A 52,849-nucleotide genomic window follows, 5' to 3' on the forward strand; every position below is an offset into this window, starting at 1 on the left:
TGATACATAATAATATGATGAGACTCATCATATTTTTAAAAAGTACACTGGCTCATTCTGCATCTACGCTGAAACAACACAGTTTGAAAGAAATAAAAAAAAATGCCGTTTTTTGAATAATTCACGCAATTTCTTTGTGACGGCGTTTTATTGATTAAAGTCCTTTAAAGGAATGCTCACTGGGTCTTTATTGTTTCAGAAGACGGTTTGAACTTTGAAAAAAAAAAAAAAAAGGAATTACCACTTGATGGAAACATTTCTTTTAAAATTATGCACAAAGAATTGTGAAAAAATGGACATCTGCTTCTTGAATAATTAAGTCTTTCCGTTAATAAATAAACAGATAAGTTTCCGCCTGGTGACAATTTGTTATAAAAAAATATCAAAGCAAGTACTCCTTACGCGACCAGTTTTGTTGCCATTTTCATTGTTTAAAAATGCAGCTTGATTTGAATACCGAAGTCTACTGAATAGCGGGAATAATACCAGCGATAATGGCCACTGTTAACCCCAACATCAACAAGAATAATGTGTATTGTATTTAACAGAAAAATACTATTAACACTTTACCTGTATTTTTGAGAATTTTAATTTGGAGGGAAAAAATGAATTGGTTATGTAAATAAAGTATATATTTGCATGGATGCTTGTAAATTCATAGCGTCTGCGTAGCATGGGGGGCAATCAAAATATACGGCCAGCCGAAAACCTTCTAAGGTGGTTTGTTGGTAGGAGAATAGAGGCGAGTGACTTTCGGAACACCCCATGTGTGTTATCCTTCGTCATTCCATCCGGGGTGGAGACATTTTTCGCGGTTTAGTCCTTCAAAATTAGGCTCCAGCTGAGCAAAGTCATACTCACGCTCATATGGAGCTCAAGGCAAATGCTAAATATAATCTTGCACCCCTTGCGATGATAACATTTGCAGGCTTGTTCTAATTGGATTAGGTATAAGTGATAGAAGCCAGCACTTTGCATATTTACTTTCTGTGTGTGTGTGATTATGGCAAAGCCTCAAGGGCTATCTGCCTAAGGGGAGGGATGCCTTCATGGAGAACTTTCTAAGGGACACTGGCTCCTATACACGTTACACATGGGGAAAACCCCGAAAACGCCCACGCAGCCAACCCGTTCGCGGGATTCGAACTTCGGACCGAACACCAGTGTTCAGCGACTTTACCGCTGGGCCGCTGCTGGGCATTTACTTCTTGAGTTAAATATGTAAATAAGGCATAAATGCACTTTAAAAACCAAATGCAGTGCTAACGCTGCTAAGATTATAAATAAAATTTTTAACTCTTGATTTCGAATACACCCTAGAAAATGAAGAGAAAAACTATTGCAATAAGATAGTTATTAAATGCTAATTTTTTATAAAGTTGAGATTAAATTACGGAAAATAATACTTAGTTGAATTATTAAATTGTAGTAAAATTTATAATAATATTACAAAATAAAAAAAAATAAATTATTTATTATTGATCTCTTGAAAGAAGGCTAATTTTGCCGGAAGAAATGGCCCTTTTTCTACAAATATCTAGGGAAATATTGAGTTTCATCTCTTTCGTATATTTGAATGAAATCTCTTCAAATTGCAAAAAATGTAAAGAAATATAAAATTTTTGAATTTAAAGCAATTCAACTGAAACACACGAAAGTAATTCCTCGATGCGATATACAATAAGACAAAATAAATTTTAAATTAAAAATGAATTATTGGATAAAACAAAAAGGAAAAATCATTTCTAAAAACATATCGGTAATATGAACGAAAAAAGTACATGTAATTGAAAGGTTCTTAATTACACTTAAAAGGAAAGGAGCGTCCTAATTTGCTGTTGATCAAGAAATTCAAAATTAATCGAGAGAGGATGGGAAGAACGAGAAATGTTAACTCTCTTTAGCAACTGTCAGAAAATTACAATAGTAAATAACTAAGAGTAAAGCTAATAAAGTTATTTCTGGCAGAATGTCAAAGAAATAAGCAATAGGTCAGTCAAGAGCCTTCACTTAAATCTACTGCATTTGAGCTTTTGAAAATAATTGGCATATTGTAAAATAATTTACAAGTTAAAATACAAAATGTACAAAACTTCAAATTTAACAAGCATCATGTCTTATCCTCATTTCGGTTTCGGTCAAGCCAATAGCGACTTAATAATTTAAAGACTAAATTTGAATGCTAACGCCAGCTTTTTTAAGTGAAACAGCTGATGTGTACCCTACATGATTTCCTTGTACGGAATATTACATTATGCGCAGTTTTACATCCATTTCATTTAAACTTACTTAATCGAATTACATTAGAGATATATTTGTCATTGAATCAATTCAGTTCTCACTTCGCGGCATGGCAAAAATACATAAAAACTCAAAATATGTTCATTAAAAATCGAAAGATATAGAAAAACATAAAACAACAAATACAATTAAAACAATTTTTAAAATATTTCAATTAAAATTACAGTTTATACGCAAAAAAAGCGATTCGGCCAGCAGGCAAGAAGAAAGATTTTTCGGTGCACAAAACTAAACGTTTCCTTTTGGTCCCACTCGGCAAAAAGACATTGAAGGTGCAGAAGGAGTTAATTGACTATTCTGCTTATAAATTATTTCTTCCGCCTTCCTCTCATGCCTTCGTGGTGTAGTAGTCTGCGCGCTGGCGCGTATTCCAGAGATCCGCGGTTCGATTCCCGGCGAAGGCGTTGCATATTTTCCATCTTTCCTGCTTCCAAAAATACCTAATGATTCTACATGCTGTGTTTCAAATGTAAGCAAATATGGCTGCTATGGTAAAAAAATAGGCTTAGCCGCACTTAAACAACTTTTAAAACGTTGATAATTCTACAAATATTGCATGCACATTAACTAAAGGCATAAAAACCTTAACTGGAAGATACGAACAATATAATTCAATCCTTTTAAATCAACATATAAGAATAAAAAAACTGAGCTCATTGAGCCGAGTAACAGAATAAAGGAGAACAAACTAAAAAAGACCTTTGTGACCAAGCCAAGAATTTTGCGCACTGACCTGCAAAAATTAGAAAACAAGGTGAAAAGAATATTCTTAATGCTTCCGTTTAAAAATGGTTGTGATACAGTGGTTCCGGGGGAAAACAAAATTAACATAAGTAAAGTAAAGTGCAATCAAAAGTGTAAATACAAAATAAACGAAATTATCACTAGAATACTTACAAATAAAAAGCGTATTTAAAATTCAAATCTAATTGGAAGTAATATGTTGATTAAAGTTAAGACATGCTTTAAACATTTGAATAAAAATACAATTGTGAAATATGACTTAATACAATAAAACAAAAAAGCAGGAAATTATCCCAATTCGAATCTCATTACTGAGTCTTCAGGGTAAATACATAATGATTTTCGAATCCAGCTAATTCCATATTGCGTTTCGTCAAAACAGACAATTGAAACTGTACACGAAACTTTTTGAATATTAACTAAAAAAAAACTTAGACAAAAACTTTAGTCTCAATTCTCTGTTTCATTTCCCGACACGTCCGCTTGAAAATGCTAATGAAAAAACATATTAATGGTGTAAAAAAAAACTATACAATTTGGCCTGGTTAGGCAAATGTACAAAATAAAATAAATAGCGAATTGCTATTAGTCAAAAATACAAGATTTTTAGGGAGGACTACTAGCTTATAGAGTTTAAACTTTGTAAACGAAGGAAAAAAACTAAATATTAAAATTAAAGTAAAAATCGAAGAATAAAATTAAAATAATTTTATATAGGTCTTGCTATGACCTAATATTAAAACAAGGGAAAGAAATGTTTAAAAAAAAAACAGATCTGGATCGGTGACATCTACTTTGACAAGTTCACTCAAATGGACGATTGCCTCCAGAAAAGATAAGAAAGTAGCTAACCAACTAGGCAAGATGACGTAAAAGGGAAAGAAGCGTCATGAAGAGAGAGCCAATGAAAAGTGACTGACCGTTGGCACAAATCTGACTCAGTGTGAGGAAGTGGCAATCTGTGGAGGAAGGAAGAAATTGTTCACGATAGCGTCTTGCTCGACGAGTTTTAAATAAGTTGGGTGGAGGTAAAAGAGAAAATGGCTAATTCCACTAAACGTTAAAAATTGGCCATAAAAGGCAAGTATAAATTAGAAAAGTACAGTAAATTGTGAATTAAAGTCGAAGTTCCTTAAGCTAGAGGGCTATCAAGCTTCATGAAACGAAATAAGGCCCATAAAATCAATAATAGGATAGATATGGCCATAAAAAGGCTTACAATCTATTCAAGAATAGAATTAGAAGTACTGAACCAAATTTGTAGAGTAAAATTGAAGCTGTGAGAGGAATTAATTTACATTTTTACATTAGATCATTTGAATCAGCTATCCACTTAACACCTTCCCAAAGGGATATAAGCATAAAATTTCATTATCTAACTCAAAAAATCTAAAAGAATAGGTAAATGCCAGCTTTTTTAATGAATTTTTTATGACTGTTGTAGGAATAAGATTGTTCTGTAAGATAGTAACAAAGTAGAGTACTTTTTCTTGAAGGTGTTTTGTATTATAACAGATTCTTTTAATTCTAAGAAGTTGTGCATTAGTTGTATTGACAATGACCCTCTTAGAAATATTAGAATTCCAATTAGTTAATTTAAGTGTTGGAAAGTTGAAATCTCTGCGTTTATCGTAGATTTTTAAAAAAGTGTAATCTAGAATAGGAAAATCAAGGTAAACTATATCATTTTGAACAGTATTAGTAGTATTAAGTTTGAGGAAAGAAGGGTAGATATTAGCTTTTTCAGTTTTGTTGAAGTTGGCTATTACATCATCGATATAACGAAAGATGTGTTGGTAAACTTTTTGATCTTCATTTCTTAGTAAACGTACAAAAGTTAATTCTTGTATATTATATATGTATATAAATACTTTCGGTGCGGTCGATTGCAATCAAGAAGGGAAATGCACAACTACATGTTATAGCCGTCCTATATACAAAATTTCAATGCTCTGAGTCTATACGAGATATATACGTGTATATACGTACAGACGGCTACGAAATTGATCTCTTCTGAATCCGTTTTAAATCAATTTTATATTTCGTTTGGGGAAAAGAAGTCCTATAATCTGTCCTTACGTGCAGATGTCACACAGAAACAGCTTTAAATTGCATCCGATAGCTGTCAAAATGGATATTTTCATTGAAGTATGGTACCCGGAATGTTTCGTGATTACAATACTTCCTTCACTCCGTACAAGGAAGTAAAAATTTATAAATTTGGAAGGAATTCGATTATCTATCAGGACGTTACTATATAAAATTAGTTAATCTTTTACGTAGTCTGTTTCCTTACACATATTTTTGATTCTATTAATTTAACTAATTATTGGTTTGCTAATAAATTTTCTTGATAAGTTGGCGTGCCAATTAATTAATTTAATAGTTGTAAATTTAAAATATCTTCATCTATCAGAAAATTTAATTTTACTGTAGTTAATGGCTTGTTGATCTTCATCATCAATTTCTTGTTGATGTGTTTTGGGCTTATTAAGTATTAATTTGGAATTTTCCTATACACTCAAAATTATTGATAGTAATTTATATCATTTATGTATCTTGAAGGTATTTGCAAAGACATTTAAATTAGTTTTGTACAACGATTGCTGAAATTAAAATTTGTAGGCCACACATCTGTGCTGAGTATTTTTAGGTATTTTGTGTTATTATTATTAATTCAAATACAATTTAATACTTCTACTAAGTTTTATTTTCCATAATTTAATCTCAGTTTTCTAAGGAATTATCTCTTAATAAATATCCTATTACAAAAGTTTTTCCATTTTTCTAGTACAACCTTTGGGTTCGAATTTCTTCGAAAAACAACTGGTTAGGGTGTTTATAAGAAAACAATTGTAAACTTATATTTAAACTCCTACATTTCCTATTCTTTTAACGACAACTTTGCTCTATGCAAACTCTAGACCCCCTAGACCAGTACTTTCGAGAACATTCCAGCCTATTACGTAACCGCTTCTATACGTAGAGAACTCGCGCCAATTTTGAGTTAAGAGAGACCGTTTTCTCCCTCTGCGACTAAAATCTATGCTGCTGCTCTCTTCTGCCTCCCTTTGTTAGAATACTATGACGCACTGAATTTAATCCTATTTAGTAAAGAGTGATGATATGACTTTCAATTGAATAAAGATGTGGAATCAAAACAATTAACTTAATGTGTCATCATTTCTGCCAAGCTTCATTCATGTGCCCGACTGCCATATATATGTATATATATGCATATACAGTGGTGGCCAAAATTGTGGACAGTTTTGGAAATTTTTATGTTTTTGAACTTTGTATGCTTATAGAAAATGTTACGTTTCGCAAAATACAAACTTGTATATATCATTTTAAAGAGAATTTATTACTGAATTCAATACAAAACACAAAATTCAGTTATTTGCAATACAAAAAAGTTATATGTACTTTAATATAAATAAAAAACACAGTTATGAAGTGGTTTGTTATGTCTAGCTTTCCTGGCCAATCACTGTTCTTGTTCTGAGAACCAATCAAATGTTAGTAACTGCCAGTAGAAGCTGACATCATGTTTACACTTGAAACAATTCATTATTTTGCTTTGTTCCGAAGAAGGACGACCTGTTTCTTATACACTGCAATTACAAGTAGGAATTTTTGTAAAAATTGTTAATATTTAGTTAAGAAGCAATGACATCAAATAAAAGAGTAGATTGGACACCTAGAAAGAGATGTAATATTATTGTGTTACGAGAAAGTGGTCTTTCCTGTGCTGAAATTGCAACACAGGTGGGTGGTTCAGTGACTACATCTGGAGTCCGAAAGTTTTGTTTACGATATCAGGAGACAAATTCAATAAAAAAACAAAGAAGGAAAAGGCCGAAAAAGGTGCACCACATCTATTGATGACAGAAGAATAAAAATACTATGTCTCTAAGATAGAAAAATGTCATCAGTGGCCGTCGGAAGTGATCTGAATGATGCTGGTGTTTCTGTCAGTTCAAGAACAATCAGGAGAAGATTAACAGATGTTGGACTGAGAGGTAGAATTCCACGAAAAAAGCTTTATCTTAATTTTCAGCAGCGAAAAAAAAAAGACTACAGTGGGCAAAGGAGCACATTAATTGGACAGATGATCAGTGGTCACAAGTTGTATGGAGTGATGAAACTAAGATTTTCGTTATTCGGTAGTGATGGGCGAAAATATGTAAGACGTAGAATAGGAGAAGAGCTACATCCTGACTGCATTCAAGCAACTGTGAAGAACCCATTTAGTGTTATGATTTGGTAATGCATGTCAGCAAATGGTATTGTTCGCCTTCATGTCATCGATGGGACACTGAATGCCGGAAAATACATTTACACTATTCTACAACCAAAACTTCTACCTTCCATCAGAGATCTCTTTCCCAACAATGCTTCGTTTATTTTTCAGCAGGATTCTGCTCCTTGCCACACAGCCAAAATATCAAAAGAGTGGTTTCGTACAAAGAGCATTAAATTGTTGTCATGGCCAGGAAACAGTCCTGACCTCGATCCTATCGAAAATTTGTGGCACCGTTTGAAAACTCTTGGGCGAATGAGGCACCCATCAAATAAAAGGGAACTAATTGAGGCTGTAATTGTTTCCTGGCATCATGTAATAACGAAAGAAGAGCTTAAAACTCTTGTCAGCTCAATGAAACGTCGATGTGAAGCTGTAATCAAAAATAAAGGGTACCCTACTAAGTACATATAACTCACTGCAATCATCACTATATAATGTATATCAATAACTATTATCGTTTAACTTTTTTAGTATTGCAAGTAATTGAATTTTGTGTTTTGTATTGAATTCAGTAATAAATTCTCTTTAAAATGATATATACAAGTTTGCATTTTTTGAAACGTGACGTTTTCTATAAGCATACAAAGTTCAAAAACATAAAAATTTCCAATAGTGTCCACAATTTTGGCCACCACTGTATGCTTATATATACTATCTGTGTGTGTTGCAATACGAAAGAATGGGAAACAGAAAATTATAATTGTTGACTTAATTTATTTTTATGATTTAACAATATATGTTATCGGACGAGTTAACAATGTTTATATAGTCTAGTGGTTTTACAATTAAGCTGTTGTAAATAAAAATAATTTCTTAATATTGTTTTACTAGCTGCTATCACTTCTCATATGTTACACATTTGATACATCTTTTGGTATTTAACATAAAAATAGATATGTGATAGTAATTTTTTCAAAGTAATTTTTCCCATTGTTCCACAATAAACAGATGTATTCCTTTTAAAGACGACAGCTGGTTACTTTCTAGTTCAATGTATCAGGAGTCAACGTTATATGAATATGTGTAATCTAGGAGGAATAATTCTTTGACTAGGCTAGACATAACCTTTCAATTTAAAACCCTTTAAAGTGAAATTAGCAAGGGCAATCTAGACTGTAGTATTTTAAAAACTAATTATGTTTTTTATTTCTTTAATTTTAGATTTTTTTAATTTGTCAAGTGTAATTAGCATATTTAAAATGAACTGTAGCATTTTAAAAATTGATACTTTGCATCAAATTTTGTGATAAACTCTTTGAGATGTTAAAACTGTAAGCTGAAATTTTCATACTGTAATGTAATTTAAATTCGCTAATTTATTTTTATTATCTCCTTTCTTAAATGTAAATTTTGCTGATGTTCAGATACATATTTCATGCTGAAAAATAAATGAAATGCACACAGGTGACCACTGCTATTATCACACACAACATGTTTTTTTCTTTGGAGAGAGAGAGAACATTATGAAAATTGTTTGAAGAGATGTAGTACAAAACCATAGTGTTTTCAGAATCTTTAGACAAAAATTATTAAAAATGTAACCGACCTTTTAAATTAGAATAAAGCCTGCAGAGTCTTACTCTAATAGTAATCTTAAGGCATTGTATAATTATAAAATACATTAATTAATTAATACAGATAAAAATTTACGGCTTAACGCATGTCCCAGTACGCCTTGTTAGGTAATAGCGATCGAAAATATCCGCATGAAATTTTTTATCAAGTCCTTGATTTAAAAAAAAAAAGTGTATATTGTGAATTCTCTCAGATCAATATATGCAATGGTTGGTGATTTTTTTAAAATTAAGCATTAAAATAAATGGGACTAAATTGAAGAAGAGGCGGATTTTTGTCACGTCCCAATGATTGTAAAAATGGTATAGGCAGGAAAAAGCAAGATGCAAAGAATACAAATTCGAAGCCACTACGTGCGATGAAAGTTCAAGAATTGTGCAGAAGGTCCGCTTTCACTGACCCATTTTCAATAACGGGTCATACCTACACACATCCGTGAGAAGAATGAAACCATTCAAGGCCATATTTCTACCTTGTAATCATTTCCTTTTTAGAATATTTTAAATTATGGTAATAAGGACCAGTTGTATTGTTTGAATGTCTTAATCTTGAAGTATTTATCTAGCTTGCGAAGAACTAAATTCATTTCGAAAACAGAACAGCAAACTGTATTACGAAAAATGTTATTTTAATTTTACCTGTTATCATTGAATCGCTGTAAAGAAATTAATTAAAAATCTTATATACGGTTTTATTTCTCTAAAATGCAAATACTGTGGGGAAAGACGAGAAAATTAAAAATAACTAAAATTTCGACTTTTTAGGTGCCTTATACAAACAGAACAGAACGTACACTATAAAAGTGTTGTGATACCAACAATTAAATGCGAATTGATCAAGCTAATGAACATACAACAGCGTTAGATAAAAATGTCAGCTTTCTCTTTGTCGGTTGTACTTGCATGCTGACCTATTTACAGAGATGATTTTCATCTCTTGCAAAATGTCCACCTGCATAGTTAATTTAACGAAATGTGTGCAGAATTCTAGCTTCCTTATTAGTAAGAACAAACATGGGTTTGATAGCTTAAAATATTCATTATTTGAAATGACCACTGGAAAACTCAAGGCATAATTTTTTTAAAAACCAAAACTGACAAAATACTTTATGAATTTCTTAAGGAAAATGCTTTATTGAAAGAGGAAAAAGAATATTCTCTTTGTAATTTCAATATTATTGCTGAACGTGATTTATTCACGATCAATACTATTGCTGATCGATTATTTTTAAAGCTAATAAATATATTTATTATTATACTAATAAGTGATATTTTTAATATCACTTTATAGGAACTATTAGGTATTTCATTTCCGAGCAAGATACGTAAAATAGGTACAATGCCTTCTACGAGAGTCGAAGTTTGGACCTACCGACTTGCTAGCTGCACTTGCATTCAATCAAACTTAAGGAACGTGGGAATGCTTGCACGTGGCACTCAGGGTTTTCTTCACGAGTTAAAGGGCGACTAGAGAGGAACAGACCCAACGGTCAAGTCCTGGTGGTGACACATATTATCATCTGCTCTACTTGCTCATATACCGTCCTTAAACAGTTACTATCTTTAATTTTTCTGCAATTAAAATCACAGTTCTTCAGAGTTTAGGTGATGAAGATGAGAGTGATTTCGGGAAGATTTCGATATCCGTAGAAATAAATTATTCAGTTCTTTGGGGAACAGCAATCGAAAGATTTTGAAGGATTTTGTTTGATTTCAGATCTTTCATAGAATCATGAAGGAATTATCTTGTGCAATCAATTGGTTAGTCGAAGTAGGAAAAATGGGCAATACGCTGGCCTGGATACGAACTCCAGACCTTCCGACTGCCAGTTGGACGTGCTTACATCTTGAAGGCAAGCTGTAAGGAGAGAGGAAATACCTTATGCAAAAATAACCTTATCAGATACTTTCTTGGCCTAAATTTTTATATTCTTTATGTTTTTCCGCAGTCTGTTACGCAATATATTTTAGGGAAATAAATCTTTTGGCATTTTGAGATGATATTTTGTATTGTGATCACATTTAGAAATATAACATGATGTCCTTGATCCGAAATGAATGTTCGACTCAAATATTTAGAAAGTATAAACAAAATATTTTGTAATTTTATTAAAATGTTTCACATTAAAAACACCTATAGGTTAATCTTTCCACTTTCGGCCCAGTCTTGGCAGTGGACAAGTCGTTAAGACCGATGAATACTGGAAATTCGATTCATACCCGATCCCAGATTTTCTCCGTATATAGTTGAACACGAGTCAATATATTTTAGAAAGGTTCTCTATAAAGACATCTCTTTCCTAAGCCAGAGAGTCCTTGTATGCTTTACTATATTCCAACAATTCATTACTCAATTCAATTCAAATTCAAGATTCAATTCAAATTTTTATCGTTATATTGGGCAATTAGGTCATTTATCACCCCCCGACGGGCAAATATTGTGATTTGAAAAGGCATAAGTCTTTCGTTTACTCATTTCCGCTGCCAAAAGTTATCAGAAGTGTTGATATTTGACGTGCCTCAAGATTTTTAATTTATCTTTCAAATTTAAATAAGATATTGCTTAATTAACTGGGCAGTTTAAAAAATACAATTTTATTTCTCAGTAATTATAATATGATTAAATTTTTATTGCTACCTCAGTTGTTAGAAATAATAAGACATGTTAATCAAAGGATTTGTAACATACATATATAATTAACGATGTTTACTTTATCTGTCGTTTATTTTAATATTTGCTTTTGTTTTAACCTTTGCCGTTTCCTTTCCAGTTTTACCTGTTTTAATTATTGTTTGCATTGCTGGTTATTAAAACATTTGGGTTTATTTAAAAAACATTTGTGCTTCTTCCAGATTTTATTAAGTTAATAATTGATGCTCGAACCATAAAAGTGTACACCTGAGTAAAAGAAAAGTAATTTGCGCGTCATTTAACAATCAGATTTCAATTCAAAAGTACTGAATGCTTAAGATTCAATTCAAATTTTTGTCAACAAAGCTTAAAGAAACATTTCGCTTAAACATATTAACTGTGAATATTTATACAGATTACTTGAAAAATTTGACTGCGCAAAGTAAAAGGCTTTGAATATCTTCGTATAGGAAACAAAGGTCTGAAAGTGTTCGAATTTTAACGGTCGCCCAAAAGGGATTTTAGCGTTCTTTTTTACTCCCTTACTACCAGTCTACTATTACACTCACCTCTGCTAAACCATTTCTTTTCACATTTTAAGTTTTTATTAAACATCGGTCTCTTCGCGCATATGCGTCAACAACAAATTAAAAACATTTTAAAAGCTTTATAGCAGGATACGTTTAGAATTCCCGATGTAGCATTTAGTGTTGGCATGAATTTTTATATCTTTTTTATTCTTTTCTCAGTTCCTCAAATCAATGTTCAGTTTTCTTAGTAAGATGACTTGAAAACATTTTTTGTCTTTTTATTTTTAATTTCTAAGTTATTTTTATTTATTAAATATCATGTTTTTCGCATTTACGCTACACAAATTTCAACAGCGAAATCAAAATATATTTAAAAATAGCATAATTATATAAAACATTTTTCTATTTCTTATCATTAATGTTTTGTTTGTTAAATTTATTAACTAAATATCACGTTCATCGCACTTTATACCGCATAGAATTCAGTCCAACAGCAAAATCACAAAAAACGGAATATTTTTGGAATTTCCGATATGCAAAGCACTGGGGATAAAAGTGTTTTATTCTGCACAGTGTTGCAACTTCTTTTAAATCGTTGAGTTGCTTAATCAAAACTTCATTAAAGTCATACAAAATGGGAAATATAAAATTTGAAATTCAAAATTGAGGTTTCCAGGTGCACATGTTCGGGTGGAGCACTATATTATTTAAAATTTGCTGGCTCTATGTACCGTCGTATTTTCGCAGTGAGAGGAACATACATACATTCAGATTCTTCATTATTTAATGTGTTAAAAATAATACAGGGCGATAATATTTGATGAGAAAAAACTGTATCAATTCGTAGGGTATTTATTGCAGATGATTCTTTAATAGCATTTTACTGAATTCTATATAACAAAAATCGCAGTAGTAATAAAATACTGCAAAATATGCTTATTTAATCAAAATCAGCGTTATATTTGGAAATTTTCCGGGACTAGGTCCGATGGTTTAAATACTGAACAAACTTCCTCAGCTGCCAAAGTGCAAATGAACGAGGTTATGAAAGAGATTCCATTTTTCTGCAGCCAACATTGTTCAAAAATCATCTTCCATTGGTGAATTAGATTTTCTAGAGGCGTTTTACATTTAAAAAATTCTTTCTGTTCTAGTTAACGACCCTTATTCCAGTTCATCTTTACCTTCAGCCTTCAATGAAATTGTGTTTAAGTTTTATTGTTTCATCAATAGATGGCGCCAGTAGCTTATCTCCTGTCCAGTCATTCTTATCGTATTTTATCCCCATATCTTATCTCGTACATTTGCAATTTGGCAGCTGAGGAATATGGTTCGGTAGTTAAACTGTCAAAACTAGTCCTGGAAAATTTGCAAATACAACCCTAATTTTTGTTTTATGACTTCTAAAATAATTCCAGTATTTATCATTCTTTACACTTTAACAAACTTATAATATAAACATTTTGTTAGACTCTACATGCATGCAGTCCAGTAGCTGAACATTTTACACAGCAAATTGATAACACAAGAAGATGAGTTTTATTGCGTAGCGCCACAAAACTAAACAAATTTCTCGCACCTATCCAGCAATAAATATTTCTTGGGGCAACTATCCCTGATTTACAATTTTTGCGCAAGCGCTCCTTAATTTAAAATTGAAGCTAATTTGGTTGTAAACCTATTGCACACCTACGGTTATATATCTTAAGAAGTAACTCAAGAGAATAGTACAGCATCATACATTTTGACAGAAAATAAGTAAAAAGTACTTATGTAACAGTTTATGGTGGAAATGCATAGAAGAGTAAGATACATTTTATTTTGAGTCAGTTTAATACGTCTTTTTTTATTTTTAGGTTTAATACAATGGCAGCTAGGAAGAAACGTATCACAGTCATCGGTGGTTGGTTTGCAGGTTTCTGTTCAATTGTTATGCTCAAAGAGGAGGAACTGGAACCAGTTTGCTTTGAACAGGCGGATAATCCTGGTGGCACATGGTTTTATAGAGAAGAGTCCATTGATGGTCTTGGATCCCTGATGGCGAATACTGTCCTTAACACTAGCAAGGAAATGAGTGCAATTAGTAATTTTCCCCCACGCAAGGAATTTCATAACTATATGAGACCTCACGAGATGTACCAGTACTTTACTGAATACCACAGTCAATACGATTGCTTAAAACATGTGAAATTTAATATGATGGTTACTTCAGTCAAGCGCTGTGAAGATTATGATGAAACTGGAAGATGGGAGGTGACTGCAAAAAATACAGTAACAGGAGAAGAACTTTCTGATGTCTATGACGGTGTATTGGTTTGTGTAGGCCACATGAATCGGCCTGTAATTCCAAAATACCCGGGCCAAGAAAACTTTAAAGGAAAAATTATACACACACACAGCTTTAAAGAAGTAAATGAATTCAAAGGACAGACTATTTTGGTTGTAGGTATAGGTAGTTCTGCTGTAGATGCTGCTGTAGGAGTCAGCGATGTAGCCAAACAGGTAGGATTTTCAGTATTTGATTTTTAATATTTATTGCTTTTAATGACATAAATTTCGTTCGTTCGTTGAAAAGATGAAATATCTCGGTGTTATTATCGGTACGAAATTAAATTTATTGGATCATTTTAAGGATGTATAAAAAAGAACTGATGGTATTTTGAAATATTATCGCAACAGTTTTACTGCGGAAACTCTTGTAAAGAAGATATCTACCTTGTTGTTTATTTTTAAAGATGTAGTAATTCCAATTATCATGTATGGCACTGACGCATGGGGCTATAGGGCGGGGAACTTGTGAGAATTAAACAGAAATTAGATACAATACATAGAGGCTGGATGCTTGCGGCGACGCGGGCTTTTCGAACCGTTTCAAAAGCTTGTGTGCTTGCCGGTGTGCGGCCCCTCTCATATCAATATGGCTTTTTCTATAATAAATTTTTAATTAAAAAATATTTTACAATATTGGAAATCTCTAATATAGAATTAAAAAGTGATACCTTTGAACAATGCCTTGAATTGATTCCCCCTCCAGATAAATTTGGACTAAAATTATGATCGATTATTACGTACTGTAAATACTGATGGTTCGGGCCCAGGAGGAAATGTTGGTTGCGCATTTGTAGTGTATTATTACGGAACTGAGACTGACCACAAAAAAAATCTTATTAAATTTCATGAATACAGTGTACCAGGCTGAATTATATGCAATATTAGAAACTTCGACCTAGATTGAAAATAAATTATCTGGTGGTCAACGTGTTCACATATTTTCTGATGCACTATCGGCCTTGCAATCACTTTCTGCACTTGGGTTTGGCAATAAACTTACTGGGAATATTAAAATGAAATATAGAAATCTACGTACAAAATATAATATTAAGATACATTGGATTAAGGCACATGTAGGTTTCCATGGTAATGAGAGGGCTGACGTACTGGCAAAACAAGCCACACTTGGCAACTGTAAAAAAATTAAACTGCAGGGATCTAGGAGAACGACTATTGGAATTTTATAGAATAGTATATGAAAAATGGAAAAAATATTCAGATTCCTCGGATTATATGTGTACTGTACAGATTTATAAAGGAAGAAAGCGCTACACTGATATACATCTGAATCAGGTTTGGACGGTACATGGACGTTTTCCCATGTACTTTGAACAGATTTTCCCTGCAGGGAAACAATCTTTGTCGGCTATGTAGAGTAAGAGGTGAAAATGCTCACTTCGTTGAAATCTTTGGTCTGATTTCTAGTATTAGAGATAAAATGAAAATCGAATTTCCAAGAGATCTTAAGGATTATAGTAAAATGCTGCTTTACTCCAGGGAAATAATGAATATTATCAACGCACAGACATACTTGGCCGGAGTAAATGAGTGAATAATGTGTATTTGTTTAGTTTTCTTTATGTATGGTTTTATTACATATTCAACTGTTTATTCTTTTTTTTTTTTTTTTTTTTTTTTTTTTTTTTTTTCAGTTCGTTTTTATTTTATCGGGCTGGCCTCTAAAAAAAACTTTGTGGCTGAATCATCGGCCGCGGAAGCTGCTTTGCCTTTGTAGTAACATAAATTTCATCTTTCCGCTAGTTAACATCTTGCCAACGTAAAGAATCAGTACGTTAGTAATAGCTGTTGCTCCTTCCGTATGTTCAATAGTTTGGATCTTGGGAATTTTAAAAATTTAGGAAAAAACAGCAAATTTTAGTTTTCCATTTTCTAAAATTATAACAAGCAATTAAATGAAATTAATATATTAATTTAATTAAATTATTTTAGTTTAAAAAGGTAGAGAGTTTATTGGTTTCATATTTTTTTAATAAAATTAATGTAAAAACTTTCATAATCAAAGTTTAATAAAATGTATCCATTTAATTTTGAAAGCATTTTTCGGATAATGTAATTTTTACATAGAAAGTATGCTATGTAGTTTATCTACTCGATGTATCATATTCATCAGTATACACTGGTGTGCAAAAATTAAGGACGAAGTCGAAAAATTAGCATATCAGCTGAACGAAGAGGCAGAGCGGACAGAAAGACCAATCAGGAGATTAAGTAAGGTGATGTACGGTAGCATATGCGCAGATATGCAGGTAGATGTAATGGGGGAGTATCTGAGTAGTATAAAGCATGTTGTCGGTGTAAGATCAGTATTTTTGGCAAAGAGATTGCACGCCGTATAGCAGTTAAAATCACACCGAGTTGCTGCCTCAGCGAGAAATGGCGAATAATCAATCTGTTAGACGACATCTGAATACTTTTACCCGAGGTCGAATCATTGGGAAGTTGGAGGAAGGCCGCAGTGTGACAAGTGTGGCTGCAGAGTTCGGAATTGCATCACAGCATCGTTTCACGACTTTGGAGACAATTTCAAACTACAGGAACAGCTATCCGGGGGTTTAGTAGTGGTCGTCCACGAGGAACCACACCCGCAGATGACCGGTATATTGTCTTACACGCCAGAAGGAACAGGCGGCAGACAGTGGGAGAAATCGCTAGACACACGACACAGGCGACTGGACGACAGATATCGCGTTTTACCGTGGCCAGAAGACTGCACGGTGGTGGTATGTTTGCACGACGCCCAGTACGGTGTATACCTCTAACACCTGCCCATCGGAGAAGGCGTTCTCTGTGGTGCCGGGAACACCGGAATTGGAGAGACAATGAATGGGGACGAGTACTCTTTACAGATGAGAGCAGATTCAGTCTGAGTAGCGATTCTCATCGCATACTCATCTGGAGAGAGCGGGGAAGCCGCAATCATCCCTCGAACATCATTGAAAGGGACAGGTATGGAGGTGGCGGTGTTCTCGTTTGGGGAGGCATCATGCTCGGTAGTCGTACAGACCTTCACATCTTCGACGCAGGTTCAATCAACGGGACCCGTTATTGTAACGAGATTCTTCTTCCATATGTGCGTCTTTTAGAGACGCTATGGGTCCGCAGTTCCTTTTCATGCACGACAATGCACCATGTCATCGCACAGTAGCTGCCGAACAGCTCTTAGAGAGTGAGGATATTGAACGTATGGATTGGCCGGCAGGATCTCCGGATCTCAATCCCATCGAGCATGTATGGGATTTTCTAGGCAGACTCTTGACAGCTCCTACCTTACCACCAGTAACGATTCCGGAGCTTCGATTGGCGCTGCAAGACGAATGGGCAGCAATGCCTCAACAACTCATTGACACCCTCATTCTCAGCATGGGCAGACGCTGTGAAACCTGCCTAGCAGTCAGGGGAGATCATATCCCCTATTAAAGACCGGATGGTTCTTGCTGGACACCCATCACAGGGATGTTTCGGCCTTCAATCGTATTGCGCTCCATGCTACTTTTTCAATAAAGCTTCTTTTTATCCCTCTGATTTCTCTTTTAGTAAGTGTTGCTTACATTACTCATGTCCTTACGTATTGATGATCTTACGGTATTAAATGTGTTGATTTGGAAAGCTTTTGTACAAAGTTATATTGAAAAAACCGTCTCGTCCTTAATTTTTGCACACCAGTGTATACCGCAATGTATCATGTATTTAGAAAATAGTTTTTATTTTAAAATGTCAAATACCGAAGAAAACAGAAAATCTTGCTTCCATTTATATAAGAAATTAAGCAGTTAAAATGATGTCTTTTTAAATGAATTGCATTTTAATTCTTAACTAATTTGAAAGCATTGAGGATGCATATTACCTTTTCTACGAAAAACAAATTATATAGATATTAACAATATGGATATCCTGTTATAATATATAGCGTATAAAGTGAATTGAAATCATTAGTACAATGCCTAATAGTAGCTATAATAGTGATACAGTGAACTGTTTAGTTATATGGTGTTATTGTGATATTTGAACACGCTGTAATCCGCAAGCGTTTAACATGTGCTTTTTGAAACACGTGCTTTTAACAAATGTTGATAACAAGCAACAGTTTGAATAAGAGAACTAAAAGATATAACAGATACATATCGATACCGTCTGAACTAATTCAGCAGTTTGTTAAGTTGTTTGTTCAGCAATTTGTTAAGTTGTTTGTTTGTACATATTTTCTGAATGGAGTGCTGTAATCAGCAGATTCAAGGCAATGCAAACTGTTCAAAGGTTTTTAACATTTTTATAATCTGTTCCCAGGATAAAAATTCTAGAATAAAAATCAATGAATTAAACTCACTTGTTGTTAATATTCCTCTTTTTCGCAAAATTATATCAAATCAAGAACTTTTAATAATTTCTATTAAGTACATGAGATATTCTCGAAATTTTGTAGCTAATTTTATTTACAATATTCCTTTCCTTATTATTTAATGTGTTAATTAATCCAGATTTAATATTACGAATAATTTTGCTTATCTGTGATCAAATCATAGTTTGCTCTTATTGTATTTTTGCACGTAGTTTTAAAACATTTATGAAAATTTTAATGCCTTGTTTTTAGTGTCACTGGATGTCAATGAATATTTTTATATGTACATTATCCTTTTCCCGTGGGCTCGAAAAACAGTTGTATACCTTCACTGGGGGCTCTTGGCTAAGTGGTTATGGAAAGGGGGTAAATTATCGACTCGAGCCCTTAACGAGTGCGTGATTAGGGTTCTTTTGTCGGCAGGCAGGCAAACGCTCAGGATTTCCTTTCAATCTAGTTCCAACGCTCAAGGCGTTAGAATGCGGGATGTACTCTAATCGCTTTCACACTGCAGGTAGATGAATACAGTTTTCCCAAGAAAAAAAAAAGTATTATTTTACCTTTAAATGAAATGTATGCTATAACTAGAAATTTTGTTCAAGAAGCGTTCCATTTTACGATTAAAATAGTTTTTTAAACTTGCACCTATATTATGTACTAAAAAACTAGCGAAATATTCACTTGTCATCGTATTAATAACAAGTGAATTCGTACTGATCTTGATTTCAAACATTTCCTTCAAACAATATATGCATTTTCATTTTTAATAGTATTATTATTCTGATATTGAAGAGCAAATTCAATAGAGTTTATTTATTACAAGTGCCATTTAAGAAGCATTTTCGGATTCCAAAATGAGTGTTAGTACTTTTACACCTCTGGTAATATTCATTCCTGGAAAAATAGAATTTGCTCACTGCGTTTGCACTGCACAAAATAATTTTTATTGAACACTAAGAAAAATTTACAATGCATGAGTCAAGAAGTTTATTTATTTATTTTTTCTTTCCATGTGGCATTGAAAATAGCTGTCCCAGAGTTGATATGCCTTTACATCAGGGATATAAGATGTTTATTTAATCGCTTCATAGTTTTTGGTTCAAGAAAGAAATGCAGATGCAAACCCTGGAGCTTTAGAAAATAAAATCTTTGTTGAGTTTTAATGTATTCAAAAATTTAGTTTTATCACTTAGAGATATAAGATACTACTTTTACCTTAGAATAGAAAGGGAACAGTTGTTCGATGATTCATACTGCTACTCCATTTTTTCTTTGAATGCAAAATTGCATGTACAGGAACGCATTGAAATTTCAAAATGTAAACATCTTTGTCGAATGGCGAAATATTTCTTCAGTTTTTTATGATCTACATTTTCAAAATGCTAAAATCGCCTTCGAGCACTGTAAAAAAAATCTGTAAGGTTAACCATGAGAAAACTCATGGAAACTGGGATGCCATGGGTTATTTGAGTAACAGAAACAGGTGTTTTCTTTGTAACATTACAAGAGTTTTGCCTGTAATGGTTACAGATCTTTTTCTTGTAATATCACAGCATATAGTTATGTAAGTAAAACATATTTTTCTCATGTAAATTCCCAAACGATATATCTGTAATGGTTACAGATTATTTGCGTGTAATATTACAGCAAATAATTATGTAAAAAGAACATGTTTTTCTCATGTAAAATCTCAACAGATATATCTGTAACCGTTACAGGTTATTTGCTTGTATTATTATAGCAAGTTATTATGTGAGTAGAAGATACTTTTCTTACGTAAAATTCCAATGGTTGTATCTGTAAAGGTTTCAGATTATTTCCTTCTAATATCCCATTAAGTATTTATGTGTGTAGAATATATTTTTCATAGATAATACTAAAGGATATATCTATAAAAGTAATAGATTTTTTTTGTCTAAAATGATGCTTATTATAATAAAATATATTGAAATCAAGATGTTTTGAGTAAAACAATTTCTGCATGTGTATATCATTATACAGATATATGCAAGTGAAGCATAATAGTTTGGCTTTTTAAATTAGTCAATTTGACCTCAGAATAGCATTAATTTAAAAGATGTGCTCTCAACAGCAATGTTCTTTTTTCAAAAAGTAACATTAGTCTGTTGCAGAGCATTTTTGTTTTACGAAGAGAAACTTATGTCTGATATTATTGAAAGGCCTTTCATATTATCATTTTGATTAATTTAAAAGTTCAAATTGATATGCTACTCCTTATATTTGCCCTGTAAAATAGCTGAAAAAATAGTATGTTTTATTTGCATGTTTTAGTGTCAGTTAAAAGATATGTTCTAGAACTTTCTTTTTAGTAATTTTAGCTAAAATAGACACATGTTGCTTTAGATTTAACTTATATGAGTAAACGTGTTGCATGTTGATATGATCATATTATTACAGTAAAAGACATTTTGTGAAATATTTCTATCAAGAACTCAGAACAGCTGTTCTTCATATTTCAAAAATATATTCTCTCCTTCTAAAAAATGACATTTTCAGTAAATTAAAGAATTCAACATAGCAATGAACTTAATTTTGTTACTACAAGGAATTCAAATTTTTGTTCATACGCTTGAATTACAACGCCTAACTAATTTTTTTATTCTTATCTGCACTCAGTGTTTGTCACTCTGCTATTGTTTGAAATAATGCATAACTTTTTTACTTACCTTCAAATAATTTCCTTTGAATTAACAGATAGAAGTCTTTCATTAATAACCTAATGTCATGCTTTTTGAATAAGCATAAAACTTTGCCAACTGACCTTAATTTTTAAAGCCCTGTTTCCCTTAAAATTCTTAATACAATTATGCCTTTAAGAAATTTATTTCTAAAATTAATACTTCAGTTTAACTTAAAATTTAATGCATTTTAATTTTACCTATAATTTTTTACAAACATAATATGTAATAAATCTAAGCTTAATATTTACCATTTCGAAAGTGATACTAAAAAGTATTCCTAGTTATTATAAATTTCGAGATTCGCATACAAAATTGTGAAATAAACATGAGACAACAGAAAACAAACTTTATGCTCTCTCTATATTACAGCATGTTAATTAAGAAGTTTATTGAATTTATAGTTTTATTGTGAAACACCATGAAGCAAATGATATGCTAATTAAAATACAGAAGTAAAAATAATTTATTACTTAATTCATAACCTTTACATAAAACTTGAAAAAAAGAATTAATTAAAAAATAACATAATATAATTTAATAAACATTTCATAAAAATTCGTTTCGACTGCTTGGAAAAAATGAATGGTTTTTCTCCTCTTTGTAAACCATGTCTCCTAAATAAAGAAAAAAACATTTCTTTTAAAATCATAATCATGCTCTTAAAAAGCTTATAAAAATTATTTTAATAGATGTTTTAAACATGTGCTTATATAACACTTTTAATCATATTTCTTTATAATATCTTAATTAATTAAGAACAGCTTAAATTCTTTAAAAAATTGGATTACAGTGAACCGTCTCATTACGACAAGCTACCTCAGTCAATCACTTTTTAAATTTAACCAGCATTCCTCATAAAATAACTAATTAGTAAACATAACTTTTCTAGGATGCCCACTATCATTTAAAGATCAAAATTTTCAGGAATCACGTATAGCTAGCATAGAGAAGGTTCATTGTACAAAAACAGCCAATATTCAAATATTTTCATAAATGAAGCCACCATAGTTATTAAATATAATATACAGTATACTTATATTCAGAATTCAGAACTTAATAAATTTCTCGAACTGTTTTAGCATTCGAAAAATATTATATTTATTACCTTAAATTTCTAAAACAATATTACATATTCTTCCAAAGGAATCACTGGGACTCGGACAACATTTTCCCCCTAGCTTTCTTTTAGCACAGGATTCTGAATATGTTTTAAAGATTTAGGTAATGTTTGTTTTCCTTAAGGCGGTCACAAAACAAGTTACCCTAAATGTTTTGTCCGCATAGTGGTCATTTTCATCTTACTAACTGATTTTCTAGTGGATTTTGGGTGCATGGCCTATCATTGATGAAACAATAATAGTGAACAGCTTCAAGAAAATGGGGATATCTTATGCTCTTGATGCCATATTCCCACTTATTTTTACTAATTTTATCTTCCGAAAATTAAGAGGGAAAAATTAAACGAATAATTTAATTTCCAAAGGACACAGTCACAGTAGGAATATAACAAATGGAAAGTAATCATGGATAAACTACTACTATCACAATATTATTTATTTAAAAGAAACCTCTATTTCAATAAGAATACACATAATTACAACATCTAATAAGTTATCTCATTTCTTCTTTATAATTTGAACTTCTGTCATTCTCATTGTTGTTCTTGCAAATCCTTAGGCCTCAGATCTTACATAAATAATTAGAGAAGGTTGTGGTCCGATGCTTGCTAGGGTGAACATTCAGCTGATATGGCAAAATTGCACAGTGAATGGCAGTTGGTATTTGCTTTCACTATCATAGATCATTGTTTGTATTAGGCTGACATAATATTCAACAGTTAGAAGAGAAAGATTCAACGGGACCTTAAGTGTGCAAAAGTTTGCCTTTGTTAGTATGACGAAAACAATCATTATGTTGATAAATCCATTTTAAAATCTTGGGATATTCATTTTCTGAATGCATTAAAAGGGGGGAAATTATGTAAATATTTTTTTAATTTTCAGAATCTGGTTCTAAAGCTGGGTGGGGTGGAATATGCAACGCAATACGGTAATTCTGAAGATCATTGCTCGTGACAGTACAAACTAAACGGTGATAACTTGCATGCTGTAGAAGAAGACACAAATTGCAGTTCCAAATGCATTAAATGCTTTGAGGTCTAGGGAGTAGCAGTGGGCAATACTAAGAGTGAAATTCAAGGTATAGGGAAGTAGGAATGAAAATTACTTTTATCAGATAACTTAAATGGTTATGTTACTAAGCGTTCTTATTGGAATGTAGGTTTCTTTTAAATAATAATACTATGATAGTTACCAGTAGTTCATTCATGAATATTTTTGATTGGTTATGATCTTATTGTAATCACATTCTTCAAAATTAAATTGATTGCTTAATTTCCCCCTTGATTTTCATACTATAATATTAGTAAAACGGAAGAAAAAAGTCTGCAAGTAAACATAACTCCTCTTTCTCCCTCTCTCTCTCTATATATATAGGTATGTATCTTCGTGTGCAACTAAGCAAACCAAATGTGACTTTTTCTTCTTTAAAAATATTGTGTAAATAAATAGAATTAAGTTCATTTCAAAGACTTATGACACATGAAATATACATGATCAAAATAAATTAGAAAATTAAGTTCAAATAAATTTTAAGCTAAATTACGTGTTGCAATGTAAGTTGCAATAATTCAGTTGTAATAATTAATACTAACAAAACCAAACATCATATTCCCATTCTGCAAAGTATAAAAATTCTTCTGCAAAACTGAAAAAATGACCAACACTTTGGCTTATTTGATAACTTTCAAATTCACTCCTTTGTTTGCATTTAGAATTTATAACTTTAATTTTCCACAGAAATTTGTTTTTGATTTTAAAAAATTTCACTGGCATAATTTCATTCACTTCAGCATATATTAATAGATGCAGAAAGTTTTTGTACCTTACATAATTTTAAATCTTGTATAAACTAACGTAATTAATAACAAAATCAAAACATAGATCAGAAACAGCATAAAATTTAATTAATAATTACTACTAGTGTCACACAAAATGCTATGAAATTAATTAATAAAATAAGAATGAGATAAAATATATAGAATTAATATTCCACATGTGTGAAGTTTGGAAGTTTTACGTTAAATATTTTTTTTAATTAAGTATTTTTAAAAATGACCCCTTAAATCATGGGACCTTTCGTAATTAGAACTTGCAAATCCACTTCGCTAGTCTTTCATAACATTGTTTTTCTTTTATTAACAAGAAATATTGCATTCAGTTATTTAATTTAAGATATCAAAAATAATGCTACTGAAAGGCATGAATATTTACTTAAATTTGAAATTAATTTGGTTGACTTAAAATAATATTTAAAAAAATAAATCTTCATATATACGTCTAAAAAAATTACCTTATTAATTTTCTTTTATTTGAACGATATCTGAATTCTGCCTTAGTTTGGACTAGTAAATCATTGGGCAATTAAATGCCAAGCTATAAGAGAACTAATGTAGTTTACAAATGCACTGAATTTTATTTCCGGTATTAACTTTCAAAGAAAGTAAAATTTTCTGCATATTTGCATCATTTGGATTGATAGAATATGGCAAAGCATGCAAAGGCTATCAGCCTAAAGGGAAGTATATATTCATGGGCGGTTTTGTAAGGAAAAGTAGTTTGCATTTCCATTTATTCATGTGTGTATATATATATATATTTACATTGTTAATGCTAAAATCATTGCTTCATTAAAAATTCATTATTATTTTATTTTTAATACAACATTCAGATACAGAATTGTTTTAAATTCCAATAAACAATAATAATTTATTTTTAAGAAAACTTCCTTTATGATTTATATATTATATTACATGAATAAGAGAAACATTTGTCAAGAAATGTATTAAACTTGTATTAGCAGATTCATGCTATCCTAGTAACAAGACTATCATACTTCAAAACTGTATTAAAACTGGGCAAAATAAAATCAACATAAATTCTACATTAAATGTTTAAAAACTTATAAGTATGCAATGGTAGTTATATATACAATATAATATATGTTGTCATTTATAAAATATTAATGAAATGATATTTTTGGAAATAATGCACAAAATTTTAGTTTTGTTTTATAATTAGTTTAACGAATTGTTAGAAAAATATTTTAGGTCATTTCAATTTTTCCCCTGTTGATATTGGTATATTAAAATATATGGAATAATTAAGTTGCATCTAGTTAGTAAAACAAAACATTACGAAAAGTATGATACGGCAAATTTTTAATCAATATAATTACTTCATTTTGGAGTTATAATATTTTCGTAAGAAATTAATACCACTGAAAAAAATATTATTACACTAAAGGAATAAACGAGATTCTCGACCGCGTTGTTCAAGTTTTTGTAATTTTACTTCATAACACACTCGTACATAAACATATTAGACTGAATTATAAACCAGGTATAACTAATTAGATAATCCTAGAAAAAGAATAAACTAAACCTAGTAAGCAAAAAAATATATACATTACATTCAGAATTCTAAGTGTTTATATAAACGTTTCTCGCAAGGCCTGCCGGGAAAAAGATGTCAAACGTTCTTTGGTCAGACGATTGGAAAAGAACGCTAAAATGATTAGTTTTGTTTTCAACAACCACATTACCATTTCAATTATATACCACAAACAGTGATTAAATTTTGGAATAATTAGTTTTAAATAATAATACGGGCAATTTAAGGCGTAATTTATCGGATGCACAATGACAAAATACTACTATTAGATCTGCATTTGGAATAAATATTTTGCACTCTTTCACCTCATTAGACATTACGAACACTGATATTAATTAATCGCAAAGCTTAAACGTTTAAATACTTACTCACTACATATAACAGAGCAAAGTGCATGAAAATAATCTGCATAAAATGAACAAAAAATATTTCAAGTAGTAATTGTAAACATTTTCTTACTTACCTGCGCTATACAACCAACATGCATTCAGCCATGTTTTTTTCTGCAACTAGCTTTCAAACACTTTTCTCCTGATTGGCTAATTTCCAGTCAGTCACGTGATTCTTCCGCGCGGCTACTGAAGCATTATCTGTAATGTTACAAGCAAATCAGCTGTTAGCGCTACAGTTTGCTTTCAACCTGTTACCATTACAGGGAATTCTTCTGTAACTTTTTGATTTCTGTAACTTTACAAAACTTTTGCCTGTAAAGAGCGAACTTTTTTTTTACCGTGAGGTATCAAACTGTTATGCGAAATTTTCAGATCTCAAGCTATTTACTGTTGCTTTCTATGGAAGTAATGAAGCTGGGGATGAAGATTCGTACTGAGTTAATGAATATTAATGAAGATTCGCACTGAGAATTAAATTCAGGGAACTAAAATGTAGTACACATCTGAATTCCTGTATACATGCTTAGTATTCCAATATCTTGTTTGATTCCCTCCAAAACACGATTCTCAAGTAAAATTAATTACTTTCTGAACACTACAAGTTACTAAGAGGTTAAGGCCGTTGAATGCTGGTAGTTAGACATAGGTTCGACGTCAGTCGATCGAGCTAGCCGCATGGTTGGTTTTCGTTGTGTTCCCCATGTGAAACGTGAATAAGAGCCAATTTCTCCACGAAGGCATGCTTTCCTTTCGTGTGCTTTCCCATATTCAATTAACTGAACTAACGTATCTAATTTCTGAACAAATTGATACAGATATGACATTATAGACGCAAATCATATAACAAAGGATAAATTAATAAGTTTTGAAACTTTTTTTTAATTTTGAATTAGAAAATGTTCCATAATTACCTTTCTTATTTCGAATATAATTTTATTTTTTTTTGTCGAATTAAATAAAGTGTTATCTACCTAAGCAAAAGGAGCTTTCGTGGAGGGCGTTCAAAGGAAATTGGATGATATACCCTTTACATTTGGGAGAGAATAAGAAACGGTCATGCAGTCAATCCGTTCTTTGGAATTTGAATCGAGGTCAAATTATCAGAGTTAAAGAAATATTATTCGCTCAGCCGCTAGTTATCATTTAGAACATAACAAACCAAAATTTCACTCAAGTAAGCGGTAGTCGTGGAATGCATGTCATTTAGAAATAACAATAAAATTACTTTTCATTACCTGAAACATTTATATTACTACACTGCCAAATTGGAATAGCATACAAAATCGGAATAAAGTGATAAAAACACTTATGAAAAGAATGAAACGAAGACAGTTTCAAATTCGAATTGAAATCAAATTAAAAAGAATTTAATTAGAAATAACTGAAAAAATTATGCAATTTTAAATACATTCAAGGTTTTAAAATAATTTCGGAAGAATTTTAGCAGCCGAGCTTCCGAAAATAAAATTTCTTTGATATTTGACCTCCAAGCCGTATTTGTACAGGAAGAAACCTGTAAACGCAAATGCAGGAGAATCGAAGTAACAAGCTGTTCTTTTTATTTTCTCCTCTCAACAAAATATTTCCTGGAAGATACAGAATTTGCAAATAAGCCATGTGTGTTTAAAACACGGACAATTTTCCCTAATCCATTAGCGGAATCCTACAAAAGAACGCACTCTCCCGGGTGTCATAAAATTGTCATCAAGCCTCAAGCGCTAGAATTCCTACCCCTGCCACCAACGGCAAACAGTCCCGAGCCCCCAGTTGCTGTATCCTTAGTACGGGACACATATGTCCGAGCCCCCGGAAAAAGGTTATGTTAGGTTTTTTGGATACAGCAGAGCACACAATGGTTTTCTGCCTAAGGAAAGGAGTGCATTTGTGGAGGAAGTTTTAAGGGAATATGGTTCGTGTTTGCGTTTAATATGATAAAATACAACGAAAACCGTCCCTGTAGTAAGCCAGTTCACCTGGGTTCAAGCCTGGCTTACGACGTACTGTCTTTCAGTAGTCTTATCCACTCAGTCACTGGTAGAACTTAACCATACGTCTTATAAAGAGTGCTCAATGAGTGGATAAGCTGTATGAAGATTTGTTTACAACACATTTTTATTAAATTTAATTTCTTTAATTATCTCTTTGCTTAAACATATGCAAAATATCAATAACTATATCATCTTGCTGTATGACTAATTCCGACATCATAATCTCAAATTTAGGATAAGATTATTTTTTAAAGATCAATTACTTCAATGCAATGAATTACTTCACTGGATTATAGAAGACCCTTTCCTCATCCGTCCTCCGATTTGGTGAAATTTTCTGAAGCTTACTTCTCAGACTGTCCTGTCTTTAACTAATGGTGCATAAATAGTCTAGCTTCTCCATGCATCAAATTCTAGCTGATTTGTTGTGTGCAAATCGATAAGCATAACGTTACACATAAGCTAATCTTAGAGATATTTATAACCATAAGCACAGAAATTTCTCAAAGATCCTAGGCAGTTACGAAAAACTTCAGAAAATTTTGTTTAGTAACTACTTGATATTTGTACCTTATTATAAAGTACTTATAACCTAGGAGCTTTTGTTCTTTAAGAGGTGTAATCTCATGGAGGACTTTTAAATGGAAGTTTTCTTATATTTACTATACACTTGAGTAAATGCATGAAACAACTCTGAGGCAGGTAGACATCTCTAGTAAAGCCAATGATTCATAAGGATATTTAGTTTACCCTTCGAAAAGTGCATGTGAAGGAGAAAAAAAGCCCGAGATTATTACCTGTGTAAGTTATCTTAAAAGCTGTACAGGGGAAAACGTAAACGAAAAAAAAAATCAGTGACGGAAAATGCATTCTGAAACATCAAACAATCATTCAAAGAGGAGAAAGGCATTTTAGTTTAGGAAAAAAGTCACATCAAAATACGAAATAGGGTTAATAATAACTCTAGTTATGAAATACCTCACCTTAAACTTACTTGTTTCATCTACGAAAGTAATCCACAGCTGAATAATTTTTATGTTTTTATGAAAACTAATATAATTCTTACAGATTTCAGTGAAAAATAGTGGCGGTGTCATAATCTACTCTGTTCATTTCAGCACTATTTCCTAGGCAGTTCTTTCATTATATGTCCAACAAATGAAAGATATATTTTCTTTTTAAATATATTACCAACCACCACATCTTACATCTGAAGCACAGATGAATCATAGCCTCATTTTCAGTCGCATAGGACTGTTTATTGCTGCATCACTTCTGTCCTCCTTTTAGTAAAATATCCCGCTGTGTCTGTTATTCATAAAATATTAAAAATTATTTAAATATTGTTGAATTTCAATCTACCATTCTTCTACATATATAGGTCTAAGTGGGGAGATGCACCAGAATTTCACCATTAGTCAGTTTAAGCGATGAAGTTGTAGAGACATTAAGTATTTTTTGTAAGCAAGAGTCATGAAAAATGAGCAAAGCCTTCGCCGGGAGTTTGATTTGATAAACTTAACCTCAAATTATCTGCTTAAAAATAAGCGTAATTACAAAGTTGATAAAAAAAGGTTGAAGAAAAGAATTTTGTGAATATTACTAAGGTAAAGTGAAATTTTGTGATGATGCAAAAATTAATAAAAATTATTAATATTGATGAAACACAAAAATAATAGTTAAGTGACTGATAATAATAAAATTATTTTCAGAAAAAATACAGAATATGGCTATATTTTAGAAATGAATTCTTAAAATTATGAAATCTGCAGGAAACATCTTAGCTACTGTTATTTTTTTAATCTATTCTTTACACTATTATTCGCTTTTTGCCAAGTTTAGTGATATACTGATTTCTTTACTAAACGTCAACTGTTGGAGCTATTTTTATCGTTATAATAGTTTTCTGAAATGCTATCAAAACTTTTCAACTCAAAATGGAATTTTATTCTAAACGTTAGAAATTTGTCCCAGGTCCTAAATTTGTAACTAAAAAAGGGATTAAGAAGCGTTACTCCTTTCTTTCAATAAGTTGCCTGAAACATTTGCAATATGGAATGAAAATTTACTAGTTTCTTTGTGTTTAAACACTGAATTTACTATGCAGATGCAGATATTGCCTGCATAAACTTTGTAGAGACATTAGGTATTTTTTGAAAGCAGGCAAGATGAAAAAATAGCAACGCCTTGGCCAGGAATCGAACCGTGGACCTCTGAAATACGCGCCCAGCATGCAGACCACTACACCCCGAAGGCATGCTAAGAAGGCGGGAGAAATATCTTACAAGGTCACATGATGCAGGATGCGAGACAAGATCCTATGCTGTGCCGTTGATGATGACAATAACATTTTACTGTGGCTAACATAGCATTAGAATTGAAGGCGAAAAACGATAAGCAATTCTTCTGTGTTAAAAATCCAGGTGTGCGGAAAAAATGTCACCCGGAAAAAAGGGAAACGGAAAGAATGTCCCTGGAAAATAAGGAACGGAAAAAATGTCACTCGGAAAATAAGGAACGGAAAAAAAGGAACTCTAAAATCTCGCCAAATAATGTCGCCGATTGGAGATGGGGAAACCTGCCAAACGGGCAGGGTTATAGCGGGCTCTCTTGAGGGAGGTTTTAAGGGTAAGACGTTGAGCTGGCTGCAGCTGAGCAAGGTCATTTCGATAGCAGGTTTTTCCAACTTGCCTGCGGGAAAATCGTATGTTCTCCCCCGTGGTTTGCTTTACCCGTTTCCTTAAAGAAACCAACCCACCTCACCCGGAAGGAAAGAATTCACGGGGAGCAAATTTTTCTCCTCTGTTAAATAATGATTGCCGGTCTTTAAACTAAATTTCATCCATCCCTAACTGGAAGCTAACAGCTTGTTCACATTAAAGTGTTGATAAATGACGAATTGTCAGTAAAGACGGCACACGAAAGCTGCTAAACAGAACTATTGGCGTAGTATAGTTCGTTATTTTTTATTACGGTTTAACGAATCTAGCAATAATATTATATTATGCATTCCGTTATTATTTAATCTATCCGTAATATGAAATATAATTTTCTAAACACTAACGGTTTATCATCAGTTAATATATAAAACGACAGATATTTTATAGTGTCATTTTTTTCCCCCCACTTTAACGGTTTATCATTAGGTGTAAGAGACTTTGATCCTGGAGGACCATTCTTTTCGTTTTGCGATTTTGCGTTGAATCACTATAAACGGCGAATCACTTTTCAAACTGTTGCCGCCAAATGTTAGAGTCCTGCATTATATTCGAAGAAATTAAATAATGAAAAATGTGCATAAATATATGCATATTTCTCGCATTGTGATAAAACAACGGTACATAGAGCCATCGAATTTTGAATGACGTAATCCTCCTGCGAATATGGGCATCTGGAAGCCCAAATTTGAAATTTGTTTTATTATCTATTTCATATTTTGTAAAACTTTATCGAATTTTTGATTAACAGACTCAACGATTTAAAAGCGAGGAATGGCAACACTATACGAAAAAAAAATTATCTCCAGCGCGCGGAACTGTGTATCGGAAATTCTTCTAAAGATATGCTTTTTAAAAATTCTTTTGCGACATTGCTATTTAAATGAATTTTATGGTTTAAGTGCAAAGAATATGATATTTAATAAATAAAGGTAGCACACAAAACGTTAAAAAAAAAAACGCCCTCTTTGGACGTAGTTTAAAACCTGAAACCTTTGAGATTTTTTTTTTTTTTTTTTTTTTTTTTAATATGAATGATGGTCCCTCAGCCGACTTCGACTTGACCAGAAGCAGTTGTCACTTTATTATGCAGTCACCTAATAGGTGGGCCACCTTTGCCTCCTATGAAGGGACGGACCATTAGAACTATGCATTCCCCTGGATTCGAACCCAAGCCGTTAGGTATTGAAGTTGGCTCCCCTAACCACTACACCGTCTGAGCGGCATTTATCATTAGTTAGTTTATAGAATATTATATTCTATACTAATTAATATAGTTATTTTAAAATAATTAGCTAAACCGGCTTGGCTAGTTCCCCCCCCCCCCGCCAAATACTTACTTATTCGAGGAAATAACTTAATTATACGCTTTAACGGTAACATATATTTTACACTATATTTATTTTATATTAAAATTTTTCCTATATATAAATAGATACGGCCATACACGCAATCGAATCGGCTTAATGTACTTTCATTTATAGAATAATGCACTTCCGAATGTGAATAGTGAACTTTCTTCTGGTGATTATCTTCCTATGATGATCAGTATTTCTGAGAACTTGGACATCGGTGCTGAGAGCTATTTCTCTAATTCGCAAAAGCCCAAAATCTTATGAACCTGTGGTCATCTTAGAAAGGGTTTACTGTACTTTCTGTCTCTAACTGTGGCAATTTATTGGTATGAAAAAATTTCTTATAGTAGAATATAATCCATTCATGCAAGCCCTGTTATAAGAATAATTTAATAAAGAAGCAAAATTATTATTTTATTCAAAATTGCATTTTTCGAGCGAGATAGTAAAGAGTTCTGATTTTCTTATCGGTTAAATGTTGTTATTTCTGACTTTTAACTTGCTAATCTAACATTTATTTATTTATTTTTTTTTTTTAAGCCCAAAGGGCTATTAGTCTCAAAACGACATTTTGCGTGGTTTCACTTTCTGCGTCGATTCACTTTTCAAACTGTTGCTACAAAATATTATTGCCATGCATTATATTTAAAGAAACTAAATAATGAAGATTCTGCATGAATGCATGAATGTTTCCGCATTTTCAAAAAACAACAGTACCTAGAGCCATCCAATTTTGAATAACGCAGTACTCCAACCAAACATGAGCACTTGAAATTCTGAATTTGGAATTTGTTTTATTAGCTATTCCCAATTTTGCAACACATTAACGAATTTTTTAATTAACAAACTCATCGATTTAAAAGCGTGCAACAGGAACACTGTACGAAAAAAGAAATGTATCTCCAGCGCCCGAAACTGTGTATTGGAAATTCTTAAATTTTGCGCTTTTTAAATATTTTGTGATATTGCTGTGGAATTGAATTTTATGGTAAAGCGCGAAGAACATTTTATTTAATAAATAAAGGTACCACACAAAACGTTAAAAAAATCCTTAAGGGCGCAATATGAAATATGAAAGCTTTCAGATTTTCCTTTAAATAATGAAAAATCTGCATAAATGTATGTATATTTCTCGCATTGTGATAAAACAACGGTACATAGAGCCATCGAATTTTGAATGACGTAATCCTCCTACGAAAATGGGCATGTGGAAGACCAAATTTGAAATTTGGAATTTGATTTATTATCGATTTTATATTTTGCAAAACTTTAACGAATATTTGAGTAACAAACTCAGCGATTTAAAAGGGAGCAATGGCAACACTCTACGGCTGGGAAAAACCTTTTTGTCTCCAGCGCGCGGAAGTGTGTATGGAAAATTCTAAAGATATGCTGCGGCATTGCTATTGAATAGAATTTTATGGTTTAAGTGCAAAGAACATGATATTTAATAAATAAAGGTAATACACAAAATGTTAAAAAAACGCCCTTTGGACGTAATTGAAAATCTGAAAACTCAGATTTTTTTTTTTTTTTTTTCCCAGTGGCGTGGTAAAATGAATCATTAAAAACGAAGCTGAGCTTCTTAATTACATTTTGCAGCTTTAGAATGATACCGCTAATTTGATTATCCAGAACTCGAAATATTGAATAAATTAGAGTTAAATAAAATTCAAAATTAATGCGAAAGAATTTGTTTTAGCAAATTTCATGAGATAGAAGATTATGTTCTGCTGTTCTGTAATTTTTAATTAGGACCGTAAAAGAAATGCATCTTGACGAAGAGGTGAAAACTGTTGAAAACAGTCGATTTCCTATTTATGAGAAAACTTTATTATGACTTTGGAGATTAAAAAGTACATATAAATATTATAGTTCTCATTTTTCATGTTTAAATAATTAGTAAGAAATATGGATTCTAATGCAGCAATTGTGTAATTCTAAATGAACTATTTATAACATTGTTATCAATGAAGCAATAATCGTATAATTAAAAAAATGAATGCAAAATTCTATTCTTATTGTTTTGAGCTCAAGTTCTATGTTTCAAGATCTTTCAAGTCTGAATTAATTACTTTTCAGACTTAAAATTGCAGTATAACTTAATTTAAACTATATTTAAAATTTTGTTAGCAGTTTGTTAGCAGTTCTAAAACAAATATCATGCAGAATTTTAGCAGTATTAAAAAAGGCCTCAAAAAGAGCTGACAAGGAAACTTCCTATCTTTTGGATTTTTTAATTGTTGAAGTGTATGGAGTCAAAATTAAAGCTACTAACAACCAGTTTTTAAGGTTGTTATTAATTAAAACATCTGTAATTTTTAATAAGCATCATGTTTATGAGGAAATGACAATTCAGATAATAAGTATTATCTGAAATATCGTTTCCTAGTCATTCCTAGTATCATCAGGGCCGGTGCCAGAGCATATGCAATCGGTGCGGCCGCACCGGCCGGCAGAATTGAGAGAACGCAAAATTTTTAGAACTTTGGAAAGAGCTGGGCGGCAGAATTTTGAAGTTGTAAAGCAGGCACCGTGCGGCAAAATGTCTAGCGCCGGCCTTGAGCATCATTCCAAGTCTTAGTAAATCAGCTTAGAATAATTAGAACTGATTTATAGGAATTTAGCAAAACTGCGCTACAGTAACATATCATTGATAAAAGTATATCCCAGGAGAAAATATTCTTATTATTATACTATAATGTTCCCTTAAAAAGAATGTAATATTTAGCAATCATACTTAGTATTGCCGATTTTTCAAGAAAAACAAAATTCACAAGGTTTTGCAAGCGAGTACACCATTCAATACTTTACAAATGAGTCGCACTTGATCAAACAAACCATAGGTTTATACACAACCGTCCAGGAGTAATTTAGTCAGGTATTTTTAAAATGTTAATATGCAAAATATAGAATTAATACTAAATATGCATAAATTTTAGACCTGAGCCTTCTTGACGTGCTTTCGTGGTGTAGTGGTCTGCACGCTGGGGGCGTATTCCAGAGATCCGCGGTTCGATTCCCGGAGAGGGGGTTGCTCATTTTTCAAGTCTCCTGCTTCCATAAAATATCGAATGTCTCTGCAATCTAAGTGAAGAAATATTCGACATAACAGACATTTAACTTTTTCTTATAATATAAGTTTTGCATGGGAACAGTTTTACATTGAGCTGAAAATAAGTTTATGTATTCCGCAGTAAAAATTTACATTCATTCAATTAATTATTTATATGTACTGAAAATTGTTTTTTCATTTTATGTAAAATTTATCTGGCGAAATTGAATTTAGAAATTTTCTGCATTGGCTATAATTTTCTTCCTTCTGCAAAGAATATCTACGTATATATATATATACGTAAACGAGACATATTTTGTCGAATGCCGTAACAGCATTGCCGTATCCTTTTGTGTTAATATATTCAAAAATTTTAAATGCTATTACGTAAACTGCATTATATGTTACATGAAGGGGATTAAATTGAATCCAAATTCAAAATATTTACATGTCTTTTCACTCATATTTCTAACAATTTTATTTTCATAGGGAAAGTTACCAAACACTGATGATATAATAAAATTGACAGTCATTTGTGTTCTATATTCTTAAGCAGAATACATAATGCAGCTCATCAGCGCTCCAGCGGTCGCCAGGGCCGTAGCTAGAAGGGGGCAAAGGGGGCATCTGTCCCCGGGCGCAGAATCCAAGGGGCGCCAAACTGATATTACGACATTGTAGAATTAATCTTCAGTTGTCCCTGGGCTCTGAAAACCTTAGCTACGACTCTGGCGGTCGCTTAACACTGACAGTTCGACAGGGGCTCAAATCCCAGCAAACAAGCTGGTTGCAAGATAATTTAGTTATTTCTTCCTGTGTAAGGTAAATACAATCAAGTTTCCCATTCTCATACTTCGTTAAGTCCTCCACGAAGGCATCCTTTCTCTTAGACAGACAGTTCCCGTGCTTTGCTATGATTCAAATAACCACCAAAGAAGAAATGAGGAGAAAATGCAGTAGATACTAGCTATTCAAGGGATAGAACAATTATTAATAGATGTAGAAGAGCATTTTTGAAATCATTTCTTGAGTACCAATTCCGGGGAATTCTAAATCACCGAGAGTTCTTAAATGTTAAATAACTTCAGTACCTTTAATTGAGTCTGAAAACTGGATTGATGGAGTTGAATTTTTTGAATTTTAAAATTTGCAATTTGCTAGAAAAGACGAATTTTCTGCTCAAGTGCATGCAACAATATTGAAAATTCAAAATTTGCAAATCTATGGGCGACGTACGTCATTAATTACATCAAATGCTTCTAATAATTATTCTAATAACTATTTTAGAGTTTAACATAAAACCTCTAAAATTGCAGGGACTGTAAATAATCTAAAGATATTTAGAAATACAACAAGATTTGACGGTTGAGGAAAATTGAAAAATACACTAATTATCATAAAAGATGAACTGAAAATAATTATAATGTAAGAAAGAAAAATTTTCTCCTTTCTTTTTGTTTATTTTCACAATTTAAAAAAAAATGATATAAATCTAAAATTTGGTTACTTAGGGAAATTGCTATAAATTAAGCATAAAACAAATCAGTGCGAGAATGGTTTTGCATACGAACTGCGACTGCAACACATTTCAACCAGTTTTAACCAGCTCCAGATGTTAAAAAGTTCCATAATTAAGATCTTCTCATTGTAAATGCACAATGTTTAAAGCTTGGCATAAAATTAAATAACTTGGGCATTTAAAGCCCGAATATTGGAAAATATCATAATTAAGAATTTTTAAATTTTTGCAATAGCATACGTACAAAATAATGATCAACAATTGATTCAAGGCTTTCATACGAATACAATAATCCGAATGGAATGTAAAAGATTATTACTATTCTAATTTATATTGAAAGTTGTTACACGACCTTGAAAAATCAATATTATAGTTTATAAGGCAGACATGTAACTGAAATTATTAAATGCCACAAAAATGCAAATATAATGAGACTTTTCTAATGCGACCACTAACGGCGGCTTCAAGCGATTTTTAGGCCACTTATATAGTAGATGGTTGCATTAGAGAGGCAAATGTATAAAAGCCTGTTTATTTATGTTGTAGGAAACACTTTTAGAGTTCGCCGTCATGAGATTCTCTGTACTTATATGTAAAACAGTTACAAATAATAAGTCTTACTAAAACGATCTGACATATTTAGGCTTCTAAAATGATGTGAAAAATTTCAAAAAGGAAATCTAACAGAAAAAAAATCCTGATTTGGTTAATTTAAAGCAGTTAACACAGTTTATGATAAATAAAACATTAATTAAAGCATCACAGGATTCAGTATGAGAAAAAATTAGCATAATCATCAATTCAGATTATTTAGGTTATGGCAAAGTACCATAAGATTATCTGCCGAAGGGAATATGGATGCCTTCATGGAGGACTGTTTATAGCGAGTAGTTGACAAAAATTATTTCATACGTCTGATAGAAACTGCCTCGTATTTATGTTACACATGGAGAAAAACACGAAAATTTCCTGGTAAGCAGCACATCCGCCATGGTTTGAACGCCATGGCGGATGTGCTGCTTACCAGGAAATTATCGTGGCGTGGCAGTCGAACTACCAATATTCAACTATTTTTACCTCTCGGCTGCTAGTGGTCAAAGGTCATTTAAGTTATTCTCTGAATTTCAAAGTTATCTGTCTATGCTTTATTACACATTTATTCATGCACAGATTTTTGGAAACAAGAGATAAATTAAAAACTGGAATTCTAGATAACCAAGTTAAATAATTAAATTTATTTAATTTCCCCATTTTAATACGTTTTACGTTATGAATACGAAAAGCTCCCACGTATGACTTATTTGGATCTCAATTTGGAGAGTAGAATAAATAAGCTTCTTTAATTTGGTTTGGTTTACTTGACTATAACAAAGCGCACGAAAGGTATCTGCCTAAGAGAATGGTTGCCTTCGTGGAGGGCTTCCTAAGGAAAACTAGCTCGTAACCACGTTATATAGGGGAAAAACCACGAAAAGCTGCTTTGCTAGGAATCGTACCCAGATATAACAACCAGGGTATTCAGCAACTTAACCGCTCGGCCGCTTTTAAGTTTCCATAAGCTCTACACGTAATTGTAATTTATATAACTACTATAAGTAAAAATCCTTTCTAAGATATCCATCAGCCATCCATCAGATTTCAGCCTATCAGCGGCCGAGCGGTAAAGACGCTGAGCACTGGTAGTTCGGTCCGAGATTCCAATCCCGCGAACGGGCTGGCTGCATGGGCACTTTCGTGGTTTTCCCCATGTGTAATATGTATACGAGCCAGTTTCCCTTAGAAAGTTCTCCACGAAGGCATCCCTCCCTTTAGGTAGATAGCCCTCGTGCGCTTTGCCATAATTGAATAATCCTAATCCATCCATGTTTCTAGTTGATTTTTGATATCTGTGAAGATCACCACCCTAGAAGGATGATATTCAGTGCAAGTGTTTGTTTATACCTATAGAAATGCCGGTCACTTTTGGAAGTGATCGTCTTAAGGAGATGGTCGCCAATCGTTTATGGGCTACTAGATGGTCCGGCTCTGAGTAGGTTACGCATTGGTGCATTGTAAAATGCATTAAATGCTCTCTAATACGATCATCTACGTTTCTAATTATTTTGGTCTTTGGTGGAAGTGGTCATCTTAAAGAGATAATGCTCGGTACAAGTGTTAATTTCTACTCTGAGAAATTATTTTGGAAGAGGTCGCTATAAGAGGGTTCATTGCATATTAAATGTTTAAATCCAGATCGCGTGGTTATGGGATCCATTTTAATTAGATTTTAAAATTTTAGTAAAATAAAAAAGTCTGAAAGGTTTCAGATTTTAAATTACGTCCAAAGGGGCCTTTTTTTAACATTTTGTGTGTTACCTTTATTTATTAAATATCATATTCTTCGCACTTAAACCATAATATTCAGTTCAAGAGCAGTATCGCAAAATAATTTTAAATTGAGCACATTTTTAGAATTTCCGATTCACAGTCTCACGCGCTGGAGTTAAAAATGTTTTTTCTGTACAACATTGCCATGGCTCGCTTTGAAATTCTTGAGTTTGTTAATCAAAAATTCGTTACAAAATATAAAATCGATAATAAAACGAATTCCAAATTTAAAATTTGGGCTTCCAGTTGCCAATATTCGCAGTAGGATTACGTCATTCGAAACTCGATGGCTGTAGGTACGGTTGCTTTATCACAATATTTGGTGGCAACAGTTTGAAAAGTGAAACGGACATTCAGAGTGATTCGACGCAAAATGAAAACATTAGTCCCTCAGAGACTAATAATTTTGAAATAAACCTCTTAATTTTAATAACTGTGGTATTCTTGTTTTCAAACTTAAGTGCAAATTTAAACAAATGTTTTCTGTGCAGATGCGTTACTTTTAATTAAAATCAAATGAGAAGAAAAAAAAAAAAATTATGCGAAAATTAATTAGGTAAAAAATTTAGTCCTATTCTTATCGCAAACCGTAACTTGAAATTGCATCTACAACTGTTTCTTATACCAAAGCTCAGGATGAATTAGTTTTCTGTTGTGCGTCAATAAATGTTTCACTAAACCGCAGCTTAAGGCTATAACTACATGCAGTGCGAGGAAAGTAATTACTAAAGACCTGACAATGACCGACGCTGGACAACCCGCCTTTCCCCCCTGGCGTCCATCGCGAAAGCTTCCTTCTCTAAACAACTCTCTATTTTTAACCTTAGAGAAGAAACTATGGAGGTAGGCTCCATGGAAGAAATAAGCAGCCAACACATCTTCTTGCTTCTACTCGCACATGTTTCCGGTCATCAGAAGTTACGGTTGTTGAGATAAAACTTTTATCACCCAGCTTGGCGATCTTTCTAAACATGCCTTATATTTCCCATTGCAAACGAAGGGGGACATTTTTTCCGTTCCTTATTTTCCGGGGATATTCTTTCCGTTTCCCTTTTTTCCGGGTGACATTTTTTCCTACAACCAAAAATCCATGGTTTCTAAGCCGGTAATTAGACATCTCAGCCGAAACATGCTAGGGTGGGTAACAAGCTTTCTGTAGGTGAATTTTTGTTTATTTGATTATGGCAAAGTACTCGAGGCTATGCGCCTAAAAGGAGGAATGCCTTTAATGTGCCAAAAATGGGTTCCGAGAATGGTAATTAGCTGGTGTAAATATCACGTTGAAGTAAAACAAAGGACGTCTTCCGCTTTCTTTTAGCTTTAAAAGAATAAGTGTAATTATTGCTATGTTGCTTTAAACAACATTATAAATAAATAGTGGTAGGTTTGGTTTTTTTAATGATATAAAATCTTATGTTCGGGCCAATGTTAATTTCCCTTTAGCTTCGGAAAAAGTTTTTTTTTAAAACTAAATGCAATTGATTTCAATACTTTAATGTTTTTTATTAATTTTTAGAACTCATTTGCTGTTTCTAATCACTAAATATTGTCGTTTACTTGTAATGTCTAATTACTTGCTAGCTGTGATAATTATGAAGCTTATTTGTTCCTTATTTGTAAATTAAACTATTTATTGAAAAGTTCGCTACTGAAGTGTTCATAGCCAACAATCTTTAGTCTTCTGTGGAAGTGATTACCTTAGAGAGGTGATGTTTGATGTTCATTAAAATTCTTATAAATAATAAGGCATTGTACAGAAGCGGTATCCCCAAGAAAGAAAATGTATGCTAAAATAGTTGGAAGTTTTTATTACATTAAAGCAAATATTTCTAGTATTTGACTTGGTCTGGTTTATTTATTAAGGCAAAGCACTCGAGGGCTATCGGTCTAAGGAGAGGTATGCCTTCGTGGAGGACTTTCTCAGAGCTATTGGCTCCTATACACTTTAAATGTGGGGAAAACTACGAAAACGTCCACGCAGCTAGCCCGTTAGGGGGAGTCTAACTTCGGAGCGAATGACCAGTGTTCAGCGACTATACCGCTCGGCCGCTGGTGCGAACGGAAGGTGCGATGATATAGCAGATGACATAAGGGCAAGAAGTTCTGTGATTTGTCTGCACGAAGCCTAGAGATTGGCTGGGAGCAGGAGAAGGCAGAGCTGCAGGAGTTGGAGCGATAATAAGTTGAAACACATGAGTTAGCAAATAAAGAGTCTTTTTAGGGCCAGGCCTGACGGCCTGGACTATATTGTAGTCCCTATATTGTAGTCCAGGCCTGACGGCCTGGACTACAATATTCTCAAAACTGCTTTCGCCGCACAACCTGCCTTCTTCTTGCATTTATTCAATGGCCTATTTAAACTTCAAATCTTTCCAACTGCCTTTAAAACAGGTCATGTTGTCTTTTTTGCCAAAAAGACTAAAGACCCACAAGACCCCCGTTCCTTAAGACCGATATGCCTGCTCCCAGCCATGGGCAAAATTTATGAGAAATTGTTAATCCAGCGCCTCAGTCACCACCTTGAATGTAATAATATCCTCAGTAGTAAGCAATACGGCTTCAGACCAGGAAGATCCACCATCCACGCACTTGAAGAAATTCGCCGCATCATCCACAGCAACAGGAAACAACAACTTCACAGTGCCTTCATCTCTCTCGATCTGCGCAGCGCCTTTGATACACTTTGGTGGCCTGCTATTAGACAGGCCCTCAGAACAGCTCGCTGCCCACAAAATCTCTTCAATACCTTCAGCGACTATCTAAGCAATCGCAAGCTGATGGTGCCACACAACCAAGGCATTACAGTCAAGGTCCAGGAGAGAGGCTGCCCACAAGGCTCATGTGCCGGCCCTCTCCTCTGGAACCTTACGTTCAACACAGTCCTCACCTATGCATGGCTGCCCTATGCAAAGATCACTGCCTACGCGAATGACGCGGCTATCATCATCCAAGGACGTACGCGAAATGAGTTAGAAGAAAGAGGTAAAGCCGCATGTGAAATTTTCAACACCTTATGCACCAAACTCAAACTCACGCTCTCCATCGATAAATCCGCAGCATTAATTATTCCAAAGCCAGGCACCAACCCAACACGGAAACCCTGTATCAAGCTACAGCAAACCAATATCAAGATCGTTTCTGAGCTCAAATACCTCGGGATTATCTGGGATCGAGGCCTGACGTGGATCCCCCATCTTCAGTACATACGCAGCAAAACAAACGCAATAGCCAGAAAAGGCAAACTTTTCCAAGGAATCAACTGGGGTCAGAATCCTCATATCAACAAAATCCTGTACACAACCGTCATAGAACGCATCTGCTTGTATGCCGCAACAATTTGGGCAAATCCAATGCAGGGCAGAAAGCAAAAACAGCTACTCACTATCCAGCGTCCTTTCGCGCTTATGATATGCAAAGGTTTTCGAACCACTGCGACATCCGCAGCACTAACACTAGCCGGCATCCCTCCCCTTTATCACAGAGCCACGCAGGAAGCAGCGACCACCAGGATACTACAACTCAGACAAGATGCCACCTTTAATGGACACACCTTCAGCCCCACCTCCTACGAACACCTAAGGCATCACAGCAGACAACATCCAGGTGACAAAGGAAAAGGAGTCATCATCAGCATCCCAAAAGCTCCCTCTTCAAATATCACAAGCGCTCATCCTGTCTACTATACGGACGGCTCTAAGCAGGACGCAGGAGTCGGCAGCGCCTTCCTTCTTACCACCATAATGATGTCATCACAAGCTGGAAGGGCCATCTCTAACCACATAATAGCATCTTCCAAGCGGAGGCTCTCGCCATCCTGAAGGCCATAGCACACGCTGCACGCTTCAACTACCGCTCACCCATAATCTGCACTGACAGCCAGTCAACACTACATGCCATAAAAAATCACAGACATACATCACCAATCATCAAAGACATTCAAAGTCTACTGCAGCAGCATCGCTCCAACCCAGCAAGACTCATATGGGTGAAGGCCCATGTGGGCCTTGCTGGCAATGAAACTGCAGATGCCCTAGCCAACGAGGCAGCCACCAACCATGAGGCCATAGAAGTGAACCTACCAGCTCCATCCTTCTACCTCAAGTCACAGCTCACACGAGCAACCATTACAGCCTGGCAACGCGCCTGGGACAGCTGCGACACGGGGCGTCGCGCTCACATTTTTCTACCAAAAGTATCAACTAGCCGACTCTGCTCCATACCGCCGCTTACCAGGTTTATAACAGGGCATGGGCCCTTTCCCACGTACTACCACAGACATGGCATATCCACCACAGACATCTGCATATGCGGACAAGAAGGCAACCCTAACCACTACCTGTTCGCATGCCCTCTTGCCTCGGCCATGCACCTTCCAGAACCTACCACCGATCTCGATGCCTTTCTCCGTTTCACGGTTAAAAACCGTGCAGTGGTGAATAAAATTTGCCAAATGGTTAACTAACTAGCCACACAGGGTGAAGACGGCTGTCACCCGACTTAAAACGTCCATCGCCGTTCTTCACAGAAGTCCTCAACCGCAGTATACTGAGTGCCTGTGCTAACTGAGCTACGCTAACTGTGCTACGCTAATTGTGCTATAATCTGTGCAACAAACGTGCATAACGGACCTAGCGCATCATATGTTAATTTTTTTTAAGCATGATATATGCCATGCATGTTTATATCCCTGTTTATTACATATGTGCACTATGTATAGTAATTTAAGTGTTGGGGTATAGTGATTTGTATCTTAAGCGCATGCGTTTTGTTCATCTGTGTATTTTGTTTTCAGCATTGCGTTATATGTGTTTATCACAGCATATTTATTTTATGTGTATGTCCAATGTGTATCGCACTATATGCATCTGTCACTGAATAAGTATTTGCCTCAATGGCAGCATTGAATGTACATTACTATTGCTTCTGTATTGCGCTCGTATTATACTCATGTCTCCGAATTATAACTTATGTGTCACGCATATCGTCTCCTGCATATCTGCATTTTGCTTCTTGTACCTTTTGTATATTTTGCGCATATGAGTACTGCACTACAATATATGTGCATATGTAATTATTATTGTAAATTGCAAGATTGCAATAATTGCCAGACTGCAATTTATCGCCAGATTGAAATGTGCGCCTGTGTACGAAATAACCAAACTTTGGAAATTGCCATTTGATTTGTAATTATGCTATTGCAACAACACTGTGCGCGGAAAATGCTTATATTTGATTTTAATACGTAATGTGTACATTGTAATGTTTAATTATGTGTAATTATGTTTACTTGGGTGTTTTAATTATGTTGATGTAATGTTTAATTATGAGTATAATGAAATTTGCGTAATGTGTTTTAATGCGCAATGTATGTAACATGTTTATATCTCTGTTACTTATGTGCAATGGGTATAGTATTTTATGTGTCGGTGTATAGTGTTTCGTATATTAAGCACACGCGTTTTGCGCATCTGTGTATTGCGATTTGTATCAATTGAGCATGAGTCTTGCTTTACATATGCTTATCACAGCATATTGTATTTTATGTATGTCTAATACGTATCGCATCATATGTATACCCTGTACAAGTACTTGCCTCTATGGCGGCATTGCTCGTACACTACTATTGCTGCTGTACTGCGCGCGTAAATGCTAATGCATTAATTTATTACTTATGCGTCATGCATATCATTTCCTGCGTTTTGTACCTTTTGTATCTTTTGTGCTTATGAGTATTGCATTACATTTGCTTATTATTGCACTTTATATCACTGTATATTGCATTACTTCTATTGCACATCGTATTACCTCTATGGCTTCACTGATTGTACACTATTATTGCTACTGCACTGTGCGCGTAATATGCTAATATCTCCGATTATTACATATGTGTCCTGCGTAAAGTGTTCTGTGTATTTGTGTATTGCGTTATGTAAATTATATGCATATGAATTCTGCACTATATGTGATTATTACTGTATTACTGTATATTATATTACCTCCGCTGCATATTGCATCGCATCCTGTGTCCTACGTAATGCATCCCATGTATCTGTGTACTGCGTCTGGTATCAATTGTAGCATAATATGTGTTTATTATTGCACTTTGTATTATTGTATATTGTATTACCTCTATTGCATATTGTATTACCTCTGCAGCCACATTGATTGTACACTACTATCGCTATTGCATTGCGCGCGTTAACATGCTAATATCTCAGATTATCACTCATGTGTCCTGCGTAATGTGTACTGTGTACATATGCACTGCGTTACGTATCTTCTGAGCATGTGAGTATTGCATTATATGCGTTTATTATTGCATATTGTCACTGTACATTGTATTACCTCAATTGCATATTGTATTGTGTATTGTATTAAGTGTTTAATTGTTTTTGTGTACCTTCTCAAGTGTCTTTAAGTGTTTAGGTGTCTACGTGTCTTGAAAGTTATAGGTGATTTTAGTATTCATGTATTCTTTTTATTTATTTATTTATTTATTTATGTGCACATTTCATGTGTGTTTATGCTCTGTTTAATGTACAAACAAGACTGCCCCACCCACAAATGTACATCAAATTTCAATGTAGCACAATGTCGCCCTTGTATGGCCATGTTTAATCTGAATGGAATATCAATAAGCTCCAGGTGCGGCCTTGTGCGGCTCCAGGGAGTTGTTGCATCTGGTTAGTGGAAGGCGTGGGACATATGCCTGCTTACCCCTGTTAAACACCAGGCGTCCCCGTCCTCCGTCACCTGTCACCTGCCTTTTCAAAACGTTGGATTTCGTTATTAACTTTTCTATATTATTGCAGGCATTTTTAATTTGAACTAAATGTTCGTTGACTTGCTTTAGGGATTTAGCAGCATTGACGTCGACAAATATTTTCTGGACGAGTTTGATATCGGTGAATAAATCGTAAATGCTATTCAGGTTACTAGAGGTCTGTGTTCTGTAGAGGTTCGTAGTATAATTGTGGATGGTTCCTTATGTGCTGAGCTCTTATGAGTGGGATCGATGCTATTTTTCTGTTTGCTGCCTTGAAGCGTGATCTTGAGCTCTGTGTTTAAGATCGCAATTGCTGAAACGATGAGATCACCCACTTAAAACAACAAGGTTTGTGCATCCATTATTTCTAATGAGGGGCCTATGTTTTGGCTGTTATAACATTGGAGTATGAATTATTTAACTGGTAAGCTTTCTAATTTAGAACACATTTTATTAAGGTGTTTCATCGTTGATCGTACAAGTGTAAACCCACCGCATTAGCTGTTAAGATCCAACCTAGTTTTGACATAGAATAACCCTTAAGGTGGTCTGAGGGTCTTCCATTTTTCTTACTCTACCATCAACAATTTCAGAGGACTTTTCGCTCAATTGTATTTTGAGTGCCGCACAATCACACTCCATTAACAAACACGTATGCGTTCCCCTGGAATCGAATCTGAGATCAACGATATAACAGCCAGGAAAATTAAACACGATAGTGATCACAGCGGCACCATTCTTGTTCAGATGAACTGAATGGAAAGAGCACGTGATATAAAAATGAGCGCTTTTGTTTTGTAGTGTTAGGTTTAGTTTCGTACACTTTTTCCTTTCATTAGACATATACAGGTCATTCTTTTTAAATTTCTACTTCATTTTTTTAATTAAAGGAAATTAAAAAGTTCGGATAAAATATTATTTGTAAATACACATTCAGTCGTAATATCTAATGTGATTTAAAAATTACCAAATGGTATAATATTAATTATTACCATAAAAGCGGTGCAGACATTACAATACTCGTTTTTCATTGAAAAAAAGGTTCTCTCTGCTCATGAGCATTTAAAATAAAGCAAAAAATAAATCTGTGTGAAAACAATATATATGAAGCATAAAAATATGCAGTCTTTTTTCATAAATATGAAAGGTTTCACGACATTTCTGTAAAGAGTAACATTAAATGAGCTATGAAAACTGATTTTTAATGTCGTAGTCATTAGCAAGTCTAAAACCATCTCTGCTTTATCGTCAGCCTCAAACGAAGAATAAACGCAAAACTCTCACTGAGTTTGTAATGAGCTCCCAGAGCTCATTGTTAACGAAGCCTGAGATAAAACTAAAGGATCAGTGATAATGAAGCCGAAGACCAAAACTCTGATCGACGATACTTATAATTTAAATATATTTGGTCACTGAGTTCTGTCCTACGTTTTCTCTGTTTTATTACACCTTCTGCTGAATAAGTTTTATGTTTCTGGATTTTACGCCTTATATTTAACCTGGAAATTTGTGGCTTTTGGTTTTAAGTTCACAATTCCCAGTAAGCAAATTATTTTGTAATTTCGTTAATTCTGAGTGATTAAACTTTAATGATAACAGCAGCAGGAAAGTAAAAGAATTTGGCCAGTAGTTTAAATTATTTTTATATTTGTGTACAATAATACAATTCGTTATATTACTTTAATTCACAACAACATTTTAATATAAAGTTTTCTGGTATTTCTTGCATTCGAAATAAATGCATTATAGTCCTGGGTTAAAGTAATACTCCAAATAATGGCCATTGAAAGTGCTAATGCACGAAATAGCACAAGCAAGAATCAGCGTAATATATGTAAATTTGCAGAACTAGTTTCGAATGTTTAAATATTGAACTTTTTCCAAAGGTGTAAGAGTGCAAATGACACCTGTTGCTGAAGAAGAAGATTCTATATTTATGACTGAATTTATGACTATTACTCTGACTTTTTGGCCATATCATTACCTGAAATCAATATGTAAGATTCCGAGGAGTCTTAAAGACGAATTTACATTTATTGAAACGAAATGGCTTGATAAGTTGAAGATAGTTTCTTTCGAGTTTGTGTCTATTTTAATAATAAGAAAGGCAAATAAAATTTTATTTATTTCTCATGGATCATTTCTAAATGGATCAATAACTTACACTAAATGAAACGTGTGGTCATATTCTATTACCTGAATATCACATTGTAGAGTCGTTAGGATTTCTTGTTTAAAGCAAAAGACGTGAAAGAGTCATTATTTTATTTTGGATAAGGAGACGTGAAAAATGAACAATGCCTTCGCCGGAACTCGAGCCTGGACCTCTCAAATACGCATCGAGTGTGCACCGTTTTACACCGCAAAGACATGCTGGAAGGAGGGAGAAAATACCTTATATACTCCGCCTTTTAAAGGGTGGCAGGGGATTAGGGGGCACAATCGCCAAATTGTTGTGGTGACGAATTATTGTCCACCACCTTTTAGTTCGGTCACCACTGCAGAGGGTTTTTTGTTTAAAACAAGACACGTGAAAGATGTGAAATGACCTCGCCCAGAATTTGAACCCGGACCTCCCAAATATGCTTCAAGCGTGCTTCTCTTACACCGCGAAGGCATGCTGAAAGGAGGAAGAAAATACTTTATAACGTGAGCGGTTCTAGAACATTTAACAATATATTTAATTAATAGATTCTATGTTTTTTAGGTGGTTGAACTTTTAGTTACACTGTCTAATGTATCTTTCATAAATCAAGATTTCAAAAATAAAAGTTTCAATCTTTATTTATCTATTTAGAATGTAAACCTTTCCCTGATATTTGATCAAACGCAGATTTTTATTCTTTGATCTAAAATAGCTTGGAAATAATTTTATGAGCTTCTTGCAAGTTTCACATTTTTTCATTATCTTACCAAGCATTTAGAAAACATACAATGATTATGTCATGCATTAAATGCCCTAATAATAAATGCATTATGTGTAATAAATACTGTTTGATAAATAATTCATGTGCTGATTATCAAAAACTGCGTTCTCATACAATTATCTCCTTCTTTATTCCAGGTAATTTTAGATGGAGATAAATCGCACCAGTTGTGTAACTAGCATATACAAGTTTTGTTGGACTTTTAGAAAAAAACCTTTTGTGTAATCTACGTATACCTCTTTCGTTTTAAATTATCCTACAAATAAGTTATTTCTGCTTTGGAGGATTTCGAAACAGATTTAAATTTAAATGCTAATGAGAAATGACGTAGCGTTACATTACTTTTGATAAGGGCATAAAACTTTAGATTGAAATTAATATTTTTCAAAGAATATACGCCTAAAAGCTTTCAGAGCACGTTTTAAAAATAGCGTTTATTTATTTTTATTACTTTTGTGTCTGAAATTTTAACAAATGCTGATATTTACACGCTTTTAATGACGACAGTTTTTATTAATTATTTAACAGCAACAGAATAAAGTAACTGTAAATATTCGGTTTCCGTGGTTTGCTCTTGAATACTCGATATACTTGAAACTTACACTTGAATACGAAATATTAAAAACACTAAAGCAATATGAATATTCGGTTCATATATTTCACAACTTTTACAATTAAATAAATTCAAACATAGATTAAATTTGGTTTATTTTATAAACCTATACATTATGACGAAAACTAACTCAAGTATGCCTTTGTCGGTGAAGAAAAATATTCTATTTTATTTTGAAGAAAAAAAGCGTTTAAATAAATTATATAATTACCAAATTTACTCAGATATTACCACCTTTCTTTCCCTAGTTTTATGGAACTAAACTCTAGAGGTGAAAATAATGCGAATAATTTAATTTCGAAGGATGCGATTACAGTAAGAACATGACAAATGAAAACTATCCATGTTAAAATTAGTGGCACTTATCGCAATATTATTTAGTTAAAAGAAATTTGCATTCCATTACGAATGCATAGTAACATTACCATTACAATATCTAACTATATATCTTCCTTTATACTTTCGCGCATCGTGTTTCTCTTTCGCCATGAAACCAGGTTAACTAATATATTTTCTTAATTTTCAGGTCTACCTCAGTACAAGAAGTGGAGCTTACATATTAAGCAGAGTAGGACCTGGAGGATATCCAATGGATTATACGCTCTTAAGACGTTTTTTAAACAGTTCTTTAGATATATTACCAGTTAAATTTTGCAGTTGGTTTATTGAAAAGATGTATATTGATTCGAAATTTGATCACAAATTGTATAATGTACCTCCAAAATATCGGTTTCTCTCAAAAGATCCAATTGTTAACGATGAAATTGCCTTCAAATTATTATGCGGCTCTGTAATTCAGAAAAAAGATGTTTCCCATTTCACAGAAACAGGAGTTATCTTCGAAGGCAGTAACGAAGAAGTACAAATAGATGCTGTCATTATGGGAACTGGGTATACTTGGAACTTTCCATTTCTGGAAGATGGAATAGTTACCCAAGAAAAAAACGGACGAATAAACTTATACAAGGCAATGTATCCTCCACATCTGAAACATCCAACTCTTGCAATTATAGGTTTTGTAGTATCTTTTGGATCTATGTTTCCAATTAATGAAATACAGTGTCGGTGGGCTGCTCATATTTTTGCTGGGAAAGGACATTTACCACCAGTAAGCAAGATGTTGAAAGACATTGAAAGAAAACACCGTAAGAATGTAAAGAGATACGCACCAAGCGACAAGATGACTTTAAGGGTTGACTGGATGCAGTACCTGGATGACATAGCATCAAACGTTGGAGTAAAACCCAGTTTACTCCAGCTATGTTTTACTGACTTTAGATTATTTTGGAAGCTTTACTGGGGCCCATGTGTTCCGTACCAATACAGACTGCGAGGCCCACACTTATGGGTTGGAGCTAGAGACGCTATAATGACATGTAAGAAGCGAATAGTGTACCCTTTGAAGCCAGATGCCAAAAATAGGACCAAATAAATATTACCAAAAATACAGACAGATATAATATTACTGATGCGTTAGTGTTGAGTTGTGGAAAAACTTGACGTAAGCACCGCCTCAAAAATTTTGAAAAGGCAGTTTATGGTGAATCACGTGTATATAACAATTGCCCTGAAAGAAAAGGAAAATAAGATGTGAATCTCAAATACAAAATTGTTACAATCAAAGAAATATAGATAAAACTGTATAATTGATATTTGTAAAGGCTTGATATTTGTAAATAAATAAATACCTCTAAAGATGCAAATTATCGTGATTTGGGATTTGCTTTAGGTTTATTTACTAATTATGTACTTCTATTAACTATCTTAGGCAAATTCTGTAGAGACATTACGTTATATTGAAGCAGGAGACATCAAAAATCAGCAATTTTCTGGCCGGCACTCGAACCCAGACCTCTCGTATATGCGCCCAATGTTCTAACCGTTACACCACGAAGGCATGCAGAAATGAGGGATAAAATACCTTATAATACCCTAAAGCAATTTTCAAAATTACATACAGCATTTCATAAAAACTGATTTAGCAACGGAATAGGAGGACGTCGCTAATTTTTTAACATAAAACTTTCATTATTCTCATACAGTAAACAGACAGATTTGTAAACCTTTCGTTATGCTGTAGCAATTTAAATACGAAATATTCTTTATATTTTTGTATAAAGTTCTCAGAAATATTACTCAGTCACATCATTCATAAAGAATGCTTTTTTAGCCAATTCAGAGCAATTAATCGTCAAACAAATCAGCCGTTTCTCCCTATATCATGCCACAGTTGCTAAACAGTAAGCATTGAAAATTATTTGTATGAGTTATTGTTTATGGATTGTCTTTGTGCATATTTAACGTAAAAGTTAAATTTCCTGATTTTATACGATTTATGCATTATGAGCATTTTACTAATTTGATCGTTTACTCAACAATACCCATATGAATATTTAAATTTTATATTTAAAGAGATATCATATAATGCATACTTAAATTTTTCAGAGAAATCTGTATCTTATTTTGAGAAAATTTGGCACTGAAAGAACATATCTGTAACAAGTATTTAAAGAAATATAGCCTTTAACAATAGTTTTCGAACTTCGTATTCATAAAAACAAGCAACAAAATAAAATACTTCACTGTGCTTTGCATTGATTGGTTTTGAGCCATACCTTATTAAGTATGACTCGAAACATTAAGTTTATTAAACTTTAAAAGATCATTGATTAAGTGAATTTAAATTTCCTAAAATTTGTGTCTATATAAAAAGTACTGCTTGGCGACTAATTTATTCCTTTACTTTTCTGTATTATTTACATAAACTTTTATACATTTGAAGAATTGAAAAATTCATTTCATTCGTGTACTTATTTTAAATCTTACGTTATAGAAATAATTGTTTGTAAATAAACTGAAAAAAAAAAAAAAAAAAAAGATTTCGTACTTTCTTGTATGAAGCAAAGGAAGCTTTGTAATCAGGAAATATTTCAGGTGTCAGATATCAATGAACGTGAGCCCATTTTTGACAGTTTCTGAATCCATTTGGACGACTTTTTTCACGAGGTCTGTACGTACGGACAGAATAATGGCCTTTCTTTCATTAGTGTTACACATTTCTTTTGTTCATACAACACTTATCTCTGCAGAAATTAAATGCATTCATTTTCTTATTTGGCTTAATATATGCAGTTTAAAATATTTACTATTTCCAACATTAAA

At 33.2% G+C, this 52,849-nt stretch overlaps 1 protein-coding gene across 1 annotated transcript; it reads left to right on the plus strand.

Moving 5' to 3' along the window:
* Positions 1–13,922: 13,922 nt before the first annotated feature.
* LOC118205758 (flavin-containing monooxygenase 5-like) lies at positions 13,923–51,413 on the plus strand. Its single transcript, XM_035378044.2, has 2 exons — positions 13,923–14,589; positions 50,214–51,413. The coding sequence occupies exons 1-2, from the start codon at positions 13,954–13,956 to the stop codon at positions 51,117–51,119; spliced, it is 1,542 nt and encodes a 513-aa protein (XP_035233935.1). The 5' UTR covers positions 13,923–13,953; the 3' UTR covers positions 51,120–51,413.
* Positions 51,414–52,849: the final 1,436 nt, after the last annotated feature.

Source organism: Stegodyphus dumicola, chromosome 7, assembly GCF_044657685.1.
Source record: "Stegodyphus dumicola isolate Sdum_Otavi_A_Nest chromosome 7, ASM4465768v1".
Lineage (NCBI taxonomy): Eukaryota > Metazoa > Arthropoda > Arachnida > Araneae > Eresidae > Stegodyphus > Stegodyphus dumicola.

Bases quoted from the DNA above. Each gene is read 5' to 3' on its own strand.
- LOC118205758 (XM_035378044.2), top strand. From the start codon at position 13,954: ATGGCAGCTAGGAAGAAACGTATCACAGTCATCGGTGGTTGGTTTGCA. The intron at 14,590-50,213 runs GTAGGATTTTCA...CTTAATTTTCAG, and splicing joins TCAGCGATGTAGCCAAACAG to GTCTACCTCAGTACAAGAAG.